At 45.7% G+C, this 72,089-nt stretch overlaps 1 long non-coding RNA gene across 1 annotated transcript; it reads left to right on the top strand.

Annotated features, from left to right (window-relative positions):
- Positions 1 to 26,557: 26,557 nt before the first annotated feature.
- On the top strand, positions 26,558 to 70,548 carry LOC126929326 (uncharacterized). Its single transcript, XR_007717136.1, has 3 exons — positions 26,558 to 26,763; positions 29,309 to 29,452; positions 70,340 to 70,548. It is a non-coding gene; the product is annotated as an uncharacterized LOC126929326 (long non-coding RNA).
- The last annotated feature ends 1,541 nt before the right edge of the window (positions 70,549 to 72,089 follow it).

The raw sequence follows: 72,089 nt of genomic DNA, 5'->3' as shown, positions 1-72,089 counted from the left end.
TGTAGACAGTCAAATCAATTGTAAATGACACATTTGTTTCCTCCTTTCCAATTCTTACATGCTTAAAAAAGGATTTTACTTGTCTTCTTTTGCTGGCTAAGCACCTCCGGTGAATGTTGAATAGAAGTTGTGAACATAGATGTCCTTGTTATATCCTGATTTTAAAGGGGACTGCTTTTCAACATTTGTGCATTGTGTATGAGTCTTTTTGCTTAACTTGTTAGGTTGGGCAAATGTCTTTGTATTCCTAATTTGCTAAGATTTAACAAATGTTTTTATCAAAGATATTTTTCCTTTTTTATTTTAATAAAACACACATAACATAAGAAACATAAGATTTCCATCTTAATCATCCTTTTTTTTTTTTTTTTTTTTTTCTGAGACAGAGTCTTCCTCTGTCTCCCAGGCTGGAGTGCAGTGGGGAGGTCTCGGCTCACTGCAACCTCTGCATCAAGTGATTCTTGTGCCTCAGTCACTCGAGTAACTGGGATTATAGGTGCCTGCCACCACGCCAGGCTAATTTTTGTATTTTTAATAGAGACAGGGTTTCACCATGTTGGCCAGGCTGGTCTCGAAATCCTGGCTGCAAGTGATCTACCTGCCTTGGCCTCTCAAAATGCTGGCATTACAGGCGTGAGCCACCATGCCTGGCCTTAACCATTTTTAAGTGTAGAGTTCAGGGGTAATAGGTACATTCATGTCATTGTGCAACCATCACCACCATCCATCTCCAGAACTCTTTCATTTTGCAAAACAGAAGCTCTATGCCCATTAAACACTAACTCCTCATTCTACCCTCGCCCCAGCCCCTGGCAACACCATTCCAGCTTACTGTCTCTATGATTTGGACTACTATAAGTGCCTCATATAAGGGAATCCTATGGTATTTGTCTTTTTGGGGTTGGCTTATTTCATTTAGCATAAGCTCCTCAAGGTTTGTGTATGTTGTAGTGTGTGTCAGAATTGCTTTCCTTTTCAGAGGTGAGATTCCACATAAATTCTTTGTATGCACCAAATTTCGTTTTCTGTATGCACCAAATTTCATTTTCTGTATGCACTAAATTTCACTTATTCTTTCATCCATTGATGGACACTTGGATTTCTTCTATGTTTTAGATATTGTGAATTGTACAAATATCTTTTTGAGACTCTGCTTTCTTTTGACTACATGACCTGAAGTAAAATTGCTGCATCATGTGGTAATTCTATGCTCAACTTTTTGAGGAACCACCATATTGTTTTCCACAGTGTCTGCACCATTTTACATTCCCATCAGCAGTGTACAAGGGTTTCAATTGCTCCACGTTCTCACTAACACATGTTAATTTCTGTTTTCTTTTGATAGTAGCCATCCTAATAGATGTGAGGTGGTATCTCATTAGAGTTTTGATTTGCATTTCCCTAATAGTTAGTGATATTGAACATCTTTCCCTCTGCTTATTGGTCATTTTTACAACTTCTTTAGGTAAATGTCTATTACAGTTCTTTGCCCATTTTTAAATTGGGTTGTTTGCTTTTTGTCACTGAGTTTTAGGAATTCTCTATATTCTGGATAGCAATCCAGATAACAATCTCTTATTAGAGAGATATAATTTGGAAACAATTTATCCCATTCTATGGATTGCCTTCTTACTTTGTTGATAGTGTCTTTTAATGCACAAAATTTTAAAATTTTTACAAAATAAAGTCCAATTTGTCTATTTTTTTTTCTTTTGTTGCCTGTGCCTTTGGTGTCATGTCTAAGAAAACATTGCCAAGTACACTTTCATGAAGATTTCTCCCTATTTTTCTTGTAAGAGTTTCATAGTTTCACCTCTTACATTTAGATCTTTGATCCATGTTGAGTTAATCTTTGTATATGGTATTAGGTAAGGGTTTAACTTCATCCTTTTGCATGTGGAAATCCAGTTTGCTCAGCTCGTTTGTTGAAAAGATGATCTTTTTCTACTGAATGGTCTTGGCACCTTTGTTGAGAATTATTTGGACATTATTGTGAGGGTTTATTTTTGGACTGTTTAGTCTATTTCATTGGTCTAGATGTCTGTCTTTATGACAATATCACACTGTTTTGATTACTGTAGCTCTGTGGTAAGTTTTGAACTCAAAGTGTGAATTCTCCAATTTCATTAATCTTTTTCAGAATTTTGTTGATAATTTAGGGTTTCTTGATACTCAGTATACATTTCAGAATGGGTTTTTAAAAATTTCTGGAAAACGCATCATTGAAATTTTGTTAGGGACTGCATTAAATATATAGACTTTCTTTGCATAATATTGACGTTTCAGCAATATTAGGTCTCCCAATCTATAATCATGAGTGCCTTCCATTTATTTTTGCCTTATTTGATTTTTTTTCAGAAATATTTTATAGTTTTTTTGTACAAAACTTTAATTTCCTTGGTTAGGTTAATTCCTAAGTATTGCAAATGGAGTCATTTTCTTAATTTCCTTTATGGATTTTTTCGTTGTTAGTGTATAGAAATGCAAATATTGACTTTCGTGTGTGGACTTTGCTGCTGCTTCACTGAATTTGTTTCTTAGTTCTAGCAGGTTTTTTTTGGTGAAACCCTCAGGGTTTTCTACATATGAGATAATATTATCTATGAACAGAGACAATTTTACTTCTTTCTTTCCAATTTAGATTCCTTTCATTTTTTTTCATGCTTAATTGTTTTGGCAAGACTTCTAGTACAGTGTTATATAGAAGTTTTGATGGCAGGGATCCTTGCTTTGTTCCCAATCTTAGAGGAAAAGCTTTCAGTCTTTCACCATTGAGAATGATGTTTGCTGTAGTGTGTTAACATATGGCTTTTATTATCTTGAGGTAGTTTCCTTCTATTACTACTTTTGTAGTGCTTTTATCATGAAAGGATGTTTTGTTCATTATGTCTTTACCTGACTTTAGTGAGGGGTATACTAGCTTCATAGAATGAGTTAGGCAGTGTCTCCTCCTTTTTAATCTTTTTTGAAAAATTTGAGAAGGAGTGGTGTTAGTTCTTCTCTAAATGTTTTGTAGAATTCAGTAGTGAAACCAATCAGCTACAGGGCTTTTCTGTGTCAGGAGATTTTTGAGTAGTAATTCAATTTCCTTACTAGTTACAGATCTATTCAGATTTTCTATTTTTTTGTGGTTTAGTCTTGGTAGATTTTGTATTTATAGACATTTTCCCTTTCGTCTAAGTTATCTAATTTGTTGGAGTATAGTTGCTCATAGTACTATCTTACAATCCTTTTCATTGCTGTAGAATTGATAGTGATGTCCCCACTTTCATTTCTGATTTTAGTAACTCGAGTCTTTTCTCTTTTTTCTTAGTCTATCTAGCTAAAGGTTTGAAAAAACAAATTTTGGTTTTGTTAATTTTCTCTTATTTTTATATTGTCGATTTCACTTGTCTCTAGTCTTTACCATTTCCTTCCTTCTGTTAGTTTTGGGTTTAGTTTGTTCCTAAGACATAAAGTTAGGTTGTTGATTTGAGAGATCTTTTTTTTTTTTTTTTTTTTTTTTTTTTAATGTAAGCATTCATAGCTATACATTTCTCCCTTAGAACTGCTTTCACTGCCTCCCATAAGTTTTGGTATGTTGTGTTTTTATTTTCATTTGTCTCTAAGTATTTTCTAATTTTCTTTTTGAATTCTTCTTTGATCCACTGGTTAAGAGTGTGTTGTTTAATTTCTAAAGCTTTGCAAATTTTTCAGTTTTCCTTGTTATTGGTTTCTAATTATATCCTGTCATGGTTGGAGAAGATACTTCATGTGATGTATATCTTTTGAAACCTATTGAAATTTAATCTGTGGCCTAACATATGGCCTATCCTGGAAACTTCTCAAGTGTACTTGAAAAGAGTATGTATTCTGTTGTTGCTGGGTAGACTGTTCTTTACATGTTTGTTAGATCTAGTTGGTGTTGTTCAAGTCCTCTGTTTTCTTACTTATCTTCTGTCTAGTTATTTTGTCTATTATTGAGAGTAGGGTATTGATGTCTTCAAATTGTATTATAGAACTGCCTATTTTTACTTTCAATTCTATCAATTTTTGCTTTATTTATTTTGATGGTCTGTTGTTAGATGTATAAATGTTTATGAGTGCTATATCTTCTTGTGAATTGAAGCTTTTATTAATATATAATATCCTTTATGTCTCTTGCAATCTTTTGAAGTTTAAAGTCTATTTTGTTTCATATTAGCATAGAGCCATGATTGCTCTCTTTTGGTCATTATTTACATGGAATATCCTTTTTCATTCTTTCACTTTCAACCTCTTTAGATCTAAAGTAAGTTTCTCATAGACAGCATGCATTTGCATCATTATTTTAAAAATCTATTCTGCGAATCTCTGTCTTTTGGTCGGAAAGCTTAAGCAATTTTACACTTAATTAGTAACAACACGGGTGCTAGGGTTTGAATATTAGTCCCCGGCAAAACTCATGTTAAAATTTAATTGCCATAGCAACAGTGCTAAGGAGTGGGGCCTCTGAGAGGTGATTAGGTCATGAAGGCTCTTTATTGTGGGTAGGATTAATGCCCTTTTAAACAGTTGCGTTTGATGCCCTTGTGTCTCTTGCCCTTCTGCTGATGATACAAAAAAGAAGGTGCTTTGGACTTTGACTTCCCAGCCTCCAGAACTTTGAGAAAATAAGTTTATGTTTGTAAATTATCTACTCTGTGGTATTCTGTTATAGCAGCACAAATGGACTTACTTCTGCCATTTGGCTATTTACTTTCTGTGTACCTTATTGCTTTTGTCCCTCATTTCCTCCATTAGTGTCTTCTGTCATGTTTAGTTGATATTTTTGTTGTAGTAAAACAGTTAAATTCCCTTCTCATTTCCACTTGTGTATATTCTTTAGCTATGTCTTTTGAGGTTACTATAGGGATTACGTGTAACATCCTAAAGTTATAATATTCTGATTTAAATTTATAACGGCTTAACGTTAACAACATACAAAAATTATCTTCCTTTAAGAGCTCTGCCCTCATCCCTTCAGTTGTTGATGTCGCAAAATTACATCTTTATACATCTTTATACATTGCATGTCCAAAACATAAACTAATAATTTTTTAATGTATTAGTCTCTCAAGTGGAAAACAAATGTGGAGTTATAAACTAAAGTTACAATAATACTAACTTTTAGTCTTTTTTTCAATGTGTTAGTCTAAAGTGAAGTTACACACTATTGTTTCAAAAATACTAGCTTTTATAATTTCCTGTGTATTTTCCTTTACTAAACTTTTAATTTCTTCATATGCCTTCAAATTACTGTCTAGTGTTCTTCCATTTCAACATGCAAGACTCCCTTTAGCATTTCTTGCAGGGAGTGCCTAGAGGTAACAAACTTCCTTAGCATTTGTTTATCTGAGAATGTCTTAATTTTCTCCCTCACTTTTATAGGACAGTTTTCCTGGGTATAGGATTATTGGTTTACAAGCTATTTTCTTTTAACACTTCGAACATATCAGCCCACTGTCTTCTGGCTTCCAAAGTTTCTGATGAGCTATCTGCTAATAATGTTATTGTGGATCCTTTGTGTGTGCCAAACTGCAATCTCTTTTGTTGCTTTCAAGCTCTCTTTTTGTCTTTGGCTTTTGCCAGTTTAATTGTAATGTGTGTCAGTGTGGGTTTCTTTGAATTAATCATACTTGAAATTCATTGAGCTTCTTGGATGCCTATATTCATGTATTTCATCAAATTCGGGAAGTTTTTTTGATTATTATTTTTTTTTTTCTTTTTCTTTTTTTTTGAGATGGAGTCTGGCTCTATCGCCAAGCTGGAGTGCAGTGGCCGGATCTCAGCTCACTGCAAGCTCCGCCTCCCGGGTTCACGCCATTCTCCTGCCTCAGCCTCCCGAGTAGCTGGGACTACAGGCGCCCGCCACCTCGCCCGGCTAGTTTTTTGTATTTTTTTTTTTTTCAGTAGAAACGGGGTTTCACCATGTTAGCCAGGATGGTCTCGATCGCCTGACCACGTGATCTGCCCGTCTCAGCCTCCCAAGATTATTATTTCTTTAAACATTCTCCCTGCCTCTTTTTCTTTCTTTTCCTTCTGGGATTTCCACATATGTTGGTCTTCTTGGTGCAGGTCCTTTTGGTTCTGTTTACTTTTTCTCAATCCTTTTTCTTTCTGTTCCTCAGACTTGATAATTTCCATTCTCCTATCTTCAAGTTTGCTGATTATTTCTTTTGCTTGCTCAAATTTGCTTTTGAATCCCTCTACTGAATTTTATTTCAGTTACTGTACTCTTCAGTTCCAGAGTTTTGTTTTAGATTTTCTATCTCTTTGTTGATATTTCCATTTTGTTCATAAATTGCTTTCTTAACTTCCTCCACATATTCCTGTAGTTCTTTAAGCATCTTTAAGACCATTGTTTTAAAATATTTATCCAGTACATCTGCCATCAGGTGTTTTGCAGGGACAGTTTCTGCTGTCAAAATTTTTCTTTTGAATGGGCCATAACTTCTTATTTCTTTGTATGCTTTGTAATTTTTTGTTGAAAACTGGAACTTTGAGTCTAATAATATAACTCAAAGTTGTATTATTATAAATAATATTATTTATATATTAAATATTAAAATAAAATCAGATATTTTCCCTTCCCTAGGGCTTGCTGTTTTTTTTGTTATTCTTTTTTGATTGTTATAAGGCATCTCTGTGCCAAGGATCAACCTAAAGTGTAAACTCAAGTTCTTCTCAGGTCTTTTCTGAGTCTCTGCCTTTCCTTGGGTATGTACAGGACTGTCTGTTTCCCCTCTTATACGTGGTTGCTTTTGAGCAGCTTAGTCTTCAATGCCTAGCTCCCAAGCAGGGAAGAAAAATAAAATAAAGGGTAGGGTGGGAAGGGCACCAGCCCTTTAAATGCCCTGGATGTCACTTTGGCCAAAGGAGTGGGGCATACAACAATGTGGTGAGGGCCTGGGAGTGCCACAATGGCCACTACCTCTGTCTGCATCTCTGTGATCAGAAGCAGCAATCAGAGCACCAATCTCAGATATATGGAGGACAGGATCTTTTTGTCCACTCTGGAATCCACTAGTTGTGTTCCAGGAACGTGTGCACAGCTGCCTGCCCCAGAGCTGGGGACTGGGGCTGGGTAGCTGGTACGAAGGGTAACTAAGAGTTAGAATTGACTGTAGTTAACGGCAGTTGAATGTCCTAGACTTTTCCTTGAAGTTACAGTCTTCAATAGACTCTAGAGTTCCAAAATAGCTACTTCAGAGAGATTCTGCCAGTGCAATTGTCATCTTGGTGGAGAGACAGATTTCTGGTGCTTCCTTTTCTGCTGTCTTCCCAGAATGTTTGCTAAGAGTTTTTAATTCATGAGCTATTGAATTTTATCAAATCCCCTTTTTTTTTGCATCTATTGATAATCTTGACTTTTTGTTTTATCCATTATGTGGTAAACTACATTCAACAATTTTAAACCAACATTGCATTTTTGAGATAAACCCTACTTTGCCATGTCATCAGTTTTTAAGTACTACATTCAAATTCCTAAAATTTGTGTAGGATTTCAAATTTATGTTTTTGAGTGATCTTGCATTAGAAGTCATTTAGGTTTGGTATCAGTGTTTTACCATCCTTATAATTCAAGTGCTTACATGCTCTGGAGAAGTCGTGCAATTGCAGAGAACTTTCGCCCAATATGTCACCTGACTGGAAATTGCCTGTAAAGCCATCTGGGCCAGGTGCTTTTTATGTGAAAAGATTTTAACTTTTAATTCAATTTAATTTTAATTGTTAGGAGAAAATTTGAGCCATCATTCTTAGGTAAGCTTTTCAAATGGACTGTAACATACATATGGAAAAATGTCCAGTTCATTAGTTACAACTTCAGGAATTTTTACAGTGAACACACTTATATGCCCATCATCCAGATCAGTACCATTGTAGCCCCTCCTGTCCCCACCTATGTGTGGGTGTTTTATCAAATGCTTGTCTGCACTTATTGAAATGGCCATAGGTTTTCTCCTTTATTATGTTAATGTGGTGGAATACAAATGATAGGTCAACCTTGCATTTCTGGAATAAGCCCAACTTGAACATTCTATTACCATTCACTTACACTGCTGAATTTGATTTGCTAATATTTTCTTTAAGATATTTGCATTTATGCTCATGAGAAAGAATGATGTCTAATTTTCCATTCTCAAAGTGTCCTTTTCAGGTTTGGGAAGCAACGTTATGATGGCCTTATAAAACAAGTTGCTGCGTCTGTGTGTTTGTTGCTTTCAATTGCAAGGAATTGAGCATCCAAACTTAAAAGTTACTTAAAAAGTCACAGAATTATTTCACATTACAAGTAGAGAGGGAGCTGGTGCCAGGGCTGATTCAGTGGCTCATTGCTGTCATCCAGGGCCCAGGCTCTGTCCATCTTTTCTGTCCGCCATTCTGGGTCTGTGGCCTTCTGTCTTTGGGCTTGCTGCCCCATGTTCACAAGATGGCTGCCTCAGCTCCAGGCTCTGTTTTCCCACACTATCTCCCCCAACTATAATGTTCAGAGACAAGATCACAGGCAATCAGCAAATCGACTGCCCGAGAAGAGAGGGGGTGAGAAGGGAGGGAGGGAGAGACACAGAGAAATGCATCTTGACTTCTCCTTTCTTTTTATGATAGAGGAAAAATGTCTTCCTCAACATCCACAGAAGATTTCTCTTAATGTCTCATTGGCCAGGACTGGATTGTATGTCCACATATGAACATGTCACTTCAAAAGGAATTAGACTTCTGAGACTGACTAGGCCCAATTTATGATGTACCCTCACCCCCTTGGAGTTAGGCTGTGGCTCTGTGAACACCAGTGAGGTTTGCTGGCCAGAGAAAGGAGAAATGTCTGTCAGCTAACTTTATTTGCTACATTCGTGTCTTAGAAATTTAGTAGGCTGGTAACTGTCTGTAGGGAGCACTGGTCCATGTTTCAAGACCTGATTTATGCCTGTGAACTGGACTCCTAAAAATTCCTCAGTTTCCAGGAGCGAAGGTAGATGATGCTATTTATTTATGTTAGTAATATAGAAGTTAGACCTATCATGTATGAATACAAGTGACCAAGGACTGTGCCCCTAAGCTGAAGCAGGCTGAAAAACAAGATGTCCCATACCTCTTAACCGTGAGACTTGGAATGAGTTTACAGCTGCTGTTAAAACTTGAAAAAAGGTAGCTTTAATTTTCCACACATTTGTGAACAAGGCTTGGCTGGGAAGCTGGAGACCACAGTTAGTACATTCCCATGAAGGCTGCCAACAGAGAGTCCGGTCACACACCAGTCTCATGCACGGAGCTGACGACCACATCCCTTAAAGAAAGGCCCTGTGCCATTTCCAGAGCTTTTCTCTTTTCTCATCATGGTGTTGGATTTTAATGGAAACCAGGAAACTTGATGCACTGAGCCCAAGAAACAGAAACAGAAGCAGAGAGCTTCAGTGGAAAACAACTATCCAGTTAAAGGTATTTTCAGGAGCTTTGGCTCTGTTCCAGGAAGGCTGGCAAGAAGAGAGCAGAGTGCTCTGCCTGGGAGCCAGACCACCTGTGTTTAACTCACAGCATCATCACATACAACTGAAATGATCTCGGGCACCCCTGCACCCCAGCCTCTTCAGCAGGACGAGAGCGTGATGCCCACACTGCTCACCTTGCGGGAAGAAATGACCATCGAGCCTACCAATTCTTGCGGTGTAACCAAGGGTGCTGAGGTCCAGCCGCCGGGTCAGCTGGTTTGGAGTTGCTGATGGAGGCCAGGGGCTCTGCTCCCTCTGTCTCCAGTGCTCCAGCAGGCGGGCCTGGGAGTGTGCACATGGTCCTGGGAGAAGCATGGCAAGGCAAGTGGAAGCACGCAAAGCCTGCAAGACTTTGCTTGGGGTTGGAGCACCGTTACTTCTGCCCTTTTCTGTCCTATTGACCAAACCCAGAGGCTAAGGGCAGGGAAATGCCCCCTGCCTCTTAAGTGGGGCAACCACAAAGTGCATAGCAAGGTTCTGGATGTGTAATCTTGCTACTCAGAGTAAGGTGATGCAGTGGATTGAATTAGTGTTCTGATGACCATAGTGCCAGTCAGTGGGCCCTGTGAATAGTCACATGACTTGTATGCAGTTAAGAAGAATGTCAGCAGATGATGCTGAGCACTCTGACCCAGGTGCTCCATACCCTGGGGTCTCTGTGCTGCCTCCTCCTCACTTTATTTGGAGGTGTTTGAGCCCATTGGCCATCACTGAGGAATCAGGATGTGGGGCTTAGGCAAGGAGGTGGCTTCGTCTTGGCACTTGGCTTTGCTGCTTCCACTCTGTGTCGCTTAGGGATTATCAGTCTCATGAAGGCTCAGTTTTCTCAGGCATGGCCCGAGGCAGCTGTGTCTGGCATGGAGAACCAGTCCAGTTAATGGTTCTTATTGCTCCTGGTAGCTCCAGGGCCCACTGTGGACAAGAGTCCTGCACGTGGTAATGACAATTCGTCATGTCAGACTCTAGTTGGTGAGGTCTGGGCCAGTCTGTCTTGTCCAGCACTGCATCAGGCCTTCAGAGTAATCCCCAATTTTTGCTTCCCTCCAGCAACTCTCCTGATGAAGAGCCCACAATGGATCCTAGCCTATTCTCTCCAGTCTGAATTTCTCACCTGATTTGACGTCTGTGCATATGCAGTGCTGCTAATGTCCAGAAGAGAATGTGCACATAAAGAAATGAGGTGTTCTTCCTTTTTAAAGAATCAATAAATCATTTATAATGCCTCCAGTAGATTGATAACAACATAATGAAGTCAATAGTTTGCATGTGTACTTTGAATTATAATGCTAACCATTTTTATGAGGTCTAACATAAAATAGAGCTGGTGAGGAGCAGGGTAGATAACTTGAGACCAGCCACAACCTTCCCTAATATGTCCCATGTGGGGGCTTTGCAGCTCCAGGCAGGTCCAGGGCAGTCCCTGGGTCCCCAGGTCATTGCTGTGCAAACGAGTCTGTAGCCTGGTGCTCAGCTAAGTTCTTGTAAATGGGGCTATGGCCAGGAAAGGTGGAAACTACCCGTTTTTTTGTGTGTGTGTTTTTTTTAATCTGGCACAAAAGAATTGGAATTTTGAAATTTCTGGTCTGTCTTGTGACTTACAGGCAGATGCTAACAACCACAAAATACTAACTGTCCCAGCACCAAGGGCACAAGCCTTCCCCAGTTCCTCATGCCAGGTGGTGGCTACCACTAATATTTTTTTCTCTTTTTAAAGTTTTATTGAGATATAGTTCATATATTATACAATTCACTCACTTAAAGTATATAATTCAGTGGCTTTTGTATTATATTATTAATTTAAAAATTGGGTAAAATATACATAACATAAAATTTGTCATTCTAACCATTTTTAAGTGGACAATTCAGTGGCATTAATTACATTCATAGTGTTGTGGTTACTGCTATTCATTTCCAAAACTCTTTCATCACTCCAAATAGAAACTTTGTAATCATTAACCCGTAAGTGCCCGCATTTCCTCCCTCCAGCCACTGGTAACCACTATTCTACTTTCTGTGTCTCTGAATTTGCCTATTCTAGGTACATCATGTAAGTGTAATCATACATTATTTATCATTTTATATCTGGCTTATTCCATTTAGCATAACGCTTTTGAGGTTTATCCACGTTGTAGGATGTATTGCACCTTCATTCCTTTTTATGGCTGAATAACATTCCATTGCGTGTACACACCGTGCTTTGTTTATCCACCCATCTGTCAATGGACACTTGAGTTGTTTTCATCTTTTGGCTATTGTGAATAATGCTGCTATGAATGTAGGTATACAATTATCTCTTTGAAACCTTGCTTTCAATTATTTTGACTACATACCCAGATATGAAATTGCTGGGCCATAAGGTAATTCTATGTTTAAGTTTTTGAGGAGCCACCATACTATTCTTCCCAGCAGCTGCACCATTTTATATTCCCACCAGCAATGCACAAGCCTTCCAATTTCCCCACGTTCTCACTAATATTTGTTATGCTCTCTCTTTCTCTGTATTTTGGATATCCTACTTGGTGTGAGGTAGTATCTCATTGTGGTTTTGATTTGCATTTCCCTAATGATCTGTCATGTCGAGCATCTTTTCATGCACTTATTTAAAAAATTTAAAAAATTTTTAGTAGAGATCGGGGGGGTCTCACTATTGCCCACACTGGTCTCGAACTCCTGGCCTTAAGTGATCTGCCCACCTTGGCTTCCCACGATGATAGCATTACAGGCATGAACCACTACACCTGGCCTCATGCAATTAGTGGCCATGTTTATGTCTTTTTTGAAGAAATGTCTATTAAGTCCTTTGCCCATTTAAAAATGGGATTGTTTGTTTTATTGTTGTTGAGTCTTAGTAGTTCTTTATATATTCTGGATATTAATTCCCTACCAGATGTGATTTGCGAATATTTTCTCCCACTCCATGGGTTGCCCTTTTACTTTGTTGATAGTATCCTTTGTTGCACAAAAGGTTTTAATTCTCATGAAGTCCAAGTGTGCATTTTCCTTTTGTTGCTTACACTTTTGTTGTCATATCCAAGAAATCATTGCTGAGTCTAATGTCATGAACTTTTTCCTGTTTTCCTCTATGAGCTATATAGTTTTCTCTCTTATGTTTAGGTCTTTGACCAACTTTGAGTTAATTTTTTCTACATGGTGTGAGGTTGGGCACAACTTCATTATTTTACATGTGACTACCATGTCAGGTTGAGGTTACTATTAACTTTTACAACTAGGAATGAGAAGACTCAGAAAGTCATGTGATTTGGGGTTTATTGAATCTTTGTGAAGCTCTTCTATTCAAGCCAGGCTTGGCCGGGTACATTTTGACTCCAGTTATGTGGGAGACATGTCATAAATGTTTCTAAGGTTTGGTCACTCACATGTTTTCAGTCTTAATTCACATTGCCCCTGAATTCTAGGGGGCATGGCTTTGGGAGAGGGGTGAAGTCCTAGACACCAACAGACTTGTCTTTAAAAATGTGTTGTTGGTGGGGTGTGGTTGCTTACACCTGTAATCCCAGTACTTTGGGAAGCTGAGTTGGGAGGATCACTTGAGGCCAGGATTTCGAGAGCAGCCTGGGCAACAAAGTGAGATTCAGTCTCTAAAAAAAAAAAAAAAAACCAAATTATCCAGGGATAGTGGCACGCACCTGTAGTCCCAGCTCCTCAGGAGGCTGAGGTAGGAGGATCATTTGAGCATGGGAGATTGAGGCTGCAGTGAGTCAAGATCACACCACTGCACTCTAGCCTGGGTAACAGAGCAAGACCTTGTCTCAAAAAACAAACAACAAAACAACCAAACAAATGTGTTGTTGATATTTGGACACAGAACAGAACAGCAACAGCCAGGGACTGGGATGGGGGTGAGGCTGACCACAGAGTGATGGCATGAGGGATTGTTTTGGGGTGATGAGACCGTTATGAATCTTGATTGTGGTGGTGGTTGTGTGACTGCATACAGTCCTCAAAACCCTTAGAACTGTAACCCCAAACAATGACTTTTACTGTCTATACATTTAGGAAATAACTAAAGCATGAACAGTGTGCTGTTTCCAGGCAGTACTGAGCAGGGTGAGTGCTCCCTCTCAGGGAAGACCCCTGGGTTCGAGTCCTGGCCCCTTCACTTCTTAGCTGTGTGCCTTGGTTCCCACGTCTGTAAAAGGAGGGTGATGATCCCTACTGCATAGAGTTGGAATGAGGATTAAATGGATTCAGCTCTGAATCAGGCTGGGGTGTAGAAATTGCCACCTAAGAGATTCCTCCTCACCAGGATTTCCAGGCCCCAGGTGTGTGTGTCTTGGGGATGGAGGAGGAGGAGCTGAGGATGCGGGAAGCTCATGTTCCTGCAGGGTGCTGTGTCATCCATTGACTTTATTTGCTTGCGTCATACCGTCAGTGCTGGGACCCCTTACGCATGGGGTGCTCTTTGTTTCCCATGACATCAGTTGTGTTCTGGTCACATCCCAGGCATGCTCTGGACATGGGGCAGCTGAAGGTTGGGCCAGGCTGGCTGGTCCCTCCTGGGCAGGTGAAGCAGGAGGCCTGAGCTCTGAGCCCTGGCTGGGTGGGGCTCTTTCTGGCGTAACCCGTTTTGCTGGTCAGCAGTCACAGCGAGGGAGAGCCAGGTGAGGGAGAGAGAGTCCTCGCCTGGACTTGGGAAGGTCTCACTTTGCTTTCGGTTGCCCCAGGTCCAGGAGCTGCTCTGAGCAGGAAGGAACATGCTGTCTGTTGGGGCCTGATGAGACAGGCCAGTCTCCTTGACTTTCCTGCTTAAGGGGCAGGAGGTGGGTCCGCCTTCCTTGGTGTGTCCTGCCGCTGTTTCCCAATGATGCTTCCCAAATGTCCCCTCCCTGTGGTTGAGCCCAGACCTCTCTGGGTCCTTCCAGGCAGACTTGCCCACCTGCCTGTATTTTGGGATGCAGCTGCCACCCTGTTTCATCACCAACACGTTTCCATCTGATTCTGCCTTCCAGAAATTGATTGTAATCTCGTGCTGGCTTGCTGACCACCTGCTTCCAGTCCTTTTTGTGGCAAGAGGTTCATTCCCTTTAGAATTCATTTGCTGGCCGGGGAGGGAAGAGAGACAAGTACGTGCTGAGCCACAGACTGGAGTGCCCTCCTCTTAGAAAGCAGCCACGCATCAGGGAGCGAGTCAGTCATTTACATTCCAGCACAAATGATGCCAGTGGCCTTTCTCTGAAATAGGCGTCTGAAGCACAGGTTGCTGGAGAAGGCCTGCCACGTTTGAATGGGAGGCCTCCACCTGTGTCCAGGGGGCTTCTAGGAGGTTGAGGGTATTGAGGCCCAGGGCGAGCAGGAAGAAGGAAGAGCAGGGGGTGCAAGAGTGGCACCAGATGCAAGAGCAGTGGACAAGACCCCACACTGACCTTGAATTGGAGACCCAGGCTTGCTTTGTTCTCTGTGAGGCCTTTGGGGTAGGCTGCAGCGGGGAGTCTAGAGGGTGCTCTGGGGTCCTTGTGCCCAGATAGCAGGACATTCTCCTTTCTCGCTGCCAGGCCCCAAATGTATGCATAAACCGATTTTATCAGGTAGAAAGCAAGAGGTTTAGAACTCTAACAGGTGGATATCAGACAGAAAGCTTTCACCCGAGCCATTTATTTGAGAACACAAAAGGAAACCGTTCTCGTGCCGCATTCTCACAGTCAGGCTTAGGATCCTTCTCAAAGGCCTGGGCAAACTTTCGAGAACCCCCACTTGTGAAGGCTTCGATGCTGTCTTGCTCTTCCCTGTGGCATGCTGGGCAGGAGTGAGGACAAAGTCTCTGAGCTGCCATGTGAACCCCTGTCTGGGCAGTCCCTGGCTTAGGAATTGGGGGTGCATAACTGTTCTCCACCCTCTGCCCTCCCTTGCATAACCCCTCCTGGGGTGAGGGCACATGGTGTAGGCGAAGGTTTGAGTTGGGGGGAGCTGACCCAGGGTGCGGCATGAGACAGGGCTCTGAAGAGAGGGCAGGGTCCGGATGGTGCCAGACACGGTGGGCATGGGGAGGCTGTGGCTTTGTGTGTGTTTTTGGCTTCCTTTGGAAAGGAAATGATTGGCCGTGGTGGCCTCCTACAGCAATGTTTTCTTTCTCATTTGGAGCCTTGAACAGTCAGGCGTCCTCTCCTTCAACAGAGACCTTCCGATGGAGCTAGTGTGCTGAAGTCATTGAGCGGAGGGCGAGGTGGCCTCAGTACCCCTGGGGTCGGGGATGTGCTCCCTTGGACCAGGCCTTCCTGCCATGACCAGACAGGGCCAGGGGTGTCAGGAGGAAGTAGGATCAGGACACCCAGCGATGGCGGTGGCCCCAGCAGTCCCTGTCTCCCTGCACTCTTCCTTCCTGCTCAGCTGTCCCTCCAGAGGACAGCAGAGAAGATGCGGCAGCCTGACCCTAGGAGGAGCACCTCCACGGAGGCTGGCCTCCTTCCCCGCAGCCTGTGGGGTTCACATGCCCGGCCGGTGGAGCTGTCTGGTCCCTGAGTCTGGGGGCCGAGGCTCTCCCTGCAACCCTAGTGATCAGGTCACCATCTCTGTGTGTCAGCTTTGCCTCGCTCAGGGGTGACTCGCCCAACACGCTCCAGTGAGCACTGTTTTTGTTTCATCTGTCGTGTGTCAGTCAGTGGGGGCAGCGAGGACAGCGGTTCCACGCCCTGGGCACAGCCCTTGCCCACAAGCACTGTCCTGGTGTTGCACAGGCATCGCACAGATGCAGCAGCGCCTCCACCCTGGATGGTTTTACACACAGTCCCCAGCACGGGAACCAGGGTGCTTGGCCTCCCTCAGAAGCTGCTGTCTTACCCTACTTTGAGGGAGGAAGCCTGTGTGTGCTGAACACGGGCTCTGCTGAGCCTTGTCCCCATAAACCACCCCCCTGCCACCTCCCAGCAGGCTCAGGCCCTGGGCACCCGCACTGCCTGGGCAGCCTGACCTTGGAGCCTGAGTGCCCTGGCCCCCAACCAGCTGCTCCCTAGCTCTAAAGAGTGAGAAGTAGGAGAGGAAATGGAGTCAGGACCCCCCATCCCTCCTCACAGGGTGCACAGGCCAAGCTGGAGGGCAGCCAGGCGGCAGCAGAAGCCTCTCCTCTTCCTGGTCCCCATGGTGGGAGCTGATTGCCACCCTCCCCCTTCCCTTGGGGATGCTGCTGGTAGTCACTATGGGGAAAAAGCAATTATGTTTCCAGACCATAGGGAGCAGGCTCTGGGCCCTGCAGGCCCAAGGGCCCTAGCCCCACTGCCGCCTGGGCACGTCAGGGAGAGATATCCCAGCTTTGCTTCCCACCAAGTGTCCTGGCCCCAGACTGCCCGTGCCTAATGAGGGGCCACCTCCCTTTCCTTCCAACACGAGCTGCCTCTCCTGACCTCAGATGGCCTTAATGCCCGACTGCTGTGTCCTGCTGGAGGAACGAGGGCTGTAGGTGAGTGACCGGGTGACGAATGTGTCGGTGGTTTCCAGGGCCACTGTGGGAGTGCATGTGTGTGTTTCAGGGTGGGGTGGACTTACGTGGGGCTCGGCCTGGTTCTGCTCTCTCTTCTCTAAGTATCCAAGAGAGCCCTTAGTTGCAGGGGCTGATGGAGAGCCCCACTCTGCTCCCCTGCTGCATCATGAGAGGAACCCTGTAGCTGCTATGTGCCAAGGGCTCCTGGTGAAAGGCCTCCCGTTTATCTCATTGATTCCAGTGCAGCAGATAAAACCCCAGCCCAGAATGACCTGCCTTGCTTAGGGCTGCACTTGCTCCCCTGAGGAATATCTCAGAGCCTCGCTGTGCCTCCCTCATCCCACCTCCTGGCTCCTCTCCTGTACCCCACTTCTTCTCCTTCTGTTCACAGCAGGAGCCTCTGGAAGGAGGGCTTGGCAAGGAAAGGCAATGAGTGGGAGTTAGGAGCCACTGACACCCTCTGGTCTTCCCACCCTTGCTGCACATCCGGCCACACTCCCTTCCCTCTGGCATCTCCTCATGGACACTTGGGTCATGAGGGACAGCTGGGGAGCCCGGACTCCAGGAGGGGTAGGGAGGAGGGTGGGAGCAGGAGGAACTGGCCTGGGGCATGCCCATGGCTGTGGCATGTTCAGGCTTAGCAGGCAGATTCTCGAAGCACCCTGTGCCTGGGGCAGGAGCGGGGGCTCCCTCCAGCAGAAGGGTGGTGCCTCGAGGGGATTTTTGATGTTGTCTGATGGGGTCAGAGGGCGTAAGATCCTGGGCTGAGGACAGCTCGATGCCGACAGTGCGCCTCCGTATGGGGTCCTGAGGGCGTCACCCACACAGGTTGGGCAGAGGCCAGTCCAGGCATGGCTTGCTTGATGCTGACAATTTGCTGCTAAAATGAGACTTCCTGTCTGACAGCACAAACTGGGAGCCTGCTCCCATTACTTTAAATGGGAAAAATGATAATGCATTGCTTGTTGCCCCAAACCCTCCGTGCAAGTCCTTAAAATGTATCTAAAACACGATAAAGTGCTCATTTATAATTAAGATCCCTGAACAAGTTCCCCAAACGTAACTGAAATGCGAGATCGTGCCTCCTGGTGAGGGAGAATCTGTGGCGCTGTGATGTCCCATGTTTGGCACGTGGTCACCAGCACATGACTTCAGCACAGCTGTGCAAGGGCCACAAGGGGTGACTGCTGTGCCCTTGGAGCAGCCCTGTGCAGGGCAATCAGCACTGCAGCTGCGTAGTGTCACTGTGTGAAGGCTGACTCCACACCGAGGGGCCCAGGATGGCCATTTTATTGTGCTCACAGCTTCTGTGAGTCTGGGCTGGGGAGGGCACAGGGGCTGGCTGGACTTTGCTCCACAGTGTTGGGGCCTCAGCTGGGAGAGCCCAAGTCTGGTAGCGGGGGGCCACGTCATCCCCCAGCACCCTCTCGGGGGCTCTGTGTGTGGCAGCTCATCACAGCGGGACTTCTGACATGGCCAGGGCTCCAGGAGTGAGGGCTGCAGAGAACAGGTGGAGCTGCCTCGCCTTAGGATGTGTCTCAAAGTCACATCACGTCACCTCTGTCCATTGGTCGGTAGGTCCAGGGAGGAGGGCCCTCTCAGTGGAGCAGTATCAGGGCCGCATTGGAGAACAGCTTGCAGGGTAGAGAAGTCATGTCGTTGTAAACATCACAAGTGATTCACATATTCTACTAATTGTACTTGGAAAGTGGCTTGAGACTTTTTTTGCCCATAATTTTGTTAAAACTTGTGTACTGAATTTTTGGGATGTAAAAATAAAATGTTCCCTGTAATTCCGTGAGGCCTGCTAGGAGAACTATGATATGAAAGATGGACGGTAACAAGCGTTGCTGAGGATGTAGGACAATCAGGGCCCTTGGACACTGCTGCTGGGAATGAGAGTGGTGCAGCCACTTTGGAAAAGAGTTTGGCGGTTCCCCAAGAAGTTAAGCCCATCCAGCAAGTCCACTCCTACGTATGCATCTAAGAGAATGGAAAATGTGCATTCACACAAAACCTTGTACGTGAACGTTCATAGCAGCATTGTTCATAGTAACCAAGAGGTGGGGACAGCTCCGACTCAGGTGTTCATCTGGTGAATGGATCAACAGCATGTGGAATAGCCATAGGAGGAAATACCCAGCCATAAAATGGAACAAAGTACCGACTTATGCACCAGCATGAATAACTCTTGATGCTAAGATAAGCAAGCCTGATGCAAAAGGCTTACTTATTGTGGAATTCCTCTGGTATGCAAATCCATAGATACAGACAGTGGATTGCTGGTCACCAGGGCTGGAGACGGAGGAGTGACTGCTAATGAGGATGGGATTTCTTTGATGAAAATGTTCTAGAATTAGATAGTTGTACAACCTTGTAAATATACTAAGACCCACTGAATTTTATACTTTGAAAGGGTGAATTCCACAGTATGTGAATTATGTCTTAATAAAAATTGTTTCAGAAAAAAAGTACAGACATAAATCACTCAATGACAGATATGTTCTGAGAAATGTGTCCTTAGGTGATTTTGTTAATGTATGAACATTGAAGTGTACTTACACAAACCTGGATGGCAGAGCCTACTGCACACCTAGGCTGTATGGTATGACCTATTGCTCCCATGCTGCAAATCTGTACAGCATGTCCCTGTACTGACTCTTGTGGGTAACTGTAAAAAATGGTCAGTATTTGTGTATCTAGGCATATCTGAACATAGAAAAGGTACAGTAGAAATACCATATTATAATCTATGGGACCACCATCCTATGTGTGGTCTGTTGTTGACCAAAAGGTCGTCATGCAGTGCATGATTGCATTTAAAAAATCAGCTGAGAGATATGTCCTTTCTGTGAACTCTGAGTATTAAATGTCAAGCGCCTTTCTTCAGGAGAGGTTCTTCAGGGTATGGTGGTAACAAAGGGTTGCAGACACCCACACTGTTTCCTCATGCAGGGCCACTGGAGGAGGATGAGTTGGAAACGTAGCTGACACTGGAGGCCCAAGCAGGCATCTACCTCAAACCCAATGTGAATCTCAGGACAGGTTTGCTCAGCTTGATGGGTGGGCGGGAAGAAGACGCGACGACCGAGAAGCAAAAGTGGAACCTTAGAGTCATGAGAGGATGGTGAGTTTGAAGGCATGGGAGCCCTGCCCACTAGTCACATGGACCTCATGAATGCCTGACCCTGGCCAACCCCATCAGCACTTCCTCCTCTGTGTGTGTGTGGGGGGGCAGGGTGTGTGGGCATGGCGGGGAACAGGGGTTTAGCAGCAGTGAGACTCAGGCATTTTCAGGCCGGTAGGAACCAAGCCGCTCTGAGACGCAGTCTGGCCACAACCACCATCCCCTGGGAGGAGAGGGTTGGCAAGACCTGGTGGACCATTAGGGAGTGGCCTGAAGTTTAGGGCAGAGGTTCTGCCCAAAGGGGAATGGGATTCTGCGGGGGGACCGGGATGCAGCCACAGTGGGGGAGCAGGGGCAGGTAGGAGGGAGCAGGGATGCTCCAAGTTTAGGGGCATGTTCTGCTGGAGTCGGTCACTTTGGGGTCACTAGCAAGCAAGCCTCCTGGTATCTCTGCTTTGGGGTGCCCTGTCCTGTGACTCACTGTAACCAATGAAGCAGGAGGGAGTGACAGGGAAGTGTGCCAGTTCCAGGCCTAAGCTCGAGGAGGCCTAAGCTTCTGCTTTTGCACTGGGGGAGCCTGAGCTGCCGCATAGTGTGCTGAACCCCGAGACTTGTGGAGAGAGTGAGGTGCAGCTGCCCCAGCCTCCCAGCTGAGCCTGGCCCCACTGACCCTTCGGCTCTAGGCAGCATGTGCCTGACTGCTGGCCAGGCCAGCAGGAGATGTCCCCAGCAGAACCCAGCCCTGCTTGCAGAATCCTGGCAAATAAAGTGACCGTTAATTTAAGTGGCTGAGTTTTGGGGTAGCTGAAACTCCCACTCCAAGTCTATCCTCTGGCTCCTGCCTGGTGGGCAGAGGTAGCTGATCCACCTCCTGCTCTGGACAGACCTGGCTCTGGCACTGGGAGGACTTGATGCCACAGGGAGAGACTCCATGAGTGACACTGGCATGGGCAGGCTAGCAAATAGGGTACCAGCAGAAGTGGCCTGAGTTGGGTGGTATCTCTGTGCCCGAGGGGTCTGGGGCAGGTACTCCCAGGCAGTGCTAATCTGCCCATGGCCCACGGGACATCTTGGAGCTCAGCTGACTGGTTTTTGCCCACTGTGGCTCAATCTACAGCGTTGTCCAAAGCATCCTTCACAGGCTGCCAGGCATAAAGCATGTCTGGGTTATCTGGTTCCTCACCGAGTGGGCGTCAAGCTCAGCGTCTGACACACGTGGACTCAAACTAGCTACATGGAGGAATGCGTGAGAGGCGAGCCTTCCCCCGGGGCTTCCGTGGTGGATCCCTTATAGCCCTCACCAGACCCTGAGCCATTCTCTGTAGCCAGACTGAAGGCGTTGGGAGGCCAGGGATAGATCTGGAAGGGGTGCTGTGCACACAGGAAGTGCCCGGCAATGCTTGTGGCATGAAGAAGTGTGGGAGATGGAGAGCCTCAACCTCTTCTAGTTGCTTTTGCTGCAGGCAGGTGTGGTGTGCACATGCACAGGACAGAGCTGATAAAGACTGACCTTCGTCTCCTCCTGGGAGGCACAGAGAGTCCGATGTCCGTTATGTGTCAATAATTCTGCGTTATTTAAAATTTAGCTATTGTGACCAAAACACATTTATTTATTTATTTATTTATTTATTTATTTTATTTTATTACACTTTAAGTTCTAGGGTAGATGTGCACAACATGCCGGTTTGTTACATATGTATACATGTGCCATGTTGGTGTGCTGCACCCATTAACTTGTCATTTACATTAGGTATATCTCCTAATGCTATCCCTCCCCACTCCCCTCACCCCACACCAGGCCCTTCCTATGATGTTCCCCTTCCTGTGTCCTAGTGTTCTCGTTGTTCAGACCAACACTCATTTATAAACTCAACTGTCAGTATCTCTTGCCATCTTCTCATCCCTTGAGGGTCAGAGGACCCTCAAGATGGATCAGCAGTGACCTTGTGCATGTGGAGAGGGGCCCCGGGGGTGTGGAGCCTGCTGGGCATTGCAGAGCTGGCAGTGCCTCTGTGTCATTGCTCCATGGAGTCTGTCTGCCCCCAGCTCTACTCCTCCCATGTCACCATCCCCAGCCCACCCCACACATTTCCACTCTGAAACTCTGTGAGATGTGAGGGTCTGTCTGTGTGTTTTCAATGAATGCAAGTGTACTACCTATCTCCTATTTCTTACCTCTGCTCTCAGCCTGATGCTCTTCAGATTAACCACGGTCCTTCATGGGCCTCCGGCATTGCTTTGTGTAGCTGTTAGTCTTTTTTTTTTTTTTTTTCTCCTGTAGCCCAAGCTGGAGTGCAGTGGCACAATCTTGGCTCACTGCAACTTTTACCTCCGGGGCTCAAGTGATCTCCTGCCTCAGCCTCCCAAGTAGCTGGACTACAGGTGTGTGCCACCACATCTGGTTAATCTTTTTGTATTTTTAGTAGAGACGGGGTTTCACCATGTTGCCCTGGGTGGTCTCAAACTCCTGAGCACAGGCGATCCGCCTGCCTCAGCCTCCCAAAGTGCTGGGATTACAGGCATGAGCCACTGTTCCCAGTCAGCTGTTAGTCTTTTTATGTGCCTTTGACATTCAGTTACTTGCTTCTTCAGATGGTGGCATGCGGGTTGTCTTGAATGCTATCACAACACCTGAAGAACATCCCTGTGTGTTTCCTCAGGACACCTGGGAGGAGAATCAATGGGTCATCGCCACCTTTTTTCCCCCAGATTTATCACTAAGTATTTTGTAGTTTTTGATGTTTGTTATAGGTCATATTTTCCTGTTTCTTTATGTGCTTGGTAATTTTTGATTGGCAGTCATAGATTGTGAATTTTACCTTGTTGGCTGCTGGGCACTTATGTATTTCTAAAATATTTTTGAGTTTTTTTCCGGGATGCAATGAAGTTATTTGGAAATGGTTGGATCTATTTGGGTCTGGCTTTTAAACATTGTTAGTGGAACAAGTAAGAGAGGCCTTTAGTTGAGGGCTGACGTTTCCACAAATGGGGCCAGATTCTTCAAGGATTCTCCTCAGTGCCTGGTGTGGCTGGTGGGAGCTGACACCACTTCTGGCCCAGAGTGGGAGTGATGACAACTCCCTGTCTCCCTTTCCAGCCGTTCCTTCCTATGTCAGGAGGCTTCCTTGCAGCATGTGCTGATCAGTTCTCATCTGATCCACCACTGTACAGAGAGGTCCAGGAGGCAAGGTGCTGAGATTATCTGTCTACAGCTCTGTGAGTGAGTTGCCATGGATGTGGGTTCTCCTGCTTAGTCAAGCCTTCCATGACCACAGTCCCAGCTGCACCTTGACCACCAACCTGTGAGAGACCCCAAGTCAGAAACTCAACACCCAACTAAGCCACACCCAATCCCTGCCCTCAGATGCTGTGTGAAATAGTACATGCTTGGAGTGCTAAGCCAATAGGCTTGGGGTAACCTATTTTGTAGCAGGAGATAACCAGCACATATGCTAATGTGTGCCCACCTGTACACCTATGCACACATGCTCCCTCCATCCATGCCTTCTGCTCCCTTCTATCCCCATGTTCCCGACCAATGCCTTTTGAGGCTTAGCTTCCCTACCAGATGCCCTTGATTCTTTTAGAGGGAGGAACTCTCCTGTGGATGACCCTAGACCCTTCTCTGTGCCTACACTTTAAGGACACCTGTCTTCTACCTTGTTATCACCTTTCCTGTGTGATTTCTGCCTCCCTTCCCACTCTGTGTTTCCTGAGGGCAGGAGCTGGGCCAGGGACATGAACATCTGTGACTCCATATCTGGTTGTCCCACTGTGGAGATGTCACATGCCCTCACACACCACAGCAAAACCCTCTCCTACATCTGACCCTGTAGAGCTCACCTGACACCACACATGCATCCATGCCTGGGTTTCCCATATTATGGGTCAGGGAAACAATTTCTCACACCTGCAGGGCTGGCTTTACTCACACACCTGAGACTTGGGCCAGAAGGAGCCTTTCAGGATATGGGACTGCTATGGTTTGAATGTGCTCCCCAAACTTTCGGTGTTGGAAACTTAGTCCCCAAATCCATATGTTTATTGGAGGTAGGGTCTTTGGAAGGTGATTGTGGTTATAAAAGGTCATTTGGGTGGGGCCCCCATGATGGGACCAGTGGCTTTATAAGAAGAGGAAGAAAGACCTGATCTGGCACAATCTTGTACTGTCTCCACATGATGCCCTCTGCTATGTGAAACTGTAGCAGGGAGATCCCCACAAGATGCCAGTGCCATGGCTTCCCAGTCTCCAGAACTGTGTGCTTAAGACTAGATCATTTATAAAGAAAAGAGGTTTAATTGACTCACAGTTCCAAATGGCTGGGGAGGCCTCGGGAAACTTATAATCATGGCAGAAGTTGCAGAAGAAACAAAGGCCCATCTTACATGGTGGCAGCCAAGAGTGAGTGAACGAAGGAGGGATCCCCTTATAAAACCATCAGATCTCTTCTCACAGCTCCACTAGGCAGTGCTCCAGTGGGGACTCCTTGTGGGGGCTCCAACCCCACATTTTCCTTCCATACTGCCCTAGCAGTAGCAGAGGTTCTCCATGAGGGCTCCAACCCTGCAGCAGACTTCTGTCTGGACATCTAGGCATTTCTGTACACCCTCTGAAACATAGGCGGAGGCTCCAAATCTCAACTCTTGTCTTCTGTGCACCTGCAGGTCCAACACCATGTGGAAGTTTCCAAGGCTTGGGGCTTGCACCTTTTGAAACCATGGCCCAATGTGTACCTTGGCCCCTTTTAGCCATGGCTAGTGCTGGAGCAGCTGGGACTTGGGATGCCATGTCCCAAGGCTGCACATATTAGCAGGGCCTGGGGCCTGTCCACAAACCATTTTTTCCTTCTAGGCCTCCAGGCCTGTGATGGGAGGGGCTGCTATGAAGAACTTTGAAATGCCCTGGAGACATTTTCCCCATTGTCTTGGCTATTAACATTCAGGTCCTTGTTACTTATGCAAATTTCTGCAGCCAGCTTGAATTTCTCCCCAGAAATTTTTTTTTTTTTTCTACCACGTGGTCAGGCTGCAAATTTTCTAAACTTTTATGCTCTGCTTCCCTTTTAAGTAAAAGTTCCAATTTCAAACCATCTTTGTGTGAATGTGTATGACTAAATGCTTTCAGAATCAGCCAGGTCCCTTATTGAATGCTTTGTTGCTTAGAAATGTTTTCTGCCATATACCCTAAATCTTCTCTCTCAAGTTCAAAGTTCCACAGATCTCTAGGGTAGGGGCAAAATGCTGCCAGTCTCTTTACTAAAGCATAGAAAGAGTGACCTTTGCTCCAGTTTCCAATAAGTTTCTCATCTCCACCTGCGACCACCTCGGCCTGGACTTCATTGTCCCTATCACTATCAACAGTTTGATCCAAACAAGTCTCTAGAAAGTTACAAATTTTCCCACATCATTCTGTCTTCTTCTGAGCCCTCCAAACTATTCCAACCTCTGCCCATTACCCAGTTCTAAAGTTGCTTCCACGTTTTCAGGTTATCTTTATAGTAGTGCCCCACTTTTGGTACCAATTTCCTGTATTAGACCATTTTCACACTGCTATAAGGAATACCTGAGACTGGGTAATTTATAAAGAAAAGAGGTTTAATTGACTCACAGTTCTGCGTGGCTGGGGAAGCCTCAGAAAACTTACAGTCATGGTTGAAGGCAAAGGGGAAGGAGGCACTTTCTTCACAAGGTGGCGAGAAAGAGAGAGAGAAAATCCCACACTTTTAAACCATCAGATCTTGTGAGAATTCACTCACTATCACCAGAACAGCAGGTCTCTCCCTCAACAAGCAGGGATTACAATTTGAGATGACATTTTGGTGGGGCCACTGAGCCAAACCATATCAAGCAGTGACAGGGATGTGGGGAAATGGAATTTCTTAAACATGAGAGTTGAGGTTAGTACAAATGCTTACAAGAGAAATTTGGCTGAAAAGATGTATCGACTCATGTTATTTAGAAGTGTATTGCATAATATCCAAACATATGGGGATTTTCTAGTTATTTTTAAATGATTTCTAGCTTAGTTTCATGGTATATGTCCTCTGTATGACTTTGGTCCTTTGAACTTTGTTGAGTGTTGCGAATGCTCCAAGTGCTCTTGGAAGCAATGCATACTCTGCAGTTATTGGAATTCAGGTCAAGTTGGGTCATTGTGTTGTTTCTGCTAGATCTCTGCTGATTTTTCCCTTCTTGTTCTGTCAGTTATATATAGAGAGAGGTTTGAATCTACCACTATGGTCATGGACTTGTCTACTGTTCCTTTTGGTTATGCCAGGTTTTGCTTAGGATGCATGTTATTTCATGCCACAAGTTTAGAACATTGCATTTCTGTTTGGTTGTCACCTTCTGTCATTCTAGAATGTCCCTTATCTGTATTACTGCTTCTTGTCTGACGTTAGCATTGCCACAATAGGTTTTTCTTATCGTTTTAGTTTCAAGTCTCTGTAGCCTTATGTGTGTCTTATATGTTATTCTTGCATTAATTCTTTGGATAATTTCATTCCCTAGACATTTGCTGATGACCTTCATGCCAGATGCCCACTTGAGAGCCTGGAGAGAGTGGCATGTAGCACTTTCTGCCTGCTGAGTGGCCTGCACACGCCCCTGGGATCTCTGGCTCCAGAGCCTGTGTTTATCCTGCTATGGCAAACCACACTGCCTTCTCTAAGGCAGCATCTCCTGGTGGGAAGAGTATCATCTGCTTTGAAGTTCTGGTAAGGACTCGGCTAAGTGAACGCCCACTTGTTAATTAATTCACATGATGTATGGCACACAGCAGGCTCTTGGAGGTGACGTCAGCTGTGCCTGTTGGTGTGGTCTTTGACCAGCAGTGCCAGCATCACCTGGGATGCCAGTGTTTCAAGTTTATCTGTGGGGATTCTTTGTGCTTTGTGTTGAAAATACCTCCAGGCAGGATGTAAGTTTGTGTCTGACAGGTGCCTGGAGACTGCGGATCTAGGTCTACCTTAACCTGGATTTTCAGTTTGTACTTTTCCACCACAGAGGCAATGGGACTTCCGGCCCCAGACCACGGAGGTGTTGTCTTCTCGGCAGGCAGGCCTTTCTCTTTCAAAGCTCCAAGTTCTCCTTTCAGCGTCAGAGCTGTGTCAGTTTCCCCTGCTGTACGGCAGAGCCTCTGGCCTTGTTCTCTGGCAGGTTGTAGTGTTAGACAAGCTTCTTGCCCCCACAACCCCTTCTGCCTCAGCCAGACCCCAGGGCCCATGCTGCCCTGTGGGGGCTTTGCAACTGCTTTCTCCTTGCAAATCCTCCTCCTCACCCACTTCGGAGATATGGTAAGTCCAGGCTCGCATTCTGGCCTTACAACTCAATAGCTGTGTGACCTTGGGCTACCCTTTAAAAATTTCTCCGAATCTTGGTTTCTATGTCTGTAAAATGGCCACATTAGTACCCTAATGGCAGCTATTTCTTTATTCTCTCTTTGTCTGTTCTTTCTATCCATTTTCCTTCACTTTGAGTGACTATTAACCAAGGCCAATAGAAACCGGAACCATGTATTAAATTAGATGGGACTTGACTTACAATATCATAATGTTTCCTTAGAAAATATTTCACTTTTAGATCTATTCTGCTGGCATCTTATTGCCTCTCTGATTTGCCAAGATAACAGACAACAAAACGAAGGGCCTTAACACAAAAATGTCTCTTGATAGCTGTTGTGAAAAAGCTTCAACCAGAATTCAAGTAACTCTTGCTTTTAAGTCATGAGAGATAAGTAAATAGTACTGCACAAAATGACAACTTACAAAAGTGCAGACCTTTGAAGGCGTTCTGGATGTTGGCATTTAAACACCACTAGAATGTCTTCCAATCACTGGAAACTTCCCAAGACCTGGGCGTTATGTCCTTTGAGTATTTCTCAAAGGATAAAAATACACTGATTGTCCATATATTTTGAGTCCTGTACATGTAATGAGTGCTTATGCTGTATTGCCAGATGCTCTGAAAGGGGATAAAATTTTAATTAGTAGTCAATAAAATTCCTTTCCATTTTTCAATATAATAGATCTGCACACAGTTACTGCTCCCTGCTCATTATTCAGCATGGCTTCCAGTGTCACTGATTGCTTGGCAGTTGCAGGCTATGAAAAGTTCAGGGAAGTTGCTTTGCCTCTCCTCTTCTGGGTGTCATTCCCTCTATCCCATTTCCTCCAAGGGATAATTTCCAACTGGAGACAGTGATATGATGACTCCTCTGGTCCTGAGGACTTCTTTTAGGGACTCCTCTGCGGCTCACATACCCATCTGGAAAGGCCCCCTTCTTCTTCCAGCAGCTGGGGTCACAGCTCCCATAAGCAGCTCAAGAGGCGGCACTCTGCTGTGCCCCAAAGCTCCCTCTGCCTTTGGGGTCTTATTAGAGATGCCTGCCATATGCATGTTTGCACTCTGATGGTCCCTGGGCTGGCTTTGGAAGGACAGCACCTGCTGCTATAAAAGCCACCAGGAGAAGATGCCTGATGGAGACGTAGCTAGTGCAGCAGGAGGGGGCAATGTAGTATATAAAGGAATGGAGGGTAGACCCCACTCACTCATCCGTCCATCCATCCATCCACCCACCCATCCATCCATCCACCCATCCATCCATCCGTCCATCCACCCACCCACCCACAGTTCCCTCCCTGCAAACCTGCTTCCACCCAAAACTCCCTCCCCTAGCTCCCTCCACTGAAACCTCCATCTACCCAAACCTTCCTCCATCCCTCCAGCCATTTATTTAGGCATTAACTAACTAACTACCTACTAGCTAACTAACTTTTCTTTAGTAAGCATTTGAAGACTCTGAGCCTGTTGCTGGGGTTACAGAAACAAGACATGGTCTTGCCCTCAAGTTGCTCAGTCTTGTGTCTGAGACTGACATGTAAGCAGAAATTCATATATAGTGTGATGAGTGCCATCACTGGAGAACATTCAAGCGGAGGGGAGAAGATTGCTTTTGGAGTGGGGAGCTCTTCACAGAATGGATGTTTGCTAGGAGGGGTGGAGACTTACCAAGGGGCTGGGGTGGGCTGAAATGGGAGTGCCTATTGCCAGTGCCTACTGACAGCGTGGTAGGGACGAATGTACAGCATTCATGGACTGGGAGTGGCAGGCAGGTTGGGAGAGGGTGCAGGTGCTGGGTCTCGAGGGCCTGCAGAAGCCTTGCTGCAGGATTTGGGTTGACTCTGCAGATGAGGAATGTGGAGAAGGGGTGTGATAACAATTGGAATTGCATTTTGAAAAATAATTCTGCTTGCTCTTCAGTGAATGGACCAGAGGAAGTGAAATGAAGAAAAGAGACCAAATAGGAGGCTGTTGCTGTGGTCCAGGCAGGGGGTGCTGATGGCAGGAGATGCTGGAGGCCAGAGCCAGGGCGGGCAGTCACTGGTCAGCAGAGGATGCCATATGGTAAGTGGAGTTGGCAGAGAGCAAGGAAGAGGAACAGGCACAGATTTGAGACAACGCTCAAGCATCTAGGCTGGGAGCTGTGCTGGTGCTGGGGCCATCTGGAGCCATGGGAATTGGGCTGCTGGCTTGACAGGAACGGTCATGGCGTGATTGTGGCAGGTGGACAGTGGGTGCCATGTTCACTTTTAGGTGTCTGTGAGATGCTCAGGCGGAAAGGCCTTGCAGGTAGTTGAAACATGTTTGAAGCTCAGGTATGAACTGCAAGATGAAGACAGAGTGGATACTAGTGATGTGAGGGTGATGGAGGCAGAGGCAGGGAGGTGACTGGCGGCAGCCACAGAATTCCTTGGAGCCTCTGCAGATGCCCCAGTTCATGCACTAACAGTTCTAATAGCCAAGTCAGTGTTGGTTCATATGGAAGCTTCTGAGGAGTTAAAAGTGTTCTGCATTTCCACAGGAACTGCTGATAATTTGAATCTCTTCCATATCATTTCTGGATAATTGATGTTTGAGGTCAAATGCAGGACCTCACATCAGATGATTTTTGGCCCAATGCTAGCCTACCAGGGCCTCTCTGATTTGCTGTCAATAGATGCGCCTTGCCTCCCAGCCCTGTGCCCCTCCCGCGTGGTGGGTCTGGCCAGGTGGGTCCCGCGAGGGTCTGCCTGTGTCCCTCCCTGTGGTGGGTCCTGCGAGGGTCAGCCTATAGGCTGCCGATCAACTTTGACTAGAACAGGGCCTGGGGGCGGCTTCCCTCAAGGGTGCAGGGACTAGGCGCTAGGGAGTTTCCTTTGGGGGTGGTCTGTACCCCTGTGAACCCGCCTTTCAGTATCTCGGGACCTCCTAGCGCTCCCCCTTGGGCACCAGGATGCTGGTAGCAGGGCCTTCCTTTTGTCCTAACAGCCCCTAGTAAGTGCGCAGGCGGAGGTCCTGCGGTTGGTGCACTGCCAGCTAGCCTCCATGCACCCGATCTAACTCGTGATTTTGGCCCCTCTTCCAGTCATTTGACAGATTTGGAAGTTGGAAGAACGTGCACCGCCCATTTCCTTCAGGATAAGAGCGTGGAGGGGCGGGAAAGCCCCCTCTCTGTGTGGGGCGCTGTGGAAACCCAAATCGCAAAGTCGTCTCTTCGTTATTTGTGAAAGAATGGACAATTGTGTACCTGGTTAGAAATCTTTAATTTCACATTTCTTAAACATCAGATTTTCAAAAACGGGTAGGTCAATCGTTAGAGAAACTGCATGTGGGGCGCGGGGCTGCGTTGGAGGGTGGCACCGCCTGGTGTGGAGAGCAGGCATCGCGCGTGCGCTTAGCTGACTCTGAGGGCTCCAGAGGAGAGAGCAGTGCAGGGACCTGCAGTGGCATGATGGTGCCAGAGCTGACGTGGCTTGTCTTTCACATTCGCGAGAGGCAAGGCAACTTTCTGTGGACAAGCAATATTTCCCGATGGAGGATTAGCAGGTTGAAAAGCTGTAAATGGGCACAAACCACGTATCCTCTGCCCCGAGTCGCTGGGCAGGTGAGATGTAGAGTTCAGGCCACACCCAGACAGAAGGAAGTGCTAGAGGCGCCCCCGTCTGCTCCTCCACCTTCTTCCCTGGGACCTCCGCACCTCTGCAGCATCCTTCACCTCATCCTGCTCTGTGCCCTGGAATATGGAGAAGGATTCAGCGCCCAGGGCTGCAGGGCCTCCCTCGCCCTTTGTGTTGGGGGCGCGTCCTTTATCTTCCGTCCGAAGGTGACGGTGTGATAATGGCAGCGCCCTACCCGCAACAAGCCTGAAGATGACACCTACTCACTCCCACTCCTCAGGGTGGGACGGCCCCTCCTCGGTCACCATCTTCACAGCCCTGAGCGCTGGGCAGTGGGCTCTTTAGGGACGTCTGGCCCCGGGTAGCAGGCAAGGACGGACTCTGGAGAGGTCTTCACAGAACTCAGGAGGCCACGGAGCGTGTCACTTGCCCTGCAGGTGTTTAAAGACCAGATGTGGGAAGGGAGTGGATACAGAGTAGGTGGCTCAGAGAGCCCAGGGATGGTGCTTCAGGGCTGTTCTGGATCTCATTCTCCTTAATTTTTGATCCATTAGCATAACAATCTCAAGCATCTCCTCCTTCAGAGGCTGGGCTCTCCTCTTTCATGTATTACTGTAATCACCTGACAGGTGCTTCCTGCCACAGCACAAACCAGATCAGCTCACTGAGACCAGGGTATTGAAGAAAAGAAGAGCTTAATGAAGGCCAGGCCAGCCATATGGAAGGTGAAGGTTTTACTCAGGTCTCTCTGAAGGCTCAGAGTCAGGGGTTTTCAAGAACAGTCTGGGGGGCAGAGGGCTAGGGAATGGGTGCTGCTGATTGTCTGGGATGCAATCACAGGGGTGTGGAAAATGGTCCTCCTTCATGGAGTCTGCCTCTGGATGGGGACCACAGGACTGATTGGGTCATGAGTCATGAGTTCACCTCTGGGTGGGGTCAGTCAGTTGCCAGAATGCAAAAATCTGAAAATTATCTCAAAAGACCAATCTTAAGTTCTACAGTAGTGATGTCATCTGCAGCAGCAATTGGTTAAGTTGCAAATCTTGTGACCTCTAGAACAATGACTGGTATTAGTTAACTACACCTATATCTTAATCCCCCTTATAACCCTAACTGTGGCCTTTCTTTAGTTTTACAAAGGTGGTTTAGTTTTGGGAAGGACGATTATCATCCTTGTTTTAAGGTTAAACTATAAACTAAATTCCTTCCAAACTTAGCTTGGCCTATGCCAAGGAATGACCAAGGACAGCTTGGAGTTAGAAGCAAGATGGTGTCAACTATGTCAGATTTCTCTCACTGTCAAAATTTTGCAAAGATAATTTCATTATTTCTAAAATTGTCATGATTTAAAAACACCAGGCAGCAAGTCCCTTCAGTCAGTTGAGTAAAAACAATCATTTGAGATAAAAAAATGAGCAGATAAGTTAGCTACAGGGCAATTTCCCCTATTTTCACTCAGTGGTTTTGCCTTAGGTAACTCAGAGTAACAGATATGGCAAGACATTTAACCCTGGGGCGTGGAAGAGTCTTAAAGACCTCCTGGTCTGCTCCCCTGATTTTACAGATGAGGAAACTGAGACCCAGAGATGGGATGTGATTTGTCCAAAGGATCCGTGTCTTATTCAAGGGGCACAGTGACCAGGCCAGCTTTCTGACTCCCTGTCTTGTGCCTTCCTAGCTAATAAGTGAAAGCTGCTACATCAGTTTTACAGGGTGGATGCACATATGGGTGCTTGTGGCACTGAAAAACTGTGAGGAACCCCCACATAGGCAGACCACCACTGGAGCTCTTTTGGCTTCTAAAATCCTTTCATCAGAGAGATCTGTTACTGGACTAACCAACAGACATGTCTGTGTTGTACCTCTCATTGACAGGTTACCACAGAAGGATGTTGAGGGCTCTGTGACTTGGTCTTGCTACATTCACCCAACAAGTGGTGCAAAGAGAGATGGGGGCATCAGTGCTAGGAAGAGGGGAGGGTTCTTGGCAGAAGCAGGGAGCATCCAACGAGCTGGGGGCTGGGGTTTTGGCAGCGGGGAAAGTCAGTGCCCATGCTGTAGGTCACAGTGAAACTGACACAGGTGCCCCAAGGAGGGATCTCTAGTGCAGGCAGTGAAGGCCTTGCCTATAGAGAATTTTACAACAATAATAAAACTGTCTGACATCTCTCTGCTTGTTATTATGACTATGCACTGGCAATACTAAACAGTGTCAGTAATAAAATATTGCTTCCTGAAAAAATTCCTTTATTGTGTTGAGCAATAAAGAAATTCCAAGCTCCCTCAACTGACTGAATGGATCCCCTCTTGGCCAATGGAACCCCAGGGGAACCCTGGAAGCTGAATTCATGGCCACGATGAGACGGGACATCAGATATAACCTCACTGACCCCTCCCTTGTGAACAGCCATTAGGTTTTCTTCCCTAAGAGTTAAACAGAAACTAGGCCTTTCAAAAGACTGCTAGCTGACCGTCCCAGGTACAGAGCAAAGACAAAGCATGAGATTAAGCTCATCATTCCTTCACCCCTCCCCAAGACCTCTGCTTCCTCTATTCCCTTTTTCTTCAAATGTTCACCTTATCTTATGTAAAATGTAGATTTACTTGGCGTTAACTCAAATCTCACAAATATGTAATCATTTCTCTCACTGCTGTTCCCTTTCTTATTTGGAAACTATTTGGATAAAAGAAACTTATTTGGATAAAAGAGCCACAGATGCCTCTGTGACTTGACTTTCTCCTGGGCACATCCTCCAGCTGGCTCGAAAGCCTTGATGATTTGAGACTTATGCCACAATCACTCATTTTGGTTGTCAGTTTGTATATTATATATAAGCTTCAAATTAGCAGGCATTTATTATTTATCCTTTAAAAAAGTATTTTCTACAGAATAATTAATTGGAGAACTCTCACCTACAGAGGCAGCCAGTGACACACCTAGATTTAGCCATCGGATTTTGTTTTGAGGGTCCACTCACAGCAATGCAGGATTATCTGAGCTTGACTCTGGTGTGTCTTTGCAGTTGATGGCTTCAAACCCCATGGTCCTCCACATTCCTGTGTTTACACTGTTGGTTTTGTAATCACCCAATGGGTTCTTCCTGGCTACTGCACAGACAAAACCAATTCACTGAGGCCATGGTATTGCAGTAGAGAAAGAGTTTAATTGATGCAAGGCCTCTGAGAGGGAGGACTGGAGTCATCACTCCATTCAGACTCCCTGAGAACTCAGAGGCTAGGGTTTTTATGGATAACTTGGTAGGTAGGGGACTAGGGAATGAGTACTGCTGACTAGCTGGGGATTAATTAATAGGGATGTGGAAAATGGTCTTCATGCACTGAGTCTGCCTCTGGGTGGGGCCACAGGACAAGTTGAGTCATGGGTTCAGATGGGATCAGTCAGGGACCAGAATGAAAATATCTGAAAAACATCTCAAAAGGCCAACCTTAGGCTTTACAATAGTAATGTTATCTATAAGAGCAATTGGGGAAATCACAAATCTTGTGACCTCTGGCCACATGACTCCTGAGCAGTAAGGGATTATAGGAACTATGCTGACATCTCAGCAGAATTCAGGCCTCTCCTGTAATGCTCATCTCACTGCCTTTTATTAGTTTCAGTCCCTGAGCCAGGATGGAGTTAGTTTTGGGGAGGGACTTTTATCCTTGCCTCCAAGTTAAACCATAAACCAAATTCCTGTCATGGTTATCTTGGTCCATACCCAGGAATGAGTGAAGATAGCCAGCCTGTAAGGCTAGAAGCAAGATGGAGTTGGCCATGCTAGGTTTCTGTCACTGTCATAATCTTTGCAGAGGTGGTTTCAGTTCTAAATAAAACATGATTGCAATGTGTCTGTAAAGGCAATGAAGAGAACTTGAGTTATTAAGTCTGTCATTCTATGTGACCATTCAGTTTTAATTTCTGATTAAAATTTAAAACAGTGAAATGGAGAATGACTTTTGAGGTTTCTTTTTTTTTTTTTTTTTTTTTTGGTAAGAGCAAATTTTGGTTCTTATGTCAAGCTAAAAGAAGGAGACTGAAACACAAAATATAATTTAAAGAATTTACTTGAGTCAAGGTGAGGAGAGCTGCCTGAAAGACTCAGACTCAAGTAACCATGGCTCTGAGCTCCATTTGTTACAAGCAGGTTTTTAAAGGCAAAAAAAAGTAGCAGGGGACAGGGAAGGGGCTGATACAAAGTTGTTTGTGAGGGATTCTGGGGCTGATACAAAGTTGTTTGTCAGGGATTCTCACTGGTTTACAGAAATAACATTGATTAGTGATGGGCCGTACATTGTTAGGGTGTGGGTAATGGTGTCTGGTGTGGCATTATTCAGTTAATTTACAGCTACTTGTGTCATTAGGAAGCAGTTTCAGGAGATGTTCACATAGCTCAAAGTGGGGTAGGATGCGATTGCTGTCTCATTTAATCTCTCTCTGGCTCTGACAATTTAAAAGGACTTGCATTCCTCAGACAAAAGTTCTTTTGTTTTCTCGCAGGAAATACTTTGCTGAATTTGATTAATAACATGAGCAGAAATTTCTGCTTCCATTAAAATTGTTAACCATTTTAAATCTAAAGAACCAAGAAAATAATGATTATTAGTGATTACCACTTGACTGTTTACTTTTAAAGTTTATTGAGGTGTAATTTGCACAGATTAAAACTCACCCTTTTTAGGTGCACAATTTGATGATTTCTCTTGGGTTACAACCTGTGACTCTGACTATGGGGTTGCATGGTAAATACGTGTGAAACTGCCTTTGCAAAAGTATGACAGTGAGAGAAATCTGACAGAGTCGACTCCATCTTGCTTCTAACTCCAAGCTCTCTTTGATCATTCCTTGGCATAGGCCAAGGTAACTTTGGGAGAAATTTAGTTTATAGTTTAACCTTAAAGCAAAGATGATAATAGTTCTTCCCCAAAACTAAGACACGTTGGTAAAACTAATGAAAGCCCACAAGCTTAGGATTTTGAGAGGGACTGAATTCTGCTAAGATGCAGGTCTAGTTAACCAATACTAGCCATTTTTCCAGAAATCACAAGATGTGCAACTTCTCCAGTTTCTCCTGTAGATGGCATTCTTTTTGTAGAACCCGAGATTGGCCTTTTGAGACTTTTTTTTCCCCCAAACTTCTGCATTTCTGATGACTAGGTGATGCTACCTGCTTGAGGCTTGTGACTCAATTGGTCCCAGGCCCCCAACTCCAAAGAGTTGGACTCAGCATACAAGAACTGTTTTCCACACCCGTATGATTATATCCCCAGCCAGGCAGCAGCACCCATTCCCTAGACCCTGGCCCACCAAACAGTGCTTAAAAAACCATAACCTCTGACCCTTCTAGGAGACCGATTGAGTGATAACTTGAGTTATCCTGCATAGCTGGCCTTGTGTTAATTAAACTCTTTATTTACTGCAATGGCATGGTCTCAGCAAATTGATTTTGTCTGTGTAATGGGCAGGAAGAACCCATTGGACAATTACATATACTTAACTTTATTGGAAACTGTCAAGCTCTTCTTCAAAATGTGGTACTACTTACATTCCCACAAGCCAAGTATGAAAGTTCCAGTCGCTTCATACCTCACCATCACGTGTCATTGTCAGTATTCTTCAGTTTAAATTATATATATATAGAGCTCACTGCAGCCTCAACCTCTTAGGCTTAAGCGACGCTCCCATTTCAGCCTCCTGAGTAGCTGAGACTAAAGTCATGCACTACCATACCTGGCTAATTTTTTTAAATTTTAAAAATTTTGTTAGAGATGAAGTCTTGCTGTGTTTCCTAGGCTGGCCTTGAACTTCTGTGCTCAAGCAATCATCCTGCCTCAGTCTCCCAAAGTGTTGGGATTACAGGCATGAGCCACTGCCCCCAGCTCGTTGTCAATACTCTTAATTTTAATCATTTTAGTGTGAGGCGAGGGCTCATTTGCATTTCCCTCTTGCCTAGGGATGTGGAGCCTCTGACCATCCATAGCTCTCCTCAGTGGAGTGTCTCCTCAAATCTTTTCGCATCTTTTTAAGTTAGACTGTTTGTTTTCTTATTATTGAGTTGTGAGAGTTCTTTATACACATTCAGACACAATTCCTTTATCAGGTATGCAGGCCTTTATCAGTAAATATTTTCTCTCAGTGTGTGGGTTTTGATTTTCATAGTAGTGTCTCTTTGAAAAACAAAAGGTTTTCATTTTTATCAAGTTCAGTTTATCATTTTCTTCTTTTATGAGTCATTTTTGGTATTCTAGCAACAACTTACTTTTCAAACCAAGGTCACAAAATTTTTTTCCTCATGTTTCTTCTGGAAGTTTTGTAGTTTTAGCTTCTGCATTTAGTTTATGATTCATTTTGAGTTAATTTTTGTGTATGGTGGAAGGTAATAGTTGAAGTTATTTTATGCATATGATTGTTCACTTGTTCCAGCACCATTTGAAGAGACTATCTTTTCTCTACTGGATTACCTTGGCACCTTTGTAACAATCAATTAATCGCTGGGTGTGGTGGCTCATGCCTGTAATCCTAGCACTTTGGGAGGCTGAGGCAGGGGGGCCACCTGAGGTCAGGAGTTTGAGACCAGCCTGACCATCATGGAGAAACCCTGTCTCTACTAAAAATACAAATAATTAGCCAGGCTTGGTGGCACATGCCTGTAATCCCAGCTACTCAGGAGGCTGAGGTAGGAGAATCGCTTGAACCTGGGAGGCGGAAGTTGCAGTGAGCCGAGATCATGCCACTGCACTCTAGCCTGGGCAACAAGAGCGAAACTCCGTCTCAAAAAAAAAAAAAAAAAAAAAAAAAAATCAATCACATATGTGTAGTCTTTTTCTGGAAAATTTTGTTCCACTGATATATATGATGATCTGTGCCAATACTATACTGTTTTTATTTTTGTAGATTTGTAGTTGCTTATTACTGAAAATAATTTTATCATATAGAAGAGGTGGGTTTTAAAAACTGCTCTGCTCTGAATGTTAAGCACACCGAAGACATCACTGACTAGAAGAGATGAATGCAAAGCAGATGAGAAGCTTTTGAGTGGGGAATCTGTAGCCTGACTCCCCCTGCAACTCCCTGAGCAGAAACCAGGGGTACCCTAGCCTAGGGGGAGAAGGACTGTGGTACCCTGCCCCATGGCAAGAAGCTCTGTTTGGAGCAGTTCCTGGTGTGGCCATGGGCTTGGTTCTGGGGAAGACCCTGGAGAGCTGTGGTCCCTGCAGGATTTGAACCAAGGGGAAGAGATGCTCCATGTGCTTCTCCCTGCCATAAAATCGGTGGGAGATTAGAGTTTCCATGAGCTGCAAGGCAGAGTTTCACCTGCACATATTCATAGAATGAGCCCTCCTGCTCTCAGGCTCTGGTGTTCATTTCCAAGACACTGGTTTGAGGCAGTGGACGGTAAATCAATAATTCATCTTGTTAAAACCTTGTGTAATTAGCTTGGGGTCTGTAGTGAGGAAGGAGATCCTTCTGGGCTGCTGATGCACTTGACATGAATGACATCCCAGAGGAACACCTTTCAGTTCTTTTCAAGCCTTTTCTGAGGATCCAGAGCTTCCTGTGTGGGAGAGCACGTTGGGGCACTGAGCCTGGTCAGTGAATGGCACAACTGCAAGCTTAGTTGGCCAGACCTATGGACCAGCGTGGCAATGGCTGTGGTTTCTACTCCAGGTGTAGACAGTCCTGCAGGAGAGCTGATGTTTGTCCTACTGAGCTCTGCTCTGCTGACTTGCAGGTGGTATTGTGGGCACCAGTGTCAGTACTGGGAAAATAATCCAGGTATGTCCCATGGAGGAGGTTGATGCATGGAGCAAACTGCAGCAGACCTGCAGAAGAGGGGCCTGACTGTTAGAAAAAAAAGCTAAGAAACAGAAAACAACAGCAACATCAACAAAAATACCACCCCCCCAAAATAAACCCCATCAAAAGGTCATCAGCCTCAAAGATCAAAAGTAGATAAATCCACAAAGACGAGGAAAAACCAGCACAAAAATGCAGAAAATTCCAAATGCCAGAATGCCTCTTCTCCTCCAAATGATTGCAACACCTCTCCAGCAAGGGCACAGAATTGGACGTAGAATGAGATGGATGAATTGACAGAAGTAGGCTTCAGAAGGTGGGTAATAACAAACTCCATTGAGTTAAAGGAGCATGTTCTAACCCAATACAAAGAAGCTAAGAATCTTGATAAAAGGTTACAGGAGCTGCTAACTAGAATAATCAGTGTAGAGAGAAACATTAATGACCTGATGGAGCTGAAAAACACGGCATGAGAACTTTGTGAAGCATACACAAGTAGCAGTAGCCAAATTGATCAAACAGAAGAAAGGATATCAGAGTTTGAAGGCCTCTGAAATAAGGCATGCAGTCAAGATTAGAGCAAAAAGAATGAAAAGGAATGAACAAAACCTCTGAGAAATATGGGAATATGTAAAAAGACCGAACCTACAATTGATTGGAGTACATGAAAATGACGGGGAGAATGGAACCAAGTTGGAAAACATACTTCAGGATGTTATCCAGGAGAATTTACCTAACCTAGCAAGACAGGTCAACATTCAAATTCAGGAAATATGGAGACCGCCACTAAGATTCTCCTGGAGAAGAGCAACCCCAAGACATATAATTGTCAGATTCTTCAAGGTTGAAACAAAGGAAAAATATTAAGGGCAGCCAAACAGAAAGGTCAGGTCACCTACAAAGGCAAGTCCATCAAACTAACACCAGATCTCTCAGCAGAAACCCCACAAGCCAGAAGAGAGTGGGGGCCAATATTCAACATTCTTAAAGAAAAGAATGTTCAATCCAGAACTTCATATCCAGTCAAACTAAGCTTCATCAGCAAAGGAGAAATAAAATCCTTTTCAAACAAGCAAATCCTAAGGGATTTCATCAGCACCAGGCCTGCCTTGCAAGAGCTCCTGAAGGAAGCACTAAATATGTAAAGGAAAAACCGGTACCAGTCACTGCAAAAACACAAGAAAATATAAAGACCAATGACATATGAAGAAACTGCGTCAAATAATGTGCAAAATAACCAGCTAGCATCATGATGACAGGATGAAATACACGCATAACAATATTAACCTTAAATGTAAATGGGCTAAATGCCCCAATTAAAAGACACAGAGTAGCAAATTGGATAAAGAGTCAAGACCCATCGGTGTGTGTATTCAGGAGACCCATCTCAAGTGCAAAGACACACATAGGCTGAAAAGAAAGGAATAGAGGAAAATTTACCAAGCAAATAAAAAGCAAAAAAAAAAAAAAAAAAAAAAAAAAAAAAAAAAGCAGGGGTTGCAATCCTAGTCTCTGATAAAACAGACTTTAAGCCAACAAAGATCAAAAACGACAAAGAAGGGCATTACATAATGCTAAACGGATCAATTTGAGAAGAGCTAACTATCCTAAACATATATGCACCCAATACAGGAGCACTCAGATTTATAAAACAAGTTCTTAGAGACCTACAAAGAGACTTAGACTCCTAAACAATAATAGGGAGACTTTAACACCCCACTGTCAATATTAGACAGATCAACAAGACAGAAAATTAACAAGGTTATTCAGAACTTGAACTCAGCTCTGTATCAAGTGGACCTAATAGACATCCACAGAACTTTCCATCCCAAATCAACACAATATACATTCTTCTCAATGCCATATGGCACTTATTCTAAAATTGACCACATACATTCCTCAGCAAGTGCAAAAGAGCTGAAATCATAACAGTCTCTCAGACTACAGTGCAATCAAATTAGAACTCAGAATTAAGAAACTCACTCAAAACCACACAACTACATGGAAATTGAACAACCTCGTCCTGAAAGATTCCTGGGTAAATAATGAACTTAAGGCAGAAATCAAGAAGTTCTTTGAAACCAATGAGAACAAAGAGGCAATGTACCAGCATCTCTGGGACACAGCTAAAGCAGCATTAAGAGGAAAATTTATAGCACTAAATGCCCACATCAGAAAGCTGGAAAGATCTCAAATTGACATCCTAACATCACAATTAAAAGAACTAGAAAAACAAGAGCAAACAGTTTAACCCCAAAGCTAGCAGAAGACAAATAACTAAGATCAGAGTAGAACTGAAAGAAATAGAGACAGGAAAAACCCTTCAAAAAATCAATGAATACAGTAGTTTTTTTTTGAAAAAATTAACAAAGTAGACCACTAGCTAAACTAATAAAGAAGAAAAAAGAGGAGAATCAAATAGATATAATAAAAAATGATAAAGGGGATGTCTCCACTGACCCCACAGAAACACAAACTACCACCAGAGAATACTGTAAACACCTCTACACAAATAAACTAGAAAATCTAGAAGAAATAGATGAATTCCTGGACACAAACACCCTCCCAAGACTAACACAGGAAGAGGTTGAATCCCTGAATAGACCAATAACAAGTTCTGAAATTGAGGCACTAATTAATAGCCTACTAACCACAAAAAGCCCAGGACCAGACGAATTCACAGTCAAATTCTACACAAAGAGGCACAAAGAGGAGCTGGTACCATTTCTCCTGAAATGATTCTAAGCAACTGAAAAAGAGGGACTCCTCCCTAACTCATTTTATGAAGCCAGCATCATCCTAATACCAAAACCTGATACAGACAGAACAAAAAAAGAAAACTTCAGGCCAATATCCCTGATAAATATCGATTTGAAAATCCTCAATAAAATACTGGCAAACCAAATCCAGCAGCACATCAAAAAGCTTATGCATCACGATCAAGTTGGCTTCATCCCTGGGATGCAAGGCTGGTTCAATATATGCAAATCAATAAACGTAATCCATCACATGAACAGAACCATTGACAAAAACCACATGAATCCCTCAATAGATGCAGAAAAGGCCTTTGACAAAATTCAACAGCCTTTCATGCTAAAAACTCTTAATAAACTAGGTTTTGATGGAACATATTTCAAGATAATAAGAGCTATTTATGACAAACCCATAATCTTACTGAATGGGCAAAAGCTGTATGCATTCCCTTTGAAAACTGGCACAAGGCAAGGATGCCTTCTCTCACCACTCCTATTTAATATAGTATTGGAAGTTCTGGCCAGGGCAATCAAGCAAGAGAAGAAATAAATGGTATTCAAATAGGAAGAGAGGAAGTCAAACTGTCTCTGTTTGCAGATGATGTGATTCTATATTTAGAAAACCCTATCATCTCTGCCCCAAAACTCTTTAAGCTGATAAGCAACTTCAGCAAAGTCTCAGGATACAAAATACACGTGCAAAAATCACAAGCATTCCTATATACCAACAATTGACAAGCAGAGAGCCAAATCATGTATGAACTTCCATTCACAATTGCTACGAAGAGAATAAAATGCCTGGGAATACAGCTAACAAGATACATGAAGGATCTCTTCAAGAACTACAAACCACTGCTCAAGGAAATAAGAGAAGACACAAACAAATGGAAAAGCATTCCATCCTCATGAATAGGAAGAATCAACATTGTGAAAATTGTCATATTGCCCAAAGTAATTTATAGATTCAATGCTAATCCATCAAACTTCCACTGACATTCTTTGCAGAATTAGATAAAAACTACTTTAAATTTCATATGGAACCAAAAAAAGAGCTTGTATAACCAAGACAATCCTAAGCAAAAATAACAAAGCTGGAGGCATCACAGTACCTGACTTCAAACTATACTACAAGGCTACAGTAACCAAAACAGCGTGTTACTGGTACCAAAACAGACATATATACCAATAGAACAGAACGAAGACCTCAGAAATAATACCACACATCTACAACCATCTGATCTTTGACAAACCTGATGAAAACAAGCAATGGGGAAAAGGATTCCGTATTTAATAAATGATGCTGGGAAAACTGGCTAGTTATATGCAGAAAACTGAAACTGGACTCCTTCGTTATACTTTATATAAAAATTAACTCAAGATAGATTAAAGACTTAACTGTAAAACCCAAAACCATAAAAACCCTAGAATAAAACCTGAGCAATACTATTCAGGACATAGGCATGGACAAAGACTTCATGACAAAAATGCCAAAAGCAACTGCAACAAAAGCCAAAATTGACAAATGGGATCTAAATAAACTAAAGAGCTTCTGCATAGCAAAAGAAACTGCCATCAAAATGAACAGACAGCCTACAGAATGGGAGAAAAGTTTTGCAATCTACCCATCTGACAAAGGTCTAATATCCAGAATCTACAAGGAGCTTAAACAAATTTATAAGAAAAAAACAAACAACCCCATCAAAAAATGGGCAATGGATATGAACAGACACTCTCAAAAGAAGACATTTTATGCAGCCAAAAAACGTATGAAAAGAATCTCCAATGTCACTAATCATCAGAGAAATGCAAATCAAAACCACAATGAGATATCTATCATCTCACACCAGTCAGGATGGTGATTATGAAAAAGTCAAGAAACAATACATGCTGGTGAGGCTATGGAGAAATAGGAACGCTTTTACACTGTTGGTGGGAATGTAAATTAGTTCAGCCATTGTGGAAAACAGTGTGGCGATTCCTCAGGGATCTAGAACCAGAAATAACATTTGACTCAGCAATCCCATTACTGGGTTTATACCCAAAGCAATATAAATCATTCTACTATAAAGAGATATGCACACATATGTTTATTGCAGCACTATTTACAATAGCAAAGACATGGAACCAATACAAGTGCCCATTAATGACTGACTGGATAAAGAAAATGTGGTACATATACATCATGGAATACTATCTAGCCAACAAAAATGAATGAGATCTTGGGAGGCCAAGGCGGGCGGCTCACGAGGTCAGGAGATCAAGACCATTCTGGCTAACACAGTGAAACCCCATCTCTACTAAAAATACAAAAAATTAGCCTGGCGTGGTGGGGGGCACCTGTAGTCCCAGCTACTTGGGAGGCTGAGGCAGGAGAATGGCATGAACCCTGGAGGTGAAGCTTGTGTGAGTGGAGATCACGTCACTGCACACCAGCCTGGGTGACAGAGTGAGATTCTGTCTCAAAAAAATAAAACAAAACAAAAAAAGAATGAGAATATGTCCTTTGCGGGGACATGGATGAAGCTGGAAGCCATGGTCCTCAGCAAACACACACAGGAACAGAAAACCAAATACCACATGTTCTCACTCATAAGTGGGAGTTGAACAGTGAGAACACATGGACACAGGGAGGGGAAGAACACACACCAGAGCTTGTCGGGGTGGGGGGCAAGGGAAGGGAGAGCATTAGGACAAATACCTAATGCATGCAGGGCTTAAAACCTAGATGACAGGTTGATAGGTGCAGCAAACCACCATGACACGTGTATACCTATGTAACAAACCTGCACGTTCTGCACATGTATCCCAGAACTTAAAGTAAAATAAATAAATAAATAAATAAATAAAATATAAAAAGGAGAAGCTATTAAGAGAGAAGATTTGATTCTACAAACATTCAAATCTCTGCCCATCAAATCTTAAGAAAAATTGAAAGGCAAATGGCAACTCAGAAAAAACATTTGCAATGGGGGGCGATGATTAGATGTCTTGTGATTCTGATTTGCTCCGGAGAGTCCGGTTTATGCCTGTTTTTGTGCATAATTATTGACTGTAACACTTCTACTCTCAAATGCCCTGATTTAGACAATAAATTACACTATTATCCTAAAAATTGTTAATAACTGTAGTATATAGAGTGGCAGGAGGCTATTGAAACTAAAACAGGTGAGAACCAGGATAGAAAATGCAATAAAGCCACACACAGGTAATGCATACATACAGATTCAAACAAAGGGTCAGTTCATATCGAAAAATATTTATTGTTGATAAAAAAGTAGAGGCCACAATAATGTAGTATTTTAAAATTAACAATTGCAAAGCTCCATAAACAAGTACACACACACATACACAAACACATGCACACACAGACACACACACATAATACATATATACACGCATACACACACAGACACATATACTCACATGCACATACACATACAGGCACACATACATACACACATGCACATACACAGACACACATAATACGCATATACATGCATACACAGACACATATACACACATGCACATATACATACAGGCACACATATATACACACATGCACATACATACACAGACACACATAGTGTTGTACAGATTTGAAGCATTTCCTACTCTCTTGGATGTAACAACTTGAAAGACCCCTCCTGGGGGCAATTTTGCAACTTGCATGAGAAAGTTTTCCACTTCAAGTAATATGCCTTCAGGAAATACCTAACGGTGAGCAGAATGACTCGACTATTGTAGTTGTCTTTGCAGCCTTGTTTATAGAACACTTGAAAGAAGGGCAGTGTCCCAAAAAGAGGAACTGGCTACATTGTTATTAGCTGGTGGTGATGAGGTCTGGCAAACTCAGCATAAATGGTGTCTGTGGTCTCTGCCACTCTCTCATGAGGGAGCGAATAGGAAAAACACACTACTTTCTGCAGTACTCCACTATTATTCTCGATTCTTCACTTCTGACACCAGATGTGTGGGCTTTCTTGACCAATTCTCCAAAACCAGCTGGTATTCTCCAATTTTACTCGCTTCTGAAACCAACCCGAGTCAGGGCAGATCCCCCAGGTTAAGGGCTCGTTTTCACCACGGCACCCCCACCTCAGGTGCCAGTTGCAGGGCGGATGGTGGCAGGAAAACGTGACACTGTCTGGATGACCTGAGAAGCACCCTCTATGAATCTGTTTTCTCCCTGTGCCTCACCTCTCCTGGGTTTCCGCCCCTACTCTGGCGGAGGGCCACTGACGGTGCGTATCTGGCAGGCGGTGCTCACCTGGATTCCCCCCCCCCCCCCACTCTGGCGGAGGGCCACTGATGCTGCGTATCTCTCAGGCTGTGCTCACCTGGATTTCCGCCCCTACTCTGGCGGAGGGCCACTGACGCTGCGCATCTCTCAGGCTGTGCTCACCTGGGTTTCCGCCCCTACTCTTGCGGAAGGCCACTGACGCTGCATATCTGGCAGGCTGTGCTCACCTGGGTTTCCGCTCCTACTCCTGCGGAGGGCCACTGACGCTGCGCATGTCTCAGAATGTGCTGCAGCTGTCAGCTGGCCCTGCCTCTGTTACAGGTCTCCATTCTGCGGCCAGGTTTAATGGCTTAGTGTCCCAGGGCCCTGCCCTGCCAGGAATGCCACAGGGACTCCTTCCACCTCCTCTTCTTATCACGAAAGTGTCTGTTCCTGCTGTGTCTTCTTCGCTGCTCAGCAGAAACAGGCTTTTCACATTTCTGTGCTTCAGAGAGTCACGTGTGAACTTGTGGAGATGTGGAAACGATGAAGAAATTGAAGGCCTGTGATTGAAATAAGGAGGGACCCCTCCCTGCATGGGAAGGAGGAGCAGAGGCCCTGTCACGCACCAGGCAGCCAGGGAAGGTGAGGCTGGATTCCCAGCTCTGTCCCTCCTGACTTTACACTGTAACTGCCCAGTGGGTTCACCTTGTCTGCTGCCTAGACAGAGCCGATTTATCAAGACAGGGGAATTGCAATAGAGAAAGAGTAATTCACACAGAGCTGGCTACGTGGGAGACAGGAGTTTTATTATTACTCAGATCAGTCCCCCTGAGCATTTGGGGATCAGAGTTTTTAAGGACACCTTGGTGGGTGTGAGGAAGCCAGTGGGCCAGGAGTGCTGATTGGTGAGGTAGGACATGAAATCACAGGGAACTGAAGCTGTCGTCTTGCGCTGAGTCAGTTCCTGGGTGGGGGCCACAAGATCAGATGCCCAGATGGGCATCTTTTTTCTTTCTTTTTTTAATAAATAAACCCTACTCATTTATTCAAAATTAGCCAATATCAGTAATAATTCTGTTAATTTACAGAATACGGTTACATAGACACACAGTCTTTTCATTTATAAATTTAAAAATATTTATAGTATGCAAGGTATTACTTTCGGCATAGTAGAAAACTTACATTTGAAAGAAATGTGTCACTTGTCAAGTACATCAGCATCAAGTTGAGGAAGTAAAATATGTCACAACATAGCATGTAAGTTAACAGTAAAGGTTTATGATTATTTGGAAGAGAATAAAGAGAAGGGTTCCTAGGAGAGGTTGCCATGATCTCTTTTCTAATGATCATCCTTCCTTCTCATTTGTTAATTGACACAAGTTAATGCCCAATCACAAGAATGGTTCCCAAGGCTAAGTTGATTAATACATATTTATATAAGCATTTATATATATTATATATATAAATATATATATACATATATTTAAAAACCATAATTTTAACTTTTAAATTCAGGTGGTATGTGGGCAGGTTTGTTACTGGGAATGGTGCATGATCCTGAGGTTTGGGGTACGATTGATTCTGTCACCCAGGTACTGAGCATAGTGCCCAAAAGCTAGTTTTTCAATTCTTGCTCCCCTAATTCCCTCCCTCCTCTATAGTCCCCAGTGTTTATTGTTGCCATCTTTATGTCCATGGGTACCCAATGTTTAGCTCCCATTTATAAGTGAGAACATGTGGTATTTGTTTTCTGTTCTTGCACTAATTCACTTGGAATAATGGCCTCTAGCTGCATCCCTGTTGCTGCAAAGGACAAAATTTTGTTCATTTTTTATGACTGTGTAGTATTCTATGGTGTATATGTATCACATTTTATTTATTCAGTTCACCATTGATGGTTATCTGGGTGGATTCCATGTCTTTGCTTTTGTGAATAGTGGGATGAACAGGTGAATCCATTTGTCTTTTTGGTAGAGTGATTTGTTTTCTTTTGGACATATACTCAGTAATGGGATTGCTGAGTCGAACAGTAGTTGGGTTTCATGTTCTTTAAGAAATCTCCAATTGCTCTTCACAGGGGCTGAACTAATTTACATTCCCACCAACAGCATATAGGCACTCCCTTTTCTCCACAACCTCACCAGCATCTTTTGTTTTTGGACTTGTTAATAATAGCCATTCTCACTGGTGTGAGATGGCGTCTCACTGTGATTTTAATTTATTCATTCTTATATTTTGATTCTTGGAGAAAATAAACAATAGGCACAAAAATTTAGGTAGATGGAACTTTCATATTAATAAAACCGGAGATCCTCCATCCCCCACTAAGCCAACCCCAACTAACAAACACACTTACTCGTAAACAAAACCAGCAGGACAGTTTCTCCAGCGGAGCCTCATTATTGCTTCTCTCTGCTAGACTCATGCAAGATCATGACAATGCAGAGAGCTCCATGTACTCCGGGAAGCTCTGGGGCCAGGCGGCATTAGATGATTGGGATCACTTGTGAGTCGGCGAGTGACTCGCCTTGGCCTCCTGTGTGATTTCAAAAGGGAAGAATCAACAATTGTTTCTGTGGTCCCAGGAACCAGGGCTGAGTGCCTAACAAGCAGGGTTTTATTATTAACTTTTGATTCTGCACATGTTTCAGGTCATCTCATTCCAGCAAGGCCAGTGAGAGACACGTTTCCAAAGAAAAAGAGGAATGTGTCTGGGGTGAGGATAGAATGATAGATGGGGAGGCTATGGATGGAGTCCCACATGCCCAGAGTTTATGTGGCAGAAAGAAACTGCTGGGAAGATCATCTGGCTCAGGCATTTCTACATGTTCCCTGGATCCTAATACTTTACGGAAGTGCCGAAGGAGAGGCCAAGGATGATGGGTTGAGGTGGGTCTGGGGAGAGTTTGCACTGGGCCCCAAGCATGTCCCAACTAGAGCATTCACTGCAGGCAGTTTACACAGGAAATATTCCTGTTTTATGATTTCTAGGTCTATTACAATAGATAAGCTATGTTGACATTTGTATGTGCTGGATTGGACTGAAAAGTTTTCTGTTAAGTATCTTAGAGCTCATTGAATCTTCTCATTTAACAGCTCAGGAACAGGGGCAGAAAGAGGCTCAGCCAGATCACTGTGGGTTCTCCAGGGAGTCGATAACCTGGGCCTCATCAACACTAGTCCTGGCTTTTCTCTACTAAACCAATTATTTGATTGAAACATGGTCAGTTCCCTTGAAGGGGGAGGTCAGACCCCTGTACTGGCTGCAGGATGACCTGCAAGAGTGGCCTGGGTGGGCGCTGAGTCTGGTGCTCCTAAGCCCTGGGGCTTAGCCATGTTACGTGGCCCAGGGCTGTGTCTCTCAAGACTCTTCCTGACTACAGAGTTTTGTCTTTTTGCTAAACTTTCCCTAAATCAAATTCTGCTTTATATCTCTCTTTTGGAACTTTTTGCCTTTATTTATCCCCAACCCTTGAAATGCCTGCTCTGCTTTTTCCACGTAGTCCTAAAGCTGGCATCGTTATCATCAGTGTGCTCTCTACATTGCTCAGGTCAGGAATATGGTCCATATACTTGTTAGACGTTTTTGCTGTGGGAGATGGCATCCTAATTGAAGCCAGTGAAATAAAACACAGGTTTTATTATAAGAATCCTGGAATGTATTACAGAATCCAAGTGTGGGAATGTGGCTAGGCTTTCAACTAAATGAATCAAAACTGGAAACTGAAACGGAAATGCCATTGGCTCTCTTTCTCTGTGTGTGTCTTCTCGTTCTATTTTAATGTTGGCTCTGTGCTTCAGCCTCACCGAAGCCAGTTTTCTCCATGTGGCAGGAAACTTGTCCACTGAATGCTGCACATGTTACCTCTTGTGGCTTCGGTCTCCCAAAGAACCCGACAATGTCTGGGGCAGGGCTGTTGGCCCACCATGGGCCTGTGCACACATGCACACACCATGGATGGAGGGGCGGATTGGTGGTACAGGGAAGGTTTCAGGGGAGGCCAGTGCGGGGAACATACAACTAGATAGCCATCTTGTAAGGTCATCCAGGGTTCTCCACCTCGGCTCCTGGATCTCCTCACACACAGAATCACAGAGAAGAATATGTCAAAGAGGCATTCTAAAGCCTTCAGTAGCCAAAGGTCCCCAGTAGGGCCCATTCACCTGACCAGGCCTCAGGCAGATGGTTGGCAATGGGGCAGTGGCTATGGATGAAAAGATGGGGCATTACCCAAGGCAGTGCCCTTGTGCAGAGCCAGGCTTCTTCAGGAAGACGGCAGGAGTCCATGTGACTGTGGATGAAAAGATGGGGCGTATCCCAAGGCAGTGCCCTTGTGCAGAGCCAGCCTTCTTCAGGAAGACAACCAGAGTCCATGTGGTATGAATCACCCTGTACCTCCTTCTGGAATCCAGGAGAGGAGACATTCTAGGAGGTTCCAAGCACAGAGATATCTCCTTCAGCTACGTTTGTGTGTTTCCTGGGATGCTGCACAGATAGATACTTCCTTGCCCATTGGAAAGGCTGCCAACATTGATGTTCTTCCTTTGTGATATTTTTGCGACTGCTGTGCAAAAATAAAATACCATTTTTTCAATGATTCTAAGACATACACATTTAGAAAAACACATCTTAACTTCTCCAAGATTGGAGTACATTGCAGAATTCATGGCATGTCACAGCTCTCCTGCCAGAGGATTTCTGTTGTTTGCAGTATATAAAGTAGTGGTCTTATATCAACGGTATCTTAAATTCAATGAAGCGTGATAGTTGCAGAGGCAGATTTCCTTGAAAACAATGACAGCATGTAATGGTAGAATGCACCAACCTGTCAACCTTAGATCATGAGATTCAGAAATCATGATTAAGTGCTGAGTTCATTTGAGCAGGAAGCTTAGGGTTAGCCACCTGGGAAACACAGACTCCAAAGCAACAGGGTCAATGCTCCACAAGTTGTGAGTTAGGGCTTCACTTACATAGACAGAGACAGAGAAGTTTAGGGGATTCCAGCATCTTCCATGCAAGGCCTGTGCATGTGTTGTAGTGATTTGATCAGTGGCAGCTTGCTACATTCTAAGGAATATTGCTTTAACATTCCATGAGCAGGGTTGACCATCTGAGGGAGTCTTAGCCCTGGCGCTACAAGGTCTTTCCAAATCACTTACAGGAAAAAGCCAGAGTCACAGCTTCGTGCTGCGTGACTCAGACCACAAAGCCACATTCCTGTCAGGGATCAGAATAATGTAAAGTTCCAACAACTTTAGGTTTTAATTATTTAATTTCACAAACCTGATGGATAAGCAAAGGAAAGTCTCATCCTCTTGGCAGCAAGGGTGGGTTTTATGGCTGAGCCAAATGGGCTTCCGAGCTGTAGGAGAATCTGCCAGAAGAAGGAACGCACGCTTGTCTCTGGGAACCTTAACATTAGGAAATAAGGGAGCTTTAAACAGCAGATGGGCTACGTGTGAAGAGGAGTTCCTTTCTGTTGTTTTACTAAATACTGGAATCAGTTTTAAATCACTTTTAAAAAGCGACTGAGTAGTTCCATCTTAAAGTGACTTCTAAAGGGAAGGCAGGTCTCCATTGTCTGGGATGAGATGAGGAACTTCTGCCTAACAATAGGAGGTAGATTAGTTGACCCTCAATCAGAGTGACTTGGGTGCAAATTAACTAAAAATGTTAATTCAAGTTGGCTTAAATGGGAACATAATTTATTGTCTCACATGAAAAGAAGCCAGTAGTCCAGATTCCAGAAATTGTCATTAAACTGTTGACTTTCCTCTTGCTTTTCCCAGTTAGTCCTAATTAAAACTATCTTATTTTTCTTTTTTTTTTTTTTTTTTTTTTTTTTTTTTTTTTGAGACGGAGTCTCACTCTGTCGCCCAGGTTGGAGTGCAGTGGCCGGATCTCAGCTCACTGCAAGCTCCGCCTCCCGGGTTCACGCCATTCTCCTGCCTCAGCCTCCCGAGTAGCTGGGACTACAGGCGCTCGCCGCCTCGCCCGGCTAGTTTTTTGTATTTTTTAGTAGAGACGGGGTTTCACCGGGTTAACAAAAGAAAAGCCACTCTGTCTTTTGTCTGGAAGGGAAGTGATTACATTAACCTCTCCTTGCCCTGGGGCTTGACTGTGCTGCCAAGGACCGGAGTCTCTCTGACCTGCACTTGAGTGATGGGCCCTTGGCTCCAGGCAGACCCTTCCTGGGCTGCAGATGTCAATGTCCGTGCATGGCAACCACCAGAGAAAGAGAAGGAATGCTCATTCCCAGTTGATAGGGCTTGAATCTGTGTCCCCACACAAATCTCCTGTCACATTGTCATCCCCAGTGTTGGAGGTGGGTCTGGTGGGAGGTGACTGGATCACGTGGGCAGATTTCCCTCTCTGTGCTGCTTCTTGTGATGGTGAGTGCTCGTGAGATCTGGTTGTTTAAAGTGTGTGGCACCCCGTCACTCCCCACATTCTGCTCTGGTCATGTAAGACATGCTTGCTTCTCCTTTGCCTTGTGACATGATTGAAAGTTTCCTGAGCCCTCCCAGAAGCCCCCTGTACAGCCTGCAGAAATGTGAGCCAATTAAATCTTTATAAATTACCCACTCTCAGGTATTTCTTTATAGCAATGTGAGAACGGATTAATATACCAGTGTTAACATTTTAGGAGCAAGAGACCTTTCCCAGACTCTCAGCAGACTTTCTCTTCTGTCTCATTAGTTAGAAACAGGCTAAATCGAGGGGAATGGGATCACAAGATCCATGTGGTCCATCAGAAGTTACCCCTGCAGCTGAGGATGAAGTGGGCACCCAAATAAAATCATGTCTCTATTAACAAGGAAGAAGCTTCCTTTGCTGCGTGGACTTTCCAAGGTCACTTGCAGAGCTAAGGGATTCTGAGTACCCTGTGCTTGTTGCAGTTTACAGTACTGAAGTTGGCATGTGGTGCATGGGTGGGTGGTATATAGGTTCCTGGTGTGTAGGCACCTGGTTTTAGACAGGTGGTTTTAGGCACATGGAGGGTAGACACATGGTGGGTAGGCACGTGGTGGGTGGGTATGTGGTGGGTAGGCACGTGGTGGGTGGGTATGAGGTGGGTAGGCACGTGGAGGGTGGGTATGCGGCGGGTAGTCATGTGACAGGTGGGTATGTGGTGGGTAGGCACGTGGAGGGTGGGTATGCAGCGAGTAGTCATGTGACAGGTGGGTATGTGGTGGGTAGGCACGTGGAGGGTGGGTATGTGGTGGGTAGGCACGTGGAGGGTGGGTATGTGGTGGGTAGGCACGTGGAGGGTGGGTATGCGGTGGGTAGGCACGTGGAGGGTGGGTATGCGGCGGGTAGTCATGTGACAGGTGGGTATGTGGTGGGTAGGCACGTGGAGGGTGGGTATGCGGTGGGTAGGCACGTGGAGGGTGGGTATGTGGTGGGTAGGCACGTGGTGGGGTGGGTATGCGGCGGGTAGTCATGTGACAGGTGAGTATGTGGTGGGTAGGCACGTGGAAGGTGGGTATGCGGTGGGTAGGCACGTGGAGGGTGGGTGTGTGGTGGGTAGGCACGTGGAGGGTGGGTGTGTGGTGGGTAGGCACGTGGAGGGTGGGTGTGTGGTGGGTAGGCACGTGGTGGGTGGGTATGTGGTGGGTAGGCACGTGGAGGGTGGGTATGCGGCGGGTAGACATGTGACGGGTGGGTATATGGTGGGTAGGCACGTGGAGGGTGGGTATGCGGCGGGTAGTCATGTGACAGGTGAGTATGTGGTGGGTAGGCACGTGGAAGGTGGGTATGTGGTGGGTAGGCACGTGGAGGGTGGGTATGTGGTGGGTAGGCACGTGGAGGGTGGGTATGTGGTGGGTAGGCACGTGGAGGGTGGGTGTGTGGTAGGTAGGCACGTGGAGGGTGGGTATGCGGTGGGTAGGCACGTGGAGGGTGGGTATGTGGTGGGTAGGCACGTGGAGTGTGGGTATGTGTTGGGTAGGCACGTGGAGGGTGGGTGTGTGGTAGGTAGGCACGTGGAGGGTGGGTATGCGGTGGGTAGGCACGTGGAGGGTGGGTATGTGGTGGGTAGTCATGTGACAGGTGAGGGTAGGCACATGGAGGGTGGGTATGCGGTGGGTAGGCACGTGGAGGGTGGTATGTGGTGGGTAGGCACGTGGAGGGTGGGTATGTGGTGGGTAGGCATGTGGAGGGTGGGTATGCGGTGGGTAGTCATGTGACAAGTGGGTATGTGGTGGGTAGGCACGTGGAGGGTGGGTATGCGGTGGGTAGTCATGTGACAGGTGAGTATGTGGTGGGTAGGCACGTGGAGGGTGGGTATGCGTGGTGGGTAGGCACGTGGAGGGTGGGTATGCAGAGGGTAGACACGTGGAGGGTGGGTGAGTGGTGGGTAGGCACGTGGGGGGTGGGTGCGTGGAGGGTAGGCACGTAGAGGGTGGGTGCGTGGTGGGTAGGCACGTGGAGGGTGGGTGCGTGGTGGGTAGGCACGTGGGGGGTGGGTGCGTGGAGGGTAGGCACGTGGGGGGGTGGGTGCGTGGAGGGCAGGCACGTGGGGGGTGGGTATGCGGCGGGCAGGCACGTGGGGGGTGGGTATGCAGAGGGCAGGCACCTGGGGGGTGGGTATGCGGAGGGTAGGCACCTGGGGGGTGAGTATGCGGTGGGTAGGCACCTGGAGGGTGGGTATGCGGAGGGTAGGCACGTGGAGGGTGGGTTGTGGAGGGTAGGCACGTGGAGGGTGGGTGTGTGGAGGGTAGGCACGTGGAGGGTGGGTTTGCGGGGGTTAGGCACGTGGAGGGTGGGTGTGTGGTGGGTAGTCATGTGGAGGGTGGGTGTGCGGGGGATAGGCACGTGGAGGGTGGGTGTGCAGGGGGTAGGCACGTGGAGGGTGGGTATGTGGAAGGTAGGCATGTGGAGGTTAGACACACGGTGTGTAGGCACATGGTGAGTAGGTATGTGGTATGTAGGTGTGGAGGGTAGACATATGGCATATAGGCATGTGGCATGCACTATGCTGGACAAGACATGCTCCTGTTCTAACCCCTTGGCCATTTGAGCCCAGCTGGACGAAAACAAATGGCCAATCACAGAGAAAGCCACCTGTCAGGGAAAGGTTAATGCAATCATTTATCATCCTGGAAAATTGCTCAGGGGACATTTTGTCCATATCTTAAAACAACTTAGAATAGATTAATTGGAGGGGAACTCAGTGGACATTTCTGGAGAATAATGCTGGAGAACATGTGTCTGCTGAGCTAGGAGACGTCATGATCTCGCTCAGGGAGCAGCCAGAGGTCCCAGGTGGAGAGGCCTGGGTGTGGCCATGATTACCTGCCTCCCTGCCCAGCCTAGAGGTGATCATAGTTTCAGGTGAGCCACACAAAATCATCAATATTGTCCCATCCCATCTTAGACTTACAAAAGTGGCAATTTTACGTGGTTCAACTTAACATTTAGTGAAGAAGTGGAGAGAGAGGAACAACTCCAATGGAAATGAATGCTAAATATTTCAAAATGTTTTGTGTTACAATGAATCCAGCCAGGAGGAATACCACTTCCAAAAAAGTGCTTCCTAACCCCATCTCCTGCCCTGCCCGCCCCTTTTCCTACCTCTGTTCAACCCTCACAACCTCTCTCCTGTCTCACTGGATTGTGATGAAGGAGCAGGTCCTGGAGCCAGCAGTTTGGACAGTGGCCTCTGGATTCCTTGACTCTTTGGTCATGGCGGAGGCAGATGTTCACACAGGGCAAGCTCTGTGCATCTTCCTGGGCCGTTCCTGGAGGGAGGAGTGACCAGCTTATGCCAGTCCCTCCAGCCCTTCCAGAAACTTGGCCATTGCTGAATTCCCTGTATCAAACCCTTTCTGCTCAAATGAACTGGTGAGGTTTCTGATACTGATCAGGTGCATCTGATCCTGACTGGTAAACAAGAACAGAAGGGTAAATGAATTTTCCATCTTCTTCTTTCCTTAAGGACAAGCTTCACTGGTCATAGATTTCTGAAGGTGCCACCAAAACACAAACTGAGTGAAAAGCTACCTTAAAAGAGTCTCCTGGAAACACATCTAAAACTAGAACTACCGTGAGACGTCTCATAGGTTAACATTTTCATCTACATGAGAATGTAACTGCCTGTACATTTTTTATTTTATTTTTATTTTTATTTGTTACTATACTTTAAGTTCTATGGTACATATGCACAACGTGCAGGTTTGTTACATATGTATACATGTGCCATGTTGGTGTGCTGAACCCATTAACTCGTCATTTACATTAGGAGCGAACTATCACAAGAACAGAAAACCAAACACCGCATGTTCTCACTCATAGGTGGGAATTGAACAATGAGAACACTGGACACAGGATGGGGAACTGCCTGTAAATTTTAGTGAAATCGCAAAAAGAAGAAAATTCCATACATTCACTACAGAACAGATGTGTTAGCTGGGAAAATGCTGAAGGACACACAAATGCATCTGGTGCATTTTTGTATATATAAAATGCTGGTACAAATATGCATTTTATAATTCAAACACATACCAAAAGGCCACCTCATGATTTCAAAAAGAGACTCATCGCAATCACCTTAATTAAACAGCTGAAGTAAAATGTGATGGTTTCCTATAACCCAGGTATTCACCATTTCAGGAATATTTATTGAATCCATTGATGTACACAATGTTGCTTCAAAAGTGAGAACGCTGCCTCTCTGTGGGGCTTTGCTGAACAGTCATCACTAACATTTAAGTGGCTTGTGTTATACTGAATATTTACCTGGGTGTTCTCATCTAATCTTATCAACAGTCCCATGATGGGGAAACTGGCACACAGAGAGGCTAAGTGACTCATCCAAGGACACACAGCTTGTGAGGGGAGTAGCTGGAACTGGATTGCTCAGTACTCCCAAGGGTGCTGGGCGTCATCTTTTCTAATCCACTTGCCTTCTGTTGTAAGGTCCCCAGGCCTGCACATTTGGACTCTTACACTTCCACCTCCCTAATTTATGTCTGGCTGCTTTTCTTTCAGGATGGGAATCTCACCATCCAAAATGTTTTTTGGACCATTACTTTTGTATTGTACTTGAATTTTGGAAATTAGCAGATTTTTTTTTTTTCTTAACCATCTCCACCATTGCAGATCCAATACACTGTGACACAGTTCAGTGCCCATGCGGGGTCTTCACGTGGACTGAGAGCACCTTTCCCATCCATCCAGGTCCCGGTGAAACTGAACCACGTTACTGTCTGCAATGGTGACTTTAGAATCTGGGAGGGCAGCTGCCAAGTGCCCTTGTTGCGTTAGGAAGATTGGAGTCCAGGGCCACGGGCTGAGGGTGACAGGAGCAATCGGGCTACGTTTCCCTTTACACATTCTCAAACAGACACATCCACAGAACAGAAGTAGCAGACGCTATGCATTTTTACAGCTTAGATCACTGCATTCAGAAGAAATGTGGTAGGCCTGCCAGAAGGCAGGGATTTTGAACCATTGTCTGCTTCCTGCACGCTGACCTGATTGAAGGCCAGGCTCTGACCCAGTCACATGTTATTGCGTACTCTGCCTTGCTGCCCCTCTGTGTAGTCACCCGTCACCGTTAGGAACAACCTTGGCTCATTCTTTCTGAGCTCACTTACCTTTTTGCTGCAAGGTAACTGGGTTCTTTGAGTTACCTTTTTTTTCCTTGAGTGGATGGTGAAGAAATGTCCCTGACAGTAGGCCACAGTGAACCGGGCCACATGTGTGTCTCCCATGAGGTTTGGGGCATCTCCAGGTGAATCTTGTCTCCCTGGGGCCATCAGCGTAGCAGCCTCCAAGATCATAGGAGCTCTTCAGTCTCCCAGTTCTCCCTGGTTCACTTAGGTGGGTTTATTCTCTGTTTTTCATTGCTGCTTCCTTAACTTAGAATCAGACTTACTCGGCAATAGTTTGAGAATGTCCTCCCACTGTCTCTCCTGCTTGGCAATGAATTCATGCTCCACCCTCCTCCAGCTGAGGCCAGCACTCCCTCTGGGCCCCTCAGAGCACCCCGTCTCTGCCTGCTGGTGATGCTGACCACAGCGTTCGGCCACAATTCTTCTGCTTTCTTCTCATGTCCAGACAGTGAGCTCCAGTGTACTCAAGAGGTGTTTGCTGAAGTGAATTGAATGATTTCATTCAAACCTCTAAACCACCCAGCAAGTAGGCGGATCCCCAGATAAGGAGGAGAAGCTGAGACTCAGCAATGTTCAGTGCCCGCCCGTAAGCATCATGGCATCAGAGACAGAGCTGGGATTTGCATCTTCAGGCTCCCAGATCTTAGGTGCTGGGTAGCTTTCTCATTGTTCTTTGGCTCATTTGACCAAATTACACTTGTCTTTTGAGACTGGGCCATGTGCTTTTAGGAGAGCCTGTTCCAATACCATTCTCACTGATTTGAAGGAGAGTTTCCAGCATACCCTGAGGATGCGAAGGACAAATGGGCATCCTGTTTTCAAGGCCATCCTTGGAGCCATCAAAATGTTCGCCTCATGTTCAGGGGAGAGAGGTCATCCCTGGACACCTCCCTGAGCCTCAGGCCTTGGACCAGACTCCTTCCCTTCTGTGGTCCCCAAGGCATTGGGAGGGTGCCTGGTTACCATGACAACCTCTTCCCACATGGCAGTCCCAAGCCACAGTCCCACAGGGGTGCATCCCGGTGACCGAGCCCACAGCAGCCTGTCTGCTCTCCATAAACAAGGGAGACTGGGAAGTGTAGGACTTGAGATTCCATGTCGGAGGGCAACATTGACACCTGTACAAATAGGCAGTGGGTGTGAATGATGGGGAATTGCAAGTGGATGATGACAGATGTCCTCTGTGCTGCAAGTCCTTCTTCCTCGCCTCTTTTGTCTTCATCTAAACAAAGATGAGGATTTTGGAGGCTCTACTTGCAATCGGTGTTCAGGTTGTCTCTGGTGCACTGTCCCCGAATGCTGGGCAGGACAGGAGAAGGGGAGATCCTGGTGGTCAGTGTCTAGCTTTCGGGAACATCTCGGCTTCCCAGGTGCTGATGTGCAGGAACCAGATGCCATGGCTCCAGGGCTCCAGCTTGCCGTGGCGAAGGTGGGAGGACCCAGTAAGAACTCATCGGAAACCTCGCTGCTCATTGCAGGCGGCGATTTTGAACATAGAGGGGTGTACTGGAAAGTCACAATGCACCACGGTGTGGAGATTCGCTTCTATAAACCAGGTCCCTGTTTTCAGCAACCCCAAATCCCTGTTAGTCAGTTCAAGCCACCATAACAGAATACAGAAGACCGTGTGGCTTAAACAACAGAAGTTTATTTCTCACAGTTTTAGACACTGAGAAGTCCAAGATCAAGGTGCCAGCAAGGTAGGTTTTATGCTGAGGGCTCTTCTCTTGTTATCAAACTGAACTGGGGGTGTGGCCAAACACTGACATTATTATTGCAGCGAGGGAAAGTGAGGCATTTATTGCAGGGCCCCAAGCAAGGAGAATCGGGCAGCTCATGCTTAAGACCTGACTTCTCTCATGGCTTACCCTAAGGTAAGGGTTTTGAAAGGAGGGGACACAGAGGTGATGGCTGAAGTTATATGTCAAGGCATGGAGGCTGTACTTCGGTTTGACCCAAAGAGGCAGGACATCTCCAAGAGTGGGCCCACAGGTCATAGGTGGATTAAAAAATTTTCTGATTTGCAATTGGTTAAAGAGGCAAAGCTTTGTCTGGAAATTTGGGATTAGAAGAAAAGAAATGTGGAGTCTGACCCATGGGCCCAGGTTGCTCAGGAAGAAATTTAGAACAAAGAACAGAGATCAAGGTTCAGTCCAAAATCCCCCTTGTCTGAGGCCTGAGCACCAGCAGATCCACTTGGTGGGGGTCTGGGTTTCTGAAAGACAGCTGAGAGACATTTGTTAAGATACTATCTTTAGCTTCTCTAGGTAACTGAACATCTCCTGACTTCCCTGGCCACCGTTTTAAGCCACTGTTACCTTCTTGTTTATCAGGTTGCTCATTTACTTCTCAGGGCTAGCTGGGTGCCTGGAATTTTCCTTGAAGGAACTCAAGATTTTCCTTTATTTCAATGCTCGGGAGGCCTGGCAGGTCCCTAAGAGGGGTCCCTGCTGCCTCTCACTTTGGTTTGTAGTTTGCTCACATGACCTGCACATGAACTTGATGAGGGTAGAGGGGAGAGAGAGAGAGAGTTAGCTCTCTGGTGTCTCTCCTTATGAGGGCACTAATCCCACCACGAGGGCCCCACCCTCATGACCTCATCTAACCCTCATTACCTCTCAAGGCCCCATCTACAGTACCATCACATTAGGGGCTAGGACTTCAACATTGGAATTCTGGGGGGACACAAACATTCCATTCTGTTCATAGTAGTCATGATGCTGATGCAGATGCAGTTGCATTTTCTACATCCTCTGGGTCTAGACTGCCTGAGTTCAAGCCTGCCTCTGCCCCTTGCAGACAGTGGGGTCTTAGACAAGTTCCTTGATCTCCCTAGGCCTCAGTTTTCCTATCTGTAAAATGGGCATGATAAAAAAATCCCTACCTTGGAATAAATAGTAAGTGCCAAATGAGGATTTGTTAAACCGTAATATCTACTTCCACAGTCTTTCACAGGTTATGAAGTTCCCTGAGACCTTACAAGTCAAGCTGGTGTTGTCCCCTCTCCTTTCCTCAGGGAAACAAGAAGTCCGGCTCTGATAACCCTTCACAGGCTGGAAGTCAGGACACCAGGAGAGTCTTCTCTGAGCTGTCACCTTGTAACGAAAAGCCTTGTCTGGAACAAGCACTCCTGTATGACTTCATAGGCTCTACATGGTTTATTGGCAGTTAAGCACATCTGTGCTGTGTGCCTGTGTGCATGCATGCACCTACACACATAGTACGCAGCACGCCCCAGTGTAACCATCTGGGGGTCTTGCAGTGCTTGTCAGGATTCCATCTGTCATCCCGATGGGCAGGGTTAAGGTTTTTGTGTGGTCTAGGCCCTTCCCTCTCTTCTCCCCTTTCTGGTTCTGTGCTGTCTTTGACTTGTGATATCCACTTATGTGTCTGGCACTGGTTTGTGGTCCTGAAGCTTGGCAGTCTCCTGTGTGCAATGCTCAAAGTGGAATTCCCAAGAACTGCACTCCTGTTACTTCTAATAATTTTATTTTTTGCATAAATCTATGCCTCATGGGAGCTGCAGGGAATATGGTTCTCTGGGTGACCTCCTGCAAGTAAGCAGGATGGAGGCTGGCTGGGAGGTTTCGTTCCTCCGAGTGTCCCCTGCCCCTGCCCTGGGCCTACACACAGGTTAAGTCTGGTGTGGTTTCAGGAAGGGTATGTTACTTCCCTGGGGCTGCTGTAACAAATTACCACAAATTTAGTGGCTTAAAACAACACATTTATTTTTGTACGATTCTGGAGGGCAGAAGTTCAAAATCAGCCTCAGTGGGCTGAAGGTGCTGGCAGGACTGGTCCTTTTGGAGGCTCTGGGGAGAAGCTGTGTCCTGGCCTGTCCCCACCCCTGTGGCTCCTGCATGCCTGAGCTCCTGGCCCCTTCCTCCATCTTTGCCGTGGCAGTGTGGTCCGCACCCTCTGCATCCTCTGTGGTCAGGCTGCCACCTCTGTCTCTGCCTTTCGTGAAGACCATTGTGGTGACCTTGAGCCCACCTGAATCATGTCCCCATCTCAGAATCCTGAACCTAACAGTATCTGCAAGGCCTTCTTTGCCATGTAAGGCAACATACTCACAGGTTCTGGGGATTAGGACGTGGATATATTTGGGGGCCACTGTTTTGTCTGCCACCAACTGGCAGGCTGTATCCCTTCCTGTGTTCAATGTGTGCAGACGCTGCACTGGGCCAGGGCTCCCTGTGGGGCCTTTGATTTAATCCTACGGCAACCCCGCGCGGTGGGCACACTCCAACCTCCAGGTTGAAGGTCACTGATAATGGATCTGAGGTTTAGGGAGGTCAGCTCCCGAAGGTTACACAGGTTCCAAGGGGTAAAGCCAGGACTCAGTGGGTGCAGCGTGGTCTGTTTTAACCGTCGGTGCCCAACTGCGTGCTCCAGCCCCTCCTCCCAGCCACCCCCACAGCACGTGCCCCTTAGTCTGCCAGAGGTAGGTTCGCTGTGCCAGGCTGCTGCCCTGCTCCTCCCTCTGGGGCCCCAAGTCGCCTGGGCCCCACGCCCACTCCTCAGGCATTCATCAGTCATCTGTGCTGCGTGACAAATGGCTACAGACACAGCGGCTTGGAGCAGCACCTGCTCACTGTCCCACAGCTCTGTAGGACAGAAGTCTGTGGCTTCAGTGGGCTTCTCTGATCTCACAAGGTGAAAGTCAAGGTGTCAGTTGGGCTGGGCTCTTGTTGGGTCCTGGGGGAGACTCTCCTTCCAGACACGCTTAAGTGCTGGGCAGGACTCAGTTCTTGGTGACTCGGGGCCCCGTGTTAGCCAGGGGCTGCTCTCAGCCAGGCTGTCTTTAAAGCCGGTGAGGCCATATTGGCACCGTAAGGTGTGGGATCTGGCTGACTTCATTTCTTCCACCAGTTGGAGAAAATTCTCTGCTTGTCAAGGGTTCACGTGGCTAGGTCAGGTGCAGCGGGATAATCTCTCATTTGTCATATAACCTAACAGGGTCACAGGTGCTCCATCTCATATCTCCAGGGGAAGCTCACTGGGTCGGGGGTCACGTTAGAGTTCTGCCCACTTGGCCAGTCTGTGTCCTCTAATTCATCCCATTTCAGTTCCCAGTGCTGGGCTCTTTCCCTCCACACAATTTGAAACCTGGCTGTGAAGGCCAGAGGGAAATGGCTGTGGAGAGAGAAGAGCATGTTTTCTGTGCCGGCCAGGGTAGGGGTGCAGAGAGCAGTGAGAACCAGAAAGGCTGTGGAGTTCAGAGGTAGCTTTCTGGGCATGAGGAGTGTTTTAAAGGATGATCTTAAACATTCTTTGAATTCTCTTAGAACATTTCTGTGGAATCTGGGTTTCACAATTCTTTCCATAGTATATCTAAGTCTACATTTTACCAGTTCCTCAAAATACTTTGTTGGTCCCCTGTAGAGAAAATGTTCTAGCTTTGTGACCGTGTGGGCAAACAAGCTATTTAACTGCTCTGTGGCTCAGTTTCCCCACTGGTAAAATAGGCATGATCACTGTGTCTACCTCATAAGGTTGTTAAGGGGTTAAACAGAGTGAATGCAGGCACATGCTTAGAACACAGAAGCACTTGTCAAGTGAGTAAAACCAAGTAAAACCACATGTCTACAGAAAAGGTCGCTTCAGTTTAATTATTCGGTTTAGAGTTGCAGCTGAAAAGTGTTATAAATGTATGGAATAGTGTGGATTCTTCACTGTGAAAGCAAATTAAATGTCTTTAGTGTTGGGGAATGCTTAGGTGAATCAGTAGAGAGTCAACAGTGTCAGCGAAATCATCCAAGGTGTGGCTGGCCCGAGGCAGGTGTGATGCAAAGCTCATTGGCTACTAGGGTGCAGGTGGAGGGACATGGTGCTTGGTCACTCGAAGGCACTTTGAGGGAAGGTGATGAAGGTGCTCCTCCGGCCCCACAGAGGGGAAGAAAATGTGGAGGTACAGGAAAAGAAAGACAAGGTCAAGGCCTTCAAGACGGCCCTGAGGTCATCCTGCACCCTTCCAGCTCTCCCAGGTGAACGACTTGCTCTTTCCTCTTCAGTTCACTTGGACTCCAGAATTCTTTGGGATCCTTGAATTTTTTTAAAAAAATATTTTATTTTATTCTATTTTATTTTGAGATGCAGGTCTCACTATGCTGTCTAGGCAGGCCTCAAATTCCTGGTGTCCAGATCCTCCTGCCTCAGCCTCCTAAGTAGCTGGGATTACAGGTTTCGAGCCACTTCACCTGGCCCCTTGGAGAGCATCCAATTTTTTTCAGCAGTTTATTCTGATAGTGTCACTGAAACTATGTTGCTCTAAACCACATATCGGTGTTACTTCATCATTGAGAGTTTTCTATAACCATGATTAGTGGTGGTTCGATTTGCTTTGAAAAGATTCTGGACTAAAAATTTTTTGGCTATGTTAGAAAGTGGAGGAATTATAAACATGAGTGTTTGATGAAATCAGAATTGTCATGTGTGGGTGAGTGTGTGTTTATTAGGTGTGTATATGTGTGCATATATGAGTGTATATTTGTGCCTATGTGTATATGCCTGTGTATATGTGTATGCATGTATGTATTTGTGTGTTCATGTATATGATTGCATATGTGCATATGTGTATGCATATGTGCATATGTGTATATGTTGATGTGTATGTGTGTGCATATATGGGCTTGTGTATATGTGTGTACATTTGCATAGATATGTATATATGCACATATATATGCATGCATTATATGTCTGTGTCTGTGTGTATGTGTGTGAGTGTAAACTTTGTCTCATATGTAAGTTCTTCCATCCAACTTCTCTTCAGTGTTGGATTGTCTTATTAAGGGCCTTGGTTAGTCTTATAAATCTTCATGAAAAATCTGTCCACTCAACCTTGCTCGTTTGATTAGATTATTTAATTTTTGACAATAGAGAGGGAATATCTGCCCACCAGGTTCTAATCTGAGATGAGAACCTTGAATAATCAATTGTTTGCCCTTGTTGAGAGGAAGGGCATTTGTGCAGGGTCTTTGGAGGGCAGGCAGAACCTCCTTTCTTTGGGGTGTGTTGGACTGAGTCTCTGGAATTTGGAATCTGTCTCACTTCCCAGACACCTGTGAATCTATGCTCTCTGAATTGTGCTTGGTGCTCATGACGGGCCCTGGTTGCTCGTAAGGTCCATAAGAGAAATTCCATGAGACTGCCCAGGCCTGCATTTGCTTTAGAAATGCTGCCAAGGGTTTTCTGCCATGATAATCAGTGCCCCTTATGTAAGGTTCACAAGGCAAACTGCTTTCTTGCTCTGTGAGTTAGGAAAAAAATTTGCTTTTTTAAAGGAGGTGGATTATTCTACTTTTGCACAGTTAATTTTCTTTTCTTTTTTATTTATTTAAAATTTTTTGAGACAGAGTCTTACTCTGTTGCCCAGGCTGGAGTGCAGTGTTGCAATCTCAGCTCACTGCAACCTCCACCTCTGCACAATTAATTTTCTGTGTTTTTGTTTTTGCTTTTTCTGCTAGGGAGCTCAGAGTAAAATTTATGTTTCAGCTTTAGGAACTGGGTGAGACATGAAAGTGTGGCCTTCAGCCTTACCCTTAGACTGGATTTTCTATGCTGATCTGGATCTTCCACGATCTTGCATTTTAATCTTTTAGTAACGCTTTTTCATATGTGTGCTAGTCAGCTCTATCAAGCCCTCAGGGGAACAAGTCAACAGCAAATGATGAACATTTAAAAACTCTGTGATGGTTGCTTATAGGCCAGTGGAGAGCAGGGAAGAAGATACATAGGTGAGGCTTAGGGCCCACAGCTGGAGAGATGGTGGGTCATAGTGTGGACTCAAGAGCTGGGTACCTGCACCCAGGCACTCAGTACACACAGAGGCTGAAACCAGCGGTGACTGCTCGGGTCTAGGGTAGGAGCCCCTGCTGTCACTTTGGGTCCTGCCTTTTCACAGCTCCACACACACACTGGTTGAGTCACCTGGGCACATTGCCTCACCTCTTTGAGCTTCAGTCTTCTTCTCTGCAAAATGGAACTAGTAATAGAGTTAGCTTCATAGAGGATTGTGTGTTTTAAATGAGACCAGTTTTTAGGTGTGGAACAGAGAGGCTGGCATCAAGGGCTAGCCACCACTATTATTAGTAGTAGTGGTAAAATCAGAAGGCCTGGAAATTGTGTGCAAATGGAGGGTGGGGAATACTTGAACAGAGCTTGACTTTTGAGCTTATGGTAAGTATTCCTTACTCACCAGGTGTGGGAGGCAAAATTCTAATATGGCCTTCAAGATTTCCTACTCTAATCCCCAAGACTTTGAAGGTTGGATTCACTGATGCAGGTGTAATTAGGGTTACTGCTATGGTCTGAGTGTGTCCACCAAAATTCATATGTCGAAACTTAATCACCCAAGTGAGAGTATTAAGAGGTGGGGAAATGAAGTCACGAGTATAGAACCCCCATGAATAGGATTCCCGTCCTTATAAAAGAGGCTGAGGGGAGCACTGTAGGCTCGTACCCCTTTGTCTTCTGCCGTGTGAGGACACAGCATTCATTCCCCCTAGATGACACAGCAACAGGTGTCATCTCGGAAGCAGACACTAGGCCTTCCTCAGATGCCAAACCTGCTAGTGCCTTGACTTGGACTTCCCAGCCTCCAGAACTGTGAGAAAGGAATTTCTCTTCTTTACGAATCCCCAGTCTCAGGTATTGTGTTGCAGCAGCACAGGTGGACGGAGAAAGTTCCTAATCCTTTGACTTTAAAATAGCAGATTACCCAGCTGGGCTGAGCTTCACCACACACCCTTTACAGCAGAGGATATTCTTGAACTGCTGATGGAAGGGGAAGTCAGAGGGACCCATGGGTGACAGAGCTGCTCTGTCCAGGGAGCTGCTCTGTCCAGGGAGCTGCTCCTTTCCTGATGGTGATGTGGAGGGGCTCATGGGTCAGGACCTGACAGCAGCCTTTAGGGACCAAGACTAGTCCTTGGCTGATAGACATGAGAAAACAGGGACTTCAGTCCTGGAACCACAAGGAACTGAATTTTGCCACAACCTGGATGAGACCATAAGCTGATCTTCCCTGGAGCCTCCACCTACAGTACAGCAGAGCTGACGCTGGTTCCAGCTTGTGAGAGCAAAGGCAGAGAGCCCAGCCAAGCCTGTCAGGACTTCCAAGCTGCCGTGCCGCATGGTGGCAAATGGGTGTTGTTTAAAGCTGTTAAGTGTGTGGCGTTATGCAGCTACAGATGGCTAATACATCGAGCCACTTCCACATGGTACTGTACACCTTCCGGGCACCACCAAAACACCAAAACGGCTGCTGGGCAGGGGGGATGCACCACACAGTGGCTCCCCATCAGCCTCTGGAGCCTATTGGTGGCTGCTCCTTGCCTGTGGGCAGGGGATACAGTGGGTGTCCCTTGCTGCTCCAGTGATGCACTGACTGGCGGCTCTTGGGCCAGGGACTCCAGGTCGCAGATGCCACCCAGTGGGAAGAGACATGCCTGGGTGAAAGAGCATCTGGAGCCCTGTTGGTGGCTGCTCCCCACCTGTGGGCAGGGCACACGGGGTGTCCCTTGCTGCTCCAGTGATGCACTGACTGGCGGCTCTTGGGCCAGGGGCTCCAGGTCGCAGTTGCCACCTGGTGGGAAGAGACATACCTGTGCAAAAGAGCATCTGGGGGTCCGTGGGATGCACTGGGAGAAGGACGGCTTCACAAGCGCCTTCTGACTCATCAGCCACTTCTCCCTGGAGGACAAGATGTGACCCAGAAGGCTGAACAAAGGCAGCCAGCTCCAGGGATTGAAAGTCCTTGTGATCTGTCTTCAATTCAGCTTTTACTTTGATTGGTGAAGCCCTTCTGGTGAAATGTGTGAGGCTTAAACCCAAGACTGTAAACCTAATAGGAATTCGGTTCGCTTCATGAGTCAAGATAATTGTGGTTTGAAAAATGTTTTCAACATGACATTAATTTCGACCTTTACGTAAAGACTGACATAAGTGTGTTTTTAAAATGGATATTCATGCATGACACAGTTTTCATTATCACCTTATCAGATTTCCTGAGTTGCTGCAGCAGTGATAGTTCAGGTGTTTCAAATAAGCAATCACTTATTTTTATGCTCTTGCAGGGACAGGTTATGGTGATTGAATGGGATTTTCTTTTTTTTTTTTTCTCCTACGGGAGCCTCAAGAACAAAGGCCATCGGAATGGCCGTTCCCTGGCGTGGAGCCCCACAGGACTCATCAACCGTGGTTGAGGTTGGCTGAAAACAGAGCAAGAGAGGCCCTCGCCCATCTCAGGCCCTCTCCATGCCCTCTTTCTGGTTGGATCCATGAAAGGAACTGGCAGCACGTTTCTATTTCTTGGGATTTAAGATCCTTTGTGTGAAATACTTAAAAAACCAGGTTATGGTTTATCCGTAAATTCTGGCTGGATCCCACTGGCTTCCTGACACCTCATGGGCCATTTTTCCTCTCCCAGCCACTTTCCTCACCTCACCCAAGGCATGCTGACAAAGGAGCCCTGGCCAGATGCTGCCACTGCAGAATTTTTAAAAATGGATTAACCAAATAGAGTTTATAAAGTTGAGGTAGAATTCACATAATGTAACACTATTTTAACAATTTTGAAGTGTCGGAAACAGTGACTTTTAGTACATCCACAATGCTATGTGACCATCACTGTCTAACTTCAGAAAGAATCCCCACCCCACTAGCGGTGACATCCCAGTGCCGCCTCCCCTGCCACCAGGCAATCAGGAATCTGCTTTCTGTCTCTGCAGATCAGCCTATTCTGGGCATTTCACAGAACTATATCAAATAGTGTGTGTCTTTTGTGTCTGGCTTCTTTCACCGAGCACAGTGTTTTCAGGTCTGTTGTGTGGCAGCAGGAGGGATCACAGCTTCCTTCCCTTTCAGGGTTCCACAGTGTTCCGCCGTATGGATGGACCACATTACCTTATGGATGGACCACATTTGGCTTCTCCATACGCCCACCAGTGACTGCTTTCTGGGCATTATGACTAACACTGATGTGAGCATTTGTGTACGTTTTTCTTTGACTCCCTGCAGAATTTTGGTGTGGGCTGATTCTCGGGTTTCACTGGACCCGGCCTCCTCTGGTGAGTGTCTGCTAAGACTGTAATTCACTGATTGGCTATCCTGGGATTTGTTTTCCTCAGATGAGACTGGTGTTTTCTGCTGAATACAATGGATTGCTTAAAGGGTCTTGAAGGGGCATGATACTGCAATATGCACCTTCCACGGCCTGGAATCTTCCTGAGTCTTGTCTTGGTTGAGCTGCCTTCCATGTACAGGTGGGGTCTGTCTCTCTCTCTACTATGTTTTTCGAAGGATCCTCTGATGCTATTTCTGGATTTTCCTGCTGCTGTCTCTATTTCCCGAAGGCCCAACTCTGTTCTCAGATTTATCAAAGCTTTGAGACCAGAGGTATTTGAGGTATGAGATCAACTCTATTAGCGACTTAGGAATTAAGATGCCAGGCCCGTTTCCTGATAATGCTCTGTTTTAGTAATCACGGCTTTGTGCCACCTTGTACTGTATACATCTGATCTTTTGCATGGATGGCATTTGCTTTCAGTAAGATTGGTTTAGGGCTGAGGTGATTGTGAGCTGCATTGGTGGAAGAGTGGCAATTGGAGGAAGATGGCGGTCCCCTGCCCCACCCAAGCTGTGGATACATCATCTCTCGACCACTGCCCCCAGGTCAGTGTAAGCTCTCTCCCTGAGAAGGGCAACCAGGGCTACGAAGAGACAGCAAGTGTGGCGCTGGAATCTTAGCAAGGAGCTGTGTGAACGATGCTGAGGAAGCGCATGTGCAGAGCACAGTTGGTCCGGATTACAGCTGGGACCTCCCGTTGGCTTACAGGGTGGAGGCTGAAGCCCACGCAGATGCCCCCAGTCACTCACGACGGCTTGCTGTTCAGGGCTCCCTGCTTTGTTCCCCGTGCCACGCCCTGCCTAATGCCAGTGCCGTGGTGCCCATGGGTTACCAATCTGCAAACATGAGTGACATGGCTCAGCAAAACCTTCTCTCGACGTCCATGGAAAGCACGGGGCCGCTGAGCGCGACCCAGAGAACCGCAGAGTGTGTGTCTCAAGCTCTCTGGGCACATGAGTCCACTAGGTGGGTTTTTGGGTACCACTGGCTGCCCTTTTTCATGGCTATTTTTTCTGGGCATTTCTCTTTAAAATGTTGACCAACATGAATTGTTAAATTGTTGAGTTTAGGTGCATAAAATGTATATATAATGGAATTTGTCAGCTTTTCAAGAGGCAGCATAGAGTCTCTGATCCTCCAGTGGCATCCCCACTTCCCTGTGGGGTGTCTGCAGTTCCAGAGAGTCATGGAGCTTGCATTCTTGCTTATTTGAGCAGTTCAAGGCCTTTGACCCCAATTTTTTGCTTGTCTTATCCAGCAGAGTCTCATGCACGGTCACTTTTATTTCTCAACACACTTCCCTGCTCATTTGTTGGTTCCTTTAACAGAACTTCAAGAGATCCTAGAATCAAGATGGTGCCATGATCAGGGAGCAACCAAATAACCTTTGCAAATCTCTCTCTAAATACACACACACACGCAAATACATTCATATGTGCATGTGTATGTACACACAGATTGAGTGTCCCTTATCTGAAATGCTTGGGACCAGGAGTGTTCGGGATTTCCAGTGTTTTCGGATTTTGGAATATGCACATACAGGTAATGAGCTGTCTTAGGGGATGAGACCCACTCACGCCTAAACACAAAACTCACTTATGTTTCAGATATACCTTAAAACAGCCTGAAGGTAATTTTATATAATGTTTTAAATAATTTTGTGCATGAAACAACATTTTGACTGCAATCTATCACATGAGGTCAGGTGTGGAATTTTCAGTGTCATGTTGACAGTAACGAAATTTTGGAATTTGGAGCATTTCAGATTTCAGATTTTCAGATTAGAAGTGATCAATCTGTCTATGTAAGTGTGTTTGTTCATTTACTTTCAGCCCCGTCTGAAGATATTGGAAAGGAGGAGAAGAAAGAGGAAAGCAGAGAAGATCGCCTCGCAGAGGCCAGGCTGCAGCCTGGGCTCCGTGCACCTCTGCCTGCTGACGGGATCCACCTCAGGTCAAGAAGGTGCTGGCTCACCCTTCCCTCAAGATTTTAGAGATCCCAGTGCATGTCCTGGAAATCCTTTAAAATTCAAAGAAAACAAGCAAAGCTCTGGCTAATTAAATGTTTTCTGCTTACCGTCGTTAACATATTAATGCGACAGGCTAAATGTATTACTCAGTGGTGCAGAAGCTCTTAGGTCTGTGCACCCCTTTTTGAGAGGATTTCTCCATGTGGCATCCGTGTTTACAGTGCACTGGCTTTCTGTTCATAGGGCTTTTACGTGGGGGCGATGGCATGGCAGAAAGCATCCCCAGGGTGAGAAGGGGATGGGGAGGTCCACATTGCAGTTCAGACCCCCTGGACATCTGCCTTTGAGATAGCCACGTCCCTGAGCCTTTCCTTTCAAAGGATGGTGGATCAGTTTCTAATGTTCCCATTTTGACCTCTCAGACTCAGGGACTGGGGCTAGAGCACAGGTCCTCTCGTTGAGGTCACTGTAGCGCTTCAGTGGCATCAGCACTCTTGCTTTCTTTTGCACATCCTTGGTTTTCAGTTATTATGGGTACACAGCGAGCCACCCCAAAATTAGTACAACAATAGCCATTTTGCTGTGTTCATGGATTCTGTGGGTAAGGAATTGGGAAGGAGCCCAGGGTGTGGTGCGTCAGTTCGGAAGATTTGAGTTGATAGTAGGTTTGCTCACTCCTGTGTCTGTGGCGCACGTGGCCTCTGTGTGGCTGGGCTTCCTTGCAGCATGGCATCCTGAGCCGCCTTCCACGGGGGCTTGCTCAGGGCTCCCAGCACAAGTGTTCCAGCCAACAGGGTGGATTCCACAGCGCCTTTTCTGGCCCAGTCTCTGCCACATTGAATCATCTGTACCTGGCGAGGTCCTGACTTCCTTTCTGCCAGATCCTTCTCTGGTCCTCAAGGTCCCTTACTGTTTTTGCCCCTGGTTACAACCTCCTGTGTACCTGTCCTGGAGTGTTGTGGTTAGGAGTGTGGTCTCGGGCGCAGACTGAAATACACTGCTGTGTGCAGTAGGAACCTTGGCTGCTGCCCTGTGTTCATGGCAAGCACTTCAGAGCTGAGCCTGGTGTGAGGCGAGTCCTCCATCAATGGCCTTGACTTTTCTTTCCCAGACTAAAGTGCAGGTTCCTTCAGGGAAGCTCTCTCTTGGTCATCTCTGCCTGGCATTTCCTGCAGGACTTGGCAAGTACTGCGTTCCCTCTGCTTGGGCGGTCTGCGCTGGGTCTGTCTCCTGTTCTGTAAGTCTCACAAATTCACCCTCTCAGAGCAGCCGTCTCTGCCTGTCCCCTGCTAGGAGCTGTGGTGACCTCTACTCATCTTGTTTCCTTTTGTTCATGACACTAGCTCTAATGAAAATGTTTCATCCCCTCTTTGTTTCTGTTAGACCAGGATATGAACCCCACCAGAGCCAGATCTGGGCCTGTCTCCTTCCCTGCTATTCAGTGCCTACAAGAGGGTCTGGGTCAAAAATGAATGGAGAGGAGGAAGGGAGGGGTAAAAAGATCGACTTCAGGAAGATTTCAGAAACACGGTGCTGAGAATAGTAGGGTCATGTACCAGGGTGGGATTTACTTCCTTTTTATACACTTAAAAAATCTCAAAGACATCCATTCA

The sequence above is a fragment of the Macaca thibetana genome, chromosome 10 (assembly GCF_024542745.1).
Source record: "Macaca thibetana thibetana isolate TM-01 chromosome 10, ASM2454274v1, whole genome shotgun sequence".
NCBI classification, from domain to species: domain Eukaryota; kingdom Metazoa; phylum Chordata; class Mammalia; order Primates; family Cercopithecidae; genus Macaca; species Macaca thibetana.
The sequence above is the reverse complement of the archived record's forward strand: the minus strand, read 5'-3'. Positions and strand labels throughout refer to the sequence as shown.